This window comes from Trichosurus vulpecula, chromosome X (genome assembly GCF_011100635.1).
Source record: "Trichosurus vulpecula isolate mTriVul1 chromosome X, mTriVul1.pri, whole genome shotgun sequence".
Taxonomy (NCBI): Eukaryota; Metazoa; Chordata; class Mammalia; order Diprotodontia; family Phalangeridae; genus Trichosurus; species Trichosurus vulpecula.
Genome location: NC_050582.1, coordinates 60159266 through 60218820, shown reverse-complemented (window position 1 = coordinate 60218820; position 59555 = coordinate 60159266). Strand labels below are relative to the sequence as shown.

At 39.1% G+C, this 59555-nt stretch overlaps 1 protein-coding gene across 1 annotated transcript; it reads left to right on the top strand.

The window, feature by feature from the left end:
- Positions 1-53237: 53237 nt before the first annotated feature.
- On the top strand, positions 53238-56436 carry LOC118832565 (E3 ubiquitin-protein ligase DTX3L-like). The gene has a single exon (XM_036739857.1). The coding sequence runs from the start codon at positions 53265-53267 to the stop codon at positions 55542-55544; it is 2280 nt and encodes a 759-aa protein (XP_036595752.1). The 5' UTR covers positions 53238-53264; the 3' UTR covers positions 55545-56436.
- Positions 56437-59555: the final 3119 nt, after the last annotated feature.

Genomic DNA, 59555 nt, shown 5'->3' with positions numbered 1-59555 from the left:
CCATACCAGATATTAAACTGTACTATAAAGCAGCAGTCATCAAAACTACTTGATATTGCACAAGAAACAGTGTGATGGATCAGTGGAATAGGTTAGGTACATAAGACACAGTAGTCAACGACTATAGCAATGTACTCTTTGATAAACCCAAATAATCCAGCTTCTGGGCTAAGAATTCACTATTTCACAAAAACTGCTGGGAAAATTGGAAAATGGTGTGTTGGCAAGCAAAATGGCCTTTGTTTTCTTTGAGTGACTTGGCGTATTTCATTGAGCCTTGCTGGGTGCTGGGCCCCAGGCCCAGAGCCCTATTAGGTGTGGAACCTATGTGGGTGGTCGGATTGGTGACTGGGGTGGGCCCAGGATGGGGCTGGCTAGGGGGAGGTGTTGACTCCAGAACCATGCCCTATTGGGTGTTGACCTAATCTATGTGGATGTGAGCCTCCCAGGGTCCTGGGGGGAGGGGCCAACTCAAGAACCAATCACCAGAGCCTGGGCTCTGTTCAGTCAGATGACACTTGATGATGTCAAAAGCTCTATAAGAGGAGAGAACACAGCTTGAATATCCCTTTTCCATTGGAGCAGCAGTTGTGGTGAGCGTGACTCTGGGTCAGCCCTTGTTTCGAGCTCCTGGGCTGAACCTAGATGTTGGTAACTATGAATTGTATTGGGTCTGTCTGTTGATGTTTGTAATTTGTTTGTATTTTGTTCTGAATTTCAGGGTGCTGGCTTTTGCCCCTGAACTAAATGAATGTTCTGAAGTTCAGGGTACTGGTCTCTTCCCCTGAAGTAAGTGAATGAAGGTGTATTTGGTCTGTCTGTTGATGCTTGTAATTTGTTTGTATTTATTCTGAAGTTCAGGGTGCTGGCTTTTTCCCCTGAACTAACTGAATGCTGTCTGTATGCTCCCCTGAACTAACTGAATGCTGTCTGTTTGCTGGATTAAAGTAAACTTGTCAACCCCTTCACCTTGCTTTCCTAGGTTAAGCAGATCAAAAGAACCTGTGCTTTCCCAGCGTGCCAGCAGCTTTCTGGGTGCTGGCTCTGGGTGGATCTTACACCCCCATAGAAGCTGCTAGCTGGATTGTTAAAACAAATGGTAGGGCAGAAACTGGGCATAGACCAATATCATATACCGTATACCAAAATAAAGTCAAAATGGGTTCATGATTTAGGAATAAAGGCTGTTACTATAGGCAATTTGGGAGAGCAAGGAATAGTTTACCTATCAGAATTATGGGAAAAGAAAGAATTCATGACACAACAAGAGACAGCATTACAAAATGCAAAATGGATAATTTTGATTATGTTAAATTAAAAAGTTTTTGTATTAAAAAGGCATTGCAACAAAGATTAGAAGGGAAGCAGAAAATTGGGAGAAAATCTTCATAACCAATGTCTCTGATAAAGGCCTCATCTCTAAAATATATAGGGAACTGAGCCAAATTTATAGAAATACAAGTCATTCCCCAATTGAGAAATGATCAAAGGATACGAACAGGCAGTTTTCAGAGGAAAAAATTAAAGATATATATAAGCATATGAAAAAATGCTCTAAATCTCTATTGATTAGAGAAATGCAAATCCAAACAACTCTTAGGTACCACATCTCTCCTGTCATATTGGCTGACATGAAAAAACAGGAAAATGATAACTGCTGGAGAGCATGTGGGAAAATTGCAACGCTGTTACATTGTTGGTGGAGTTGTGAACTGATCCAGCCATTCTGTAGAGCAATTTTGAATTATGCCTAAAGCCCTATAAAAATGTGCATACCAAGGCAGCTAGGTGGCACAGTGAGTAGAGTACCAGCTCTGGAGTTAGGAGGACCTGAGTTCAAATCTGGCCTCAGACACTTGACACACTTACTAGCTCTGTGACCTTGGGCAAGTTACTTAACCCCAATTGCTCGGTCTTCACCCTTCCAAAAAAATGTGCATACCCTTTCACCCAGCAATACCACTTCTAGGGCTGTACACCAAACACGTCACACAAGTGGGAAAGGCACCCCATGTACAAAAATATTTATAGCAGCTCTTTTTTTGGTAGCAAAGAATTGGAAATCAAGGGGATATCCATCAATTGGGGAATGGCTAAACAAGTTGTGGTACATGAATGTAATGGAACACTATTGTGCTGTAAGAAATGGGGAAGATACAGACTTCATAATAACCTGGAAAGACCTGTATGATATAGTCCTGAGTGAGCAGAGCAGAACCAGCAAAACACTGTACACAGCCACAGATATATTGATTCTGTGATGACTAACTTTGATAGACTTGGCTCTTCTCAGCAATACAAGGTTCAGAAACAACTCCAAAGGACTCATGATATCCAGAGAAAGAACTGTGGTGTCTGAATGTAGCCTGAGGCAAACTATTTGCTCTCTTTTTTTGGCTTTGTTTCTTCTTTCACATGATTCATTCCATTGGTCATGATTCTTCTTTACACCTTGACTATTGTGTAAATAAATTTAATGTGAAGGTATATGCAGCAAATATATCAGATTCCATGTTGTCTTGGGAGGGAGGTGGGTGGGGAGGGAGGGGAAGAAAATTTGGAACTCAAAAACATGCGTAACTGAGGTTTGTAAACTAAAAAATAAAAATCTTAATTAAAAAAAGAGCCTGGACACCATCTTTCAAGAAATTATTAAGGAAATATGTCCTGATGTCCTAAAACGAGAGGGTAAAATAGTCAGTGAAAGAATCCACCAATCACCTGAAAGAGATACCAAAATGAAAATTCAAGGAATAGCGTAGCGACATTCTAGAGCTCTCAAGTCAAGGAGAAAATAATTCAAGCAAGCAAAAAGACACAATTCAAATATCAAGGATCCTCAGTCAAGTTTATGGGGGACTTAGCAGCTTCAGCAATTAAAAGATAAGAAGGCTTGGGATATTATTTTCCTGAAGGGAAGGGAGCTTGGATTACAACCAAGAATCAACTACTCAGCAAAATTGAGCATATTCTTTCAGAGGGAAAAATGAACATTCAGTTAAATAGAGGACTTTCAAACTTTCCCAATGAGAAGACCAGGGCTGAGTAGAAAATTCGATTTTTCAGATACAAGATTCAAGAGAAGCCTAAAAATGTAAACAAGAAAGAATAAAAACACGTTATTCAATAAGGTTAAACTGTATACATCTCTAGATGGGAAGATGATATTTGTAACTCTTAAGAACCATATCTGTATTAGGGCAGTTAAAGGAGTATACAGAGACAGAGGGTGTAGTTATAAGTTGACTTTGATGTGATAGTATAAAAAAATTCAAGAGTGAAAAAAGGATTGTACTGGGAGAAGAAGAAAAGGGGAGACGGAATGGAGCAAATTATATCACATGAAGAGACTTGAAAGACCTATTTACAGTAGAGGGAAAGAAGGGAGAAGGGTTAGCATTGTTTTAACCTTACTCGCATTGGATTTGGCTCAAAAAGGGAATAACATACACACTCAGTTGGGTATAGATATCTCTCTTACCCTATAGAAAAGGAGTGTCTGATAGAAGGGAGGACGGATGGAGGGAGACGGTGGTCAGAAGCAAAACATTGGTGAGGAGGGAGTGGTCAGAAGGAAAGCATTGGTGAGGAGGGACAGGGTGAAAGGAGAGATAGAAAAGTATGAACAGGGGAAAATAGGATGGAGGGAAATACATAATTATTAATCATAACCGAGAATGTGAATGAGATGAACTCTCCCATAAAATGGAAGTGGATGGCAGAGTGGATAATAAACCAGAATCCTACAATCCTACTCTTCTGCCTCCCCCTTTAATTTTTTGAATAAAATAAATACTCCTCATTCACACAAGTATCAATTCCTGGGGTACTTGATCAAGTCACTGCATGGAATTTTGTATTAGTCATCTGTTTGAAGTGGTCAAATCAACATATGTTACAGTCCTTTTATCTTTTTGGTGTTTCCAAACCCAAGTTTTATTTCAGAAGATTTTCACAGTGTCAATATGCATTTTATTGAAATAAATGCTGCTTATTATAAATATATTTGGTTATTATTTTTAAATTATCCTATCCCTGCCTATACATTCCTACAATTGACCCAAAACATAAAACTTCAAACAATGTCCATCCCCTGAGTGTTTTCCGGTTTTCTAGGATCCCTCACAGATCTTTCTACTGGGACCTATTAAGCCTCTGGGCTTAGAACCCTGGGCCTAGAGTCAGAAAGAGCTGCATTCCAGTCTTCCCTTAGACACCTAACTAGGTTTTGGATCCTGGGACATTTTTTGAGCTTTCTGGGCCTCACCGTCCTCTGCTCTAAAAGGAAGAATGAGAACAGCCACTAGCTCAGCTGATTGTAGTGAGGACCAAATGAGATCACAATGCAAAATTCTTTGGCAACCTTAAAGCAAATGTGACCTATTAGGCATGTCACGAGGCTTGGTCCATCCCTAAAATTCATTGGGTTACAAGGCCACTATCCATTCCAATCTTCCACGGCTGTGACATCCTTCTATTTCAATACCCCCTCAACTCTGACAGTCTCTTCTCCTGGGCACTTAAAGTCTTAGATAAAATCTGTTCTCAGGCCTGACCTAAGGTCCCACCCCCTTGTGACTGGCTATGATTTGGGAACTTTGGAGTCTATGTATATTTTTGTGAATTCACTGTTTATGGTTCTTAGCAATACTGTGATTTAAAGCACAGAGATATACCCTTTCCAATCTTGTCAAATGAAGCATTTTGTAATAAAATAAATATTCTGAATTCCCTGCCCAGAAAAGGAAAAATAATACTGGACTTACCTGATTTCAGTCACTGTGTGGAAGTTTTTATAGTTCCCAATTTTGCTCCTGGCAGATTGATGGATGTTCCAGGCCTTTCACCTTTTCTCTGGGGTTTCCTCTTTCCTTTCCTGAGATTTAATTAACAACAACTATATGTTAATAATTTTTTGTGGAATAAAATCTACTTATCAAATCCTAGTTGTATCTAGTTGTATTAAAAATTATACTCTTGGGGCAGCTAGGTGGCGCAGCGAGTAGAGCACCGGCCCTGGAGTCAGGAGTACCTGAGTTCAAATGCGGCCTCAGACACTTGACACATTTACTAGCTGTGTGACCTTGGGCAAGTCACTTAACCCCAATTGCCCTGCCTTCCCCCCTGCAAAAAAAAATGATACTCTCCTTGCATAAACATTGGGGTAATTAACAGAAAAAAACAACTGAAAATATCAGAATTTTCTGAGCATTTTTTTATTTCTTAGTACACTGCCCCTCCACCCTCACCCCCCAGCACTGAGGACAGAGACAGCAGTGACTCAGGACTTCAAGCCCTCAGCTGAGGGTCAGAAAGAGCTGCATTTACATCCACCCTCAGACACAGACTAGGTTTGGGAACCTGGGCCATCTCTGGAGCTTTATGACCCTCACTGCCCTCTCCTCTAAAATGAGGAGTGACATTGGCAGCTAGCTGGCTGCTTTCTGAGGAGATCACATGAGCTAGTATTGGAAAGAGCTTTTCCATCTTCTTTTGGGATGGTAGAGGCCACTCTGACTTCCCCTGTTGTACAGGTTCTTCTACCTCTGATATCCCTCCATTAGGTGCACTCCCAACTCTGACAGTCTCTTCTCTATGGCAACTCCTAGCCCAGACATTCTCTATGTGTTTTCAGGTCTCTGCAAGCCCTGACTCCATGCTCTAAGGCTTCACCCTCTTGGGACAGGCTAGGCTTTGGTGTCTTCTGAGCACACATACTGAAAATGTGGTGGTTTACAAAAGCAATGGAGGCCCTTTCACATCCTCTTCAATTAACCCTTTAATGTTTTGAATAAAATACATACTGGAGATAAAACTGCTGCTCTGGGAGCTTCTTGGACTGAGGTTGCTGCTGGGATTTGGGGAAGGGGTGGCTGAAGCTTCAGAGGAGACTTAGGGGGAGCCTGGAGCTGCCACTCAGGCTCCCGAGGTGTCTGTTGGTGAATAAGCGGCAAGGGAGGTGGCGGAGAATGGGTCAGTTGGGGAGACTGAGGCTACTGATCTGGCTATTGGGGCACCTGTTGCTGTGCTTGAGGTTGCCAAGGACGCTGCTGGGGCTGCTCCTGGGGCTGCTTGGCTCAGCCAATGAGCCACTTGTGACAAGTTCAGGCTCTGGGCCTGGGAGGGGAGATGCCCCTGGAAGTGTACCAGAGCTGGCCAGAGCACCCATCAGGGCTGCGCTACTCTCACTCCCCCTTGGGTAACAACATACCACAGACTTGACTTGTTTATACCGCACCATCCCCTGCACAGGAAGCCCTTGCGCATCTTGGGCCCGTGGAAGGTCAGCACGGGCTCCCCTCCTAGGACAGGGGCAGGTTGGTGGCCCCTTACATAGGTGCCTGGCACAGGCTGTGGGTCAGTGAACAGTACATGGGGTGCCTCATTCACTGGGAGCTGCCGCCTCCCTGGCTCTCCTCAGCAGTGTGACTGAGTTTGGCCAGGCACCTGGCAGAGACATGCCTCTCCTGCAATGAAAAAATAATGGACCAGGACTAACAGCCCAGGGCCTGCAAGCAGCCTGGGAGAAAGGCCCAGGAAGATTGGGCCTCAAGGCATGACATGAACTTGGACAGACTTCCTGAGATAATGGTAGATAGAAGGGCCTGGCCTGCTATGGTCCACAGTGTCAGGAAGAGTCGGACAGGACTGAACAACACAACAATGACAATAAAGTGGCTAATTCTAGTAAAGTGTAGTAGAAAGGCCTGGATCTACATTCTGTCAGCCCTGCCCCACCCCCCACCAGCCTTTCTTCCCCTGCCTAGGCCTCAGTCATGCTATCCCTAAAATGGGGGAGGAGGTTAGTAATAATGTTCAAACCCCAGGCCATGTGATCTTTCAAACATGAGGGTTGGAACATAAGCTTGGATTATAGGACCTCTTGAAGAGGCCAGGCAGGAGACTCAAGAACTCATCATCAATTGTGAACAGAAATTACACTGGCTTTTGTGTAGGTGTGTCTGGTGGGGGAGGGGGCAGGGTGAAGTTACCTCTAAAATCTTTGTTCTCTTGACACTTTATAGCCCAAATGCTTCATAATTTCCGAAAAGGTATTTTGATATGTATACATGCTTATGTATATGTATGCACACACACTTTTTCCCCCATAAAGGTAGTGTAGTGAAGTAAAAAGTAATATTTTTACCTTATCAAAATTAGGTGAGATGATAAAGTTTCTTTCTAGTTATACATTCCCAGTACAGCTCAATATTTCATAACATTTTATTTTTGGATCCTGCATGTACATTACGTTGAAATGGTAACCTGGGATTACATCTCAGGGCATGTGATATCTTTGGTGTTAATTTATTTTTGATAAATGTTTTATGTTTATTGGATCTTTTCCATCTGCATATCTTCTTTTTGCCCAAAAGGCATTAGAAGGCAGCTGAATTCTATCTTCCAAAGAGGGGCAAAGTAATGCTAAGTAAAGACAGGTTGGGTCACCTTGCCATGGTTGTCTCTTTGGTATAAGGCACCTGAGTGACAGAAAGTATAATGTTGTATATCCAGGACAGTTACTCTGAATGGCTCCTACACTGTACAAAACTCCTTTTGTTTCATTGTTTTAATGTTAAGAAAATGATTCTGTAAAAATTTCCCCCAGCTATGTAACTGAAACACAATTTCAATGTTTGTCTACAAAAGTCTGTAGAACATTTCTGGAAACATCAGTACTCTGGATTAAAATCTTTTTGTAAAAACAAGTCATTCACACAGTTACCTGAAGTTTTACAAATTTACAAAATTTACAAATTTACAAAAATTACAATTTGTAATGTGCATCATCATTTGAAGTGTGTAAATCTGTTGACATGAGACATGTTTCACTCTTCTGTGGGGAGAAGAATAAATATTTTCATTCTGTTCAGCTAAAGAAAATGCAGAGGGGGAGATGAGACCATCTCTTGGGGCCATAAGAAAATCAATAGCACCTCATGATTGGGATACAATCATTAATAAAATGTTATAAGCTCTCTGTTCTCCTACACCTCAAAATTCCCTTATATAAAGGCTGTATCTTGACTCAAGAATTCTAGGACATTCCCAGTTTAAGTTCTCCCTTGAGTAGGAGTGTAATAACCTAAAGACAATAAATAATACCTAAATGCAATAAAACTTCATGGATGCACCCTTGCAGCAAACACTGGCATTTAAAAGACTCTGTGATTTTAAGAAGAGACAGACAGGATGTGAGAGTGACTAACGTGACACAGAGTGCTGGACTGATCATAGACTTATCCTTTCCAAGATAAATATTCACATTCAACAAAAACAGTGGCCCCAAGGCAAAATGATTACCAGAAGAATTACTGTCAACAGATTAAAATTCTTCTCTGAGTGGGAACAGGTTGTTGTTAACTTGGAGGGAAAGTTGAGCCATCACACAGTTGGCAACAGAGGAACAGAAAAAGCTTTGAGAGATTTGGTGTATAGCCCTGCATTTGCTCATCTGGCTCAGAACCCTCACAAGCATCAAGACTGATTTGTTGAAAATGATGGGAAAATTCAGCAGCTGCTAAACAAACAAGAACTCTACAGGGTTTACCAGAAGGATCGTTCATCCATCTCTAATACGGTAGCATTTAATTCCATCAAAAATAAAGCACAAGCAAATGTCATAGAGATGCAGGATTCTTGGCTCAGTAAGAAGGCAGATGAAATTCAGTTTTATGCTGATAGTAGTGATTCAAAGTGCTGTTACGATGCCCTGAAGACTCTTTATGGGCCAAAGCCCTATAGCGCATCTCGACTATTCAGTGCTGATGGAACCACATTGATTAGTGATAAGAATATGATCCTAGGTAGATGGGCTGAACACTTCCATAGTGTCCTCAACAGACTATCATCAATCAATGCTGAAGCCATTGACTTTTTACCTCAGGTTGAAGTTAATCCCTCCTTAGCTGAAGTTCCAACTGAGGAAGAGGTTTTGAATGCCATTAGGCTCCTTTCATGTGGCAAATCGTCTAGTGCTGATTCTATTCCAGCTGAGAGTCACAAGGTCAAGGGTCCATAGAGCACACAAAAGCTGACTGAAATTTTCCAGTTATATTGCAAGAGGAGAGGTTATACACCAGGAGTTCAAGGACATCTCCCTTGTCCATCTCTATAAAAGTAAAGGTAATAGATTGTCCTGTGATAATCACAGGGAATGGGGGAGGTCTCTCTCTTAGTCATTGTTGGCAAGATTCTTGCTAAAGTCTACCTTGATCTTTCACCTGGAAGATGGTCATCTACTTGAGAGCCAGTGTGGCTTCAGAGAGGGCTGGGGAACCATTGATATCGTGTTTGCTGTCTGACAACTCCAGGACAAATGCCAGGAGTAGAACAGAACTCCATGTACAAAGTTTATAGATCTGAACAAGGCCTTTGATGCTGTCAATCATGAAAGCTTATGGAAAATTATGTCAAAATTTGGTTGCCTGTAGAAGTTCATCAGTATTGTACATCAATTTCATGATGGCATGCTTGCCTGGCTTCTGGAGAGAGGACGATGCTCTTGTGCTTTCCCAGTCGCCAGTGGAGTGAAACAAGGCTGTGTGCTTGGTCCCAGGCTTTTTAGCATGATGTTTTCAGTCATGTTGTCAAATGCTTTCAATGAGGACAAGCATCTGAGGCTGCATCTCAACTGAGATTTTCCTGATTCCAGGCCCAGTGCTCTATCCACTGTACTACCTAGCTGCTCCTAGAGGAGACTAATTATAAGAGACTAATAAGAGACTCAGAACTAATACTGATTGGGTATATCCTTTGGCTCTGACCATTGGCTGGCCACAAGTAACCTCCCACTAGTGAGCATGGTTAGTAGAATCAGGAGCCAACCCAGGTCAAGAGCAATGACGTTACTGTCCTTACATATCCCTATGTCCCTTTCACTCTGACCTGGGCCACCAATCTCTTCTATCACTGCATCACCTTCCTTCCTTTTTCACTTTCTAATTTGTGGCCTTTATTAATATGATCAGTTTTGAAAATGTTTTTCCATTGGTATTTTCTAGACATAGATTCCTTCCTGTTCCCAGTGTGAGTGGTGAGGAATAATTACTTGATTTCAGAAATAATGATGATACAACTTAGACTTATCAGACTGGAGGAGTAAGCCAGAAGACAATGTTGACTCTCAAGTCATGACATTAGTTTTTAAACTGAGATGATGAAATTTCCATCTCCAAATGAGGGTTGTCCTAAAGAGAGTAGAGAAAACCATTCTCTTGACTTTACAGCCACTCCTTGAATTTTTATTCAAACCAGAATTCTCCAGCTTAATTACTGACCCAACTTGGTTACAGGTTACTGCTTGCATTTTGGTTTGTTTGTTGAATGAATTTGACTTGTTATTTCTAAGGAACAAAGTCTGAGAGAATGAAGATTGACCCTAAGTAAAATTTAATGAGAAGCAATGTGTCTTAGTGGGTAGAGCTCACATAGGCAGCAGGAAGACTTGGGTTCTAATGCTGCCTCTAATACACTAGTTCTGTGTCTTTGGACCAGTTGATTAACCTCTCTGTGCCCCAGAAACTCAAAGACTTTAAGTGGCAGAGAAGGTGCTGAGTCATGTTTCTAAATGTCCTTTTGATCTTTAAGATAAATTCACAGGTTTCAACCAGAAAGGATGAGTTTTAAAAGACGAAGCCACAGAGTTGAAGGCTATTTAAAAAAATAAATTTATTCATTTTTGTTATAGCCGTTTATAATCTGTGTCCCTCACTTCATAACGCCCAATTTAATTCAGCAAATAAAAATTAAATTCTCCTTAAAAAAGGAATAGTTTGAAGAACAATTTCCCCACTGGCCCCATCAGAAAATTTATGTTTTTCTTTACATTATAATTTGATCACTTCTCGGATAGGAGGAGTAGTTTTTCATCTTCTCTCTTTTGCCCGTTGGCTTATCATTTTTAATTTTTTTATTCCAACATTCATTTTTATTTTCTTTTAAATTTTTTAATATTATTTATATAGTTTAAATAAAACCTATGTAGCCAAGAATAAAAGGAATGCAGAGAATTGGGAAAAAATGTTCATAGACAATCTCTCACACAGTATGTGATGGGGTTGGAATATTGCTATGGTATTGGAAATGATAAACTGGTTTATTTAGAAAAAGATGGAAATTATCCTTTTGTGCTTCAACAATGCTCTCACCTTATAATATTATTCAAGGTCTGATCCTGCTGGATCTACATCCTTTACATCTTTTTTCCTTGGTTGCTTTGAAGTTCCTGACCTTTTGTTCTTCAAAATTAACTTTGTTGTTTTTTGTAATTCAGTAAAATAATCCAGTTTTTTCTAATTCGAATTTAAATAAATAAAATGAATGAATAAAATAAATTTTTAATTTTCTAATCTCTAAATTTTTCTAATTCAGTAAAATTGACTTAATCCACACCCAGTGTTAGACATAGAGGAGGCTTTACTAACCTTAAAGTGCCGGGTGATAGTAGCTGCTCTCCCAGAGCTGTAAGGGTTGGGAACCACTTGGCTCAGACAGCCTTAGAAGAGAGGGAGAGCACTTATCCTTAGCCCATTTTACAGTTCAGAAGGTGGAGAGATGAAACGAGTTCTGAGCTGTGCTGGTAAATGTCTATCAACTGGCTCTCTGGGGGAAAAACTATCAAACATGCTTAAGTTTAATCTTCTTTGTTAACATTTCTACACCACTCTCTTACGTCTAGACAATCAACAGAAAAGTAAAGGTAGCCCAGAGTTTAAGCATTTCCTCTGAGTACTTAGTTAGCAGAAAAGTATGTAAGGATCTCAGAGGATATGTGCCTGATATCTTCCCAGGGAACATGCCAAGGTCATAGCCTGGTTGTCTGCCTGGAGAGGAAGGGAAGCATGACTTGGCATGGGTCTGGCTGAATGTAGTGGGCCGGGTGACTTTGTGTTTACTCACCAAGGAGACTGGGCAGGGAGGAGGATTCCAACACGGTAAAGATGAAGTCCCCAAAGGTATTTTCTCTGGAGGTTGGGGAGTGAGTGCTTAGATGGGTGAAGGGAAGCACTTAGAGGTTGTGCAACTTAACCCTACCCCCATGGCCATCCCCAAACCAACTCCCTTTCCAGGAAGGTCATTTCCCTTCTCTGGGCCTCTTTTCCTCCATCTGGGCAATGGGCTTCATAATACTTGCATTTTCCACTTTGGAATTAGGGTGAGAGTTCTTACAGGGCTCTTCTGAATATCAAAAGGGGGCATGTGAAGGGTCCTTTGTAACCCTTAAAGCACATGTGATCTGCACAGCATTCCGTAACATTCAGAGATTCTGTTGGGAAATTCAAGATTTCAAGCATAAGGATAGACTTTTGTGTACCCAGTTAGGAGGTGATCATTGAGTCCTTGAATGAAATGCTGGATTCCATGTTTGTTTCTTCTGACTCAATTCTTCTAGCCACAGCTGGTTTAAATATCTTTTTTTACATACTACCTGAAGTTAGCTTCTCTCTCTACTCTGTCTCTCTCTGTCTGTCTGTCTGTCTGTCTGTCTGTCTTTCTCTCTCATACATATATTGAGAGATACATATATAAGTATACATGTATGAGATTTGCAATATGTTTGTTATATGTTTGTATGTTAGATTGTAGTACCTAGGGATTTAAGTCTGTGCACAGTTGGCTGTTCAGAACAAAGGGGGAAAGAAGCCCCCTCCTCTTGTTAGCTGATGGATCATTATAATACCAGCCTAATAAGGAGCTATTAACAGAACCATTGACTCAAGATATAAGATTTCCTTGGTAACAGACAAGTCACCATGACAACCAGAGGTAGGGCCCCACTGATGCAGCTTTCAACAACACAATTCTTCCTCTTCGGGGCCTCACTCCTGAAGGGTGGGGCTGCAGCCTACAGCCCATATTGGGATCCTATCCTCCTCCAAAGACTTTGCCAGCATTCCCCTGTGCCCTATTCCCACAGGACAAAGAAAAAAGAATTAGGATATAGTGAAATTGGGATGAATTGACACAGGAGGAGCACATTGATCCTTGAAATAGTCCTCCCCCACCAGCCTCCATGTTCCCAGGAGGGAGGGATGTACTATCTGACCTGTGGCTTCCTGACTGAGGCCTATATCGACTTTCTCACTGCTTTAGAGACATTGTCACATCTCCCTTCAATTAGCAGTAGGCATAGCTTCTGCACAGTCACTTCAGAAGGAAGAGGGTGGGAGGTGGGCATTGAAAACATGTTATTTTCTGTCTGGGGCCAGTCATAGGTTAGAGAGCCCTAGTGTTGTAGAAACTCTGCTCAGGTTATACTCTGGACCAGGTGTGGGGAACCTGCAGCCTGGAAGCCTCATATGGGTGTGGGCTTTTGATTGAATCTAAGTATTACGGAACAAATCCTTTTATTAAGGGATTTGTTCTGTGAAGTTTGGACTCAGTCAAAGGGCCACATTTGAGGACCTAGAGAGCCACATGTGGCCTTGATGCCGCTGGCTCCCCACCTCTGCTCTAGATCTTTCCCACTTTGAGCCTTCAATGATCATAAAACATTGTAGACATTAATTCAAGGAAGATATAGAAGGAAAACAGTGCTAAGGAATGACCTGGATACAAGTCCAGATTTGTTGCCTTCCCATCCCATTGCTTAGGACAGTGCCTGGTATTAGTAGGTATTTAATAAATATTTATTGTTTGATTAATTGAAGTCCAAACCTAGAGGCCTTTCCTCTATGTCACAATGAATGAGTTGAATTTGCAAGTAGAGAGGACAAGCATGACTTGATATGGGTCTGGCTAGATAGAGTGCTATAAGTGAATTTGTGCTTACTCACCAAGATGGGGAGCTGGGGGTGATGGGTGGGAGGAAGGATTCCAAAACTGTAAGGATTAAGTCCCTGACAGCATGCTTTCTGGAGGTCAGGAGGGAGAGTGCCAAGACAGGGGTGGAATGAAGCCAGCTCAGACTGAGGAAGTGAAGTGGGGATGGGGTGGGAGTTTTGGGGACACTACCTCCCTCTTCCTTTCAGATGATGACACCAGGTTGCCATGGTGGTTCTGAGAGCCAACAGCATTTCTGTAGCCAAAGTGGAGGGACTTGTTTCTGCTGATTCCAGCTATAAGGAGAAATAGAGGTAAGCTGGGTAGGAGGGTGTGGGTCTGCTTTTATCATGGTTTCTGATGTTCTGCCTCAGGGCCAGCTTCCCCAGCAATGGGGCTGACAATATCCTCTTTGGCAACCTCCTGTTCTCAGTCCTGGTGAAAAGTGGTTCAAGCTTTCTTCAGGAGCTGCCCTGGTGGCCCAATGAGCTTTTATTTTGCAAACATTGAAATGTTATATAAAAACTTTTCCTTCTTCTTCTTCTTCTTCTTCTTCTTCTTCTTCTTCTTCTTCTTCTTCTTCTTCTTCTTCTTCTTCTTCTTTCTTCTGCTTCTGCTTCTTCTTCTGCTGCTGCTTCTGCTTCCTCTTCTTCTCCTCTTCTTCCTCCTCCATCTTCACCTTTGTCTCCTTTCCTTTAAACGTAATTGAAACAAGCCATTCAGGCAAATGCAAAGTGAGCCTGGACAAGACCAGCCACGCTTGAGGTGCTCCTACTCTCTGGACATGAGCTCTCTTCTCATAGCACATATAGGAGAGCACTCCAATCTTTGCTCACCAAGGCTATATATGTGTGGAGACCTATCCCTCTACTTCCTTACCAATGGATGCCTGCCATTTTGAAATGGATATTCTATAGGCATCTCAAACTCTATGTGTTCACAAGAGAAGTCATTATCTTTCCCCTCAAACACAGGCCTCTTCTGAACTTCTCTATTATTGTCAGGGACAGAATAACCCTTCAAGCCAGCCAGGGCTGAAACCCCATAGTCATCCTCTAACAGGTCACCTGACAGTGTATCTTTTTTGGAACCAAGACTGCACCTAATTTTCCAGTTACCATTCACTTTCCCTCTCTTTCCAATTCCAGGTACGTTGCTTGTGATAATATGTACCTTACACTTAATTCTGGTTTTTTTTAAGTCTTTTCACTTTGTTTTAATACTTGTCCCATGACTCAATTGGCTGCTTTATCTGTCTCCTTCACCCTGAACATGCCCTTAGGCAAATCACTTGCCTTCTCAGGGGCCCAGTTTGCTAGTATTTGAAGACAGGACAATGGTGACTTATAGAATTATTTTAAAGCCATTGCTTTAAAAATGTGAAAGTGCTATTGCAAAAGGAATTATTATAGTTATGAATGTAGTTGAATTAGACCTATTGTGTGGGACGAGTGGAGACCTCTCATAAAAGGGAATAAATTAGATAAGTAGAAATAAGTAGGATAGTGAGTCCCATTTCTCTACTTAGATATTTTCCTTTCTGTAAAGCCATTTCTCTACTTAGATGTTTTCCCCTCCACAAGCTTAGCTAGTGACCGTAAGGCCCCCGAGGTTAAGAACAGGACGCAGGATGCTCGCATCCTGTGTATTTACCTAATGGCGAGAGGCCTGAAAGAAAGAAGGGTTGAGGTGAATAAGTCAGCAACCATAAAATCCTCTGAAAGCAAGGATAGGACACAGGATGCTCACCCCCTGTGTACTGACCCCAGGATAAGGGACCCTCAGCTCAGCAGAAAAATGAATGAAAAGCCGGAAAGCCAGGTGCAATGTAGGCGTGCAAGACCAGTCAGGTATGAATGATGGGAGACAAGGTGTAAGGGTGCTGGGGATATTCGTCACAGATGTATGGGTGATGGGAAAGGCTGGTTTGCCACAGATGTGAAGATGAGGTAACCAACAACTGGCTTCTGCCTGTCACAGATAACCAAACCATTTGTTCATTGTCACTGTCATTAAGATAGATTTATCACTTCAGATTGATTGGAGAATGGGATAAGAATGGTGGGAAGGTTATGTCCGTCACCTGCTTGTCAAAAATAACCATACTGTTTGTTCCTTGCCATTGTCCCTAGGAAGATTTATTGCGTCCAGATTGTACCCTCAAAGCTTACGTCTGCAAGCTGAGAGGAAGGAGGTTGGGAGGGGGAATTGCGGTTAGGGACCTATATAAACACCCCAATTTTCTGTGTCCAGTGCGCTCTGACACTGAGAACCCCGGTGCTCCTGGTGTCCAAGTTGCCCTTTCCCGTGGGAACGTAATAAATTTTCCTTTCTACTTTCACCTTGAGATGCCTCTGTTTTTAATTCTTGGATTCATAAAATCCATCACACACAGTTGGAGGTCCCACCGAGATTCAGTCGTCGCCTGGGAGGAAGCTGTCTCACCGCGACCCCTGGGGCAGGGTACCCAGCGGATTTATTTTTCCGGAGGTCCTGGGGTTTTACTGGGGAGAGCTCGTCCTGGCAGGACAAAAGATCTCGAAGAGAGGAACTCGGAGAAAGTAGAGACGAAATAGAACGGAGCTCCTGATTGTGCTAGCGAAGACTGAAGAGACAGCTGAGGAAGCTGGGTTGGTGATCGGTCCGTAAGTGGTGTGCACACGGCCCAGGGCAATAGGGCCTTGGGTGACCGGGAGGGGGACGAGAGAGGGAGAACCTAGACAGTTGGTGTCTGTAGGGTCCCTGTCCCCCCGGATAAGACTTTGTGAAGTCTTGAGAAAGGAACACTCTAAGACAGCTAATATCCCTGAAGATAGCCCTCTGGGAGTAGGCTTAGAGACGCTGGGATAGAAAAAGAGGAAAGAAAGGAATCCGGGGATGTCTGACAATCCCCCCTGAGCTTCTGGATTCTTTCTGTGGATTTCTGTCTGTAGCTGTCTGTGTTTCTGTGTGAAGAGAGTGTATTATCTGTAAGAGTGCAGCCCTTTCTTTCCCCTTCCTCTCTGACTGTGGCAGCAGGCAGCATCAGAGGGCGGGTGGGGGAGAAAGAGAGAGAAAAGTATTTTTAGGTGGAAAAGGGAAGTTGAAAAGGAAGTAATTAACCAAAGAAAGGTCCCTGGAAGGCTGGGGAGAAAAAGAAACAGGTTGAGAGACTGAACAGTCATTAAAGAGAATAAGAGAAGTGTCAGGTCAGAATTAGAAGGAAACAAGGTGTGTGCAGTTTTAAAGGGGCTTTAATCAAAAAGTCCACCAGAAAGGAAAGGCAAGGAAGTTTAAGGAAGATATAATCTATTTGCATGGACAGTGTGAATAGAGGTTTTGAGAGTAAAAGTTTTGGAAACTTTTGGGAAGTTGTAGGAAAAGTGCTCTTTCTTTTCCCTCCATTCCAATTCTGGCCACATTTGGGGTGAAGAGAGATAAGAAAGAAAGTGGGAAACTTTTCCCTCAGATTTAAGGGAAATGTGTTCCTCCTGATTGGATAAAGAAGGTTTTTAAGCAGTGAACACAGAAGTGAAGTTCACCTGGGTGAAAGTTAGTTGTTGTCCTGTCTCTGACCAAGCCAGGGATGCAATAAAAGTTAGAGCAGCTAAAACCTTTTAGCAGATTCCCATCTTGGATCAGATAAGGGAAGAGAGTAATGATTGGGAAAAGGGGGGAGGCAAGCAGAGGAACCTCTCCTCTCAAGCCCCCAAGTTCTTGCTGCCACACAAAGGGAAGTGGCCACACCTCTCTCAAATTCCTGGGGCATTTTAATTTGGCTAAAGCTAATATTTAAGGTATTGATGTATTAATATATGTATTTATATGTATTAATGTTAATACATATAAATACCAGAAGTAATAGGATTAATAATTTCTATATGTGATAATCTGAAAATGTAATTGAAGTCATCTTATTTCTAAATTGTATTTTTATAGTTCTCTTAAGCTGTAAATTTGAGAGACCCTTGTGAGGTCTAAATTTTGTTATGTATATGAATTGATCTTTAAAAAGGGTATGATAAAAATGTGATAGTTTGAAACTGTTATATTTGGTTATGAGCAAGTAATATTACTTTTAAACCTCCATGTGTTGGTAATGAGATTAATGATTCTATGATCTAAAATTTGTTAGAATTGTATTAGGTTAAGAAGCTGGACAATTGCTGTAACCTAAGAAATCCAAGTTTTGTCTTTATCAAAAAGGAAGTTCAGTTAAAATTGTTTTTGCTATAAATCAAGTATTTATACAGGCCCTGTTCAAACAAGAATCTCCTCTTGCAATTTCTGTCAATTCAGGATATGTTGTAAACTGTTAAGAAAATATGATTTTATAATCTTTTACAATGCTAAGAGTATTGGGCCTTAGAAATTAAAATGTTACCACTAGTGATTATGACTCCAGATTTGATTTGCTCATATATTTCTAAATTTTCTTATATTCTATAACTTGATTAACATTGCATTACCTACGTTGTTAATCTGGATGTTGTTAGATTAAGAATTGTACTTAATTAAGAAATTGAGGTTTAACTGAAACAAAGATAAGGCTAATTTAATTGAGTATGTTCTTAACTTATAAGAAACTAAGTGTCCTCCACATTGCAACACCTTTTTAACTAAGGAACTTTGTAATATCTAGGAATTCTGTATAAATATTTGAGAATGAGGACATCTTCCACCAACTTAGTTAACGAATTCTAATGTATAAGGGTTAATTTGCTTTAAGGAGAAAGAAAGAGATGTCTATCATTTTAAAACTTTCCAAATAATTTTCTTCAGAAAAGTTTAGTGAGAAAGAGATGTCTATCATTTTAAAACTTTCCAAATAATTTTCTTCAGAAAAGCTTAGTGAGTATTCCTTTTAACATCAGGATAAATTGTAAACTGTCTTTAAAAAAGGGAAATAATTCTAGAAATGGTTTTGAAAAGTATTTTTGTGATTTTAAGCAAGAGTTAGACCTTATTAATGTGTATAAGACTTAATTGGTAAAAGTGTCCCTTTCCTCCAGAATGAGTAAGCAGGGACATAAATCCATCAACCTGTGAGGTTGGTCATTAACCTCTTTGTTTTGTTTAAGAAGCTGGAATGGGATTACAGTACAGACAGTTATGTCAGTAAGAAGTACTATTTTATGAACTATTTTGTCTTATGGTTGAAACATAAAGGGAAGCTGAATAATGGGTTTGAGAGATTTGGAAAAGATAAATAAAGGTTTGATTGGAAATACGAAAGGCATATAAGAAGGTGTGGGGACAAATGGGAGTTATTCAAGCCCTTCCTGACCCCTACATAGTTGTTATGTTGAGAAAATATGAGGAAGTATTTTAGAAGACAGAAAAGATATGTACATTGATTTGATAATTATTAGCTCAATCAAATTTGGGACAGTACTATCTGAAGGACATTCATTTGCTATTTAAGATTCTATGGGACTTCGATTTACTATTATTTTAAGCTCTGATTACAGGGACAGGTGCCATAAAGCCAATAGTAGAACGACATGCACTACAGGTTGAGAACTACTCCCAAGCCGTGCTTTCAGCATCTAGTGACTATGTGATCGTCTGTCAGGTGTGACTCATGCCTGGAATCAAACAGAGCTAAGGAAGTTCTTTCCTTCTGTTAAGATATATGACATTGTCCCTCTTTTCTTTCATAGCAAATTTATGTTGTCAAGAAGTTTTGTAAACAATACTATATCTGTTAGATAATAGATAGATACTGGAATATCTCTGAGTCACTACAATGGGATGCAAGAATGAATAGCTTACAATTTTGACCTATATTTCCCCAAATAAATATCATATAGAGATAACATCCTACAAAAGGAGGAGATGATTAGACAAAGATGTAATGTGATAGATGTCTAATTAAATAGGAAAGCAAAATTTGAGAAAATTAACAGGATCAGATTGATTTCTCTAAGAATTATATACAGATGTATATTATTGGTTTATGCTTTGATAAATAGATTTTAAATTTGGATTTTTGCACAAATTGTATAAGATAATGGTAAAAGCAAGATTATTTCTCCTTTATTAAGGTATTTGTCTGATAGTTTAAAAAGGTAGATGAGCTCATTTTTTTAAAAAGATTCTTATACCAGGTACAAGGTTTAGGTAGGGATAGAAAACAACAGATGACATATATATATATAAACTGAAATTCTCTGAAGTTTCAAAAATGGAAAACCAAATTTGAGTGATTGTACTAAGTTATATTAAGTAAGAATTATCCAGTAATATCAAATGATTGGGGAAATTGGTGCTCTTGTATAGTCATATGAAAGATAATATTCTTTCTAAATATTAATGGGAACAATTTAGAAGTTTGTAAAATAAAGATACAAATGTAAGGTTGAATCATTATCCCATAGATTAAGGCTGGGATTTAAAGTTACTCTGTATCTATGTGGAGTAAGGCCCTTAAATGTAAAAGCAATTGGATATTAAGACAAATGGTGTAATTAATTACTGGAATTAAATCAGAGACATTTCCAGTTTGGGAGAAAGAATTTCAATGAGTAAGTCTCTTCAAGAGAGATAAGTTGTAGAATATTTTTGCATTGATGAACAAGTTAAATGTGGCTGTTTGAATTTGAATTCATTCCATGATACAAAATGTAAAGATGAAGTTAATATTTGAACCCATCATATTTATATGATTCAGTTCTTGAAGAATATCTCATTCTTTCAGGTCAGGCACAGTTAGAGGAGAATAGAAGAGTCTGGGAAACTGATGCAAATGTGTTAGAACAATAACTTATGATCTTAATGGGAAGATTTTATGAACAAGGGAGAAAATGCATGCAAGCTACTTAAGGCTCACTTTAAGGATGTTCCTCAAGAAACTGATTGTTGAAACTTGCCATTCAGAGACTTAATGGGACTGTTAACTGACTGTTTTTCTGAGTCTAACTCCAGGTGTGAATATCAAGGAAGGCTGTCTGAGCCACTGATCTATGATGCAGCAGCAGCCCTGTGAAGGACAGGCATGAACTGCAGGTATGATTTCATGGTAAAGTTAGGAGGGCAACTGTTCAGTCTGTGCTGAGGTGGGACCCTCTTGACTTGATCCCTTAGCTGAAGCTTGGCAGACTTTGAGCCTGGCTCAATGCAGCTTGCAGTTTGACATAACTTCTACCTGGAGTTGACAGGAAACTAGACTACAAGTTCCTGATCTCTTGGTGGCAAATTTCTATAATCAGAAGGTTTTGTAAGTACAGTAACAGATCTATTGAAATAATTGATTAAGGAACATCTTAGGTTACTATAGGACTGGGACTAGTGTTCCTGGGTGTGGTCCCATATAAATTAAGGGTAGCTTATAAGGGCCTTGTATAAGGCCTTGGAGAAGTTGGGGTCTTTTAATTCTTGGAAGAAAGATGGAGTAGATCAAGTGCTTGTGAGAATATTATTTGGTTAACATCAAGCTTGTCTAAAGTTTTGTTACAATTAGTCATGTTAAAGGAATGGTTTGTGGTTTATTTTGTAAATGCCATCAAGGAAACATGGCATGACTAAAAGGTTATAGAAATGATAACTCAAAGTTGTGTTGAGGTAACTTTTGTAGGAGAATGGAAGAAACTGGTTCCTACAAGAAGACAAGAAGAAGAAGATGCTGACAGGATGCTGTGCTGGAGACGGGTGGAACAAATACCAAGGGCTGATGATGCCAGACAGCTGTATAGGAAAAGACTTTTTGAATCTTCAAGGGACAATTGCATCATTATTTTCTTTTGGGTGTCTGTATCTGTATTTATAAAGAGGACTGCCCCTTTGATTTGTCAACGAGTCGACCAATCCTTCCCATACTTACTTAAAGGGTAATGAGTGACCCCCAGAAAGGATCATTCAAACTTATAGACCAGCTACTTGGGCTCAAGATGGGAGCTGCGGGTGTAGAACCCCAATTTATATCCTCAATAGGCTAATTAGACTCAAGGAGAAAATACATCAAGATTAGTGTGAGAGGTCTTCATTGAGCAAATAAAAGAGGAGGGTCTGTGTGGGACGAGTGAAGACCTCTCATAAAAGGGAACAAATTAGATAAATAGAAATAAGTAGGATAGTGAGTCCCATTTCTCTACTTAGATATTTTCCTTTCTGTAAAGCCATTTCTCTACTTAGATGTTTTCCCCTCCACAAGCTTAGCTAGTGACCGTAAGGCCCCCGAGGTTAAGAACAGGACACAGGATGCTCGCATCCTGTGTATTTACCTAAGGGCGAGAGGCCTGAAAGAAAGAAGGGTTGAGGTGAATAAGTCAGCAACCATAAAATCCTCTGAAAGCAAGGATAGGACACAGGATGCTCACCCCCTGTGTACTGACCCCAGGATAAGGGACCCTCAGCTCAGCAGAAAAATGAATGAAAAGCCGGAAAGCCAGGTGCAATGTAGGCGTGCAAGACCAGTCAGGTATGAATGATGGGAGACAAGGTGTAAGGGTGCTGGGGATATCCGTCACAGATGTATGGGTGATGGGAAAGGCTGGTTTGCCACAGATGTGAAGATGAGGTAACCAACAACTGGCTTCTGCCTGTCACAGATAACCAAACTATTTGTTCATTGTTATTGTCATTAAGATAGATTTCTCACTTCAGATTGATTGGAGAATGGGATAAAAATGGTGGGAAGTTCATGTCCATCACCTGCTTGTCAAAAATAACCATACTGTTTGTTCCTTGCCATTGTCCCTGGGTAGATTTATCGCATCCAGATTGTACCCTCAAAGCTTACGTCTGCAAGCTGAGAGGAAGGAGGTTGGGAGGGGGAATTGCGGTTAGGGACCTATATAAACACCCCAATTTTCTGTGTCCAGTGCGCTCTGACACTGAGAGGACCCCCAGTCCTTTCGATGTCCGGGTTGCCCTTTCCTGCAGGATCGTAATAAATTTTCCTTTCTACTTTCACCTTGAGATGCCTCTGTTTTAATTCTTGGATTCGTAAAATCCATCCCACACACTATGATTTCTACTAAGGCAGTTCGCCTTCTGTTCTGAAATCTGCAGTCTTACAGAGCTGCTTGAGGAACGGGGGCATGAGCAGGGATAGCTATGACTTCTTTCATTACGAAAATTTGAAAAACAGAAGCAGAGGTCCATTCCAGAGTAGAAAACATTAAGAAAGTGCTGCTTTGGATTTTCTGTGTCCCTGAGGTTACTGAGCTTTCCTTCAGGTACACAGTACAGGAGTGGAGGGGGAGTTGGTGCACAATCTTTTTCTTCACAGACAAAAACTGAGGCACTGAAAGTTTAAGTGACTTGCCTACAGTCACAGAGGTAGCAAGCATCAGAGATGATTGTGCTCCCGATGCAGCCTCGGAGGCTGAGATGCAACAGAGTATGGATCAATGCTCTCCTGCTTGTGCTAATTTTGGCCTGATAATTAACACCAATAAAACACAAGTTTTCCACCAGGAGCACCACGCCATCCATAAGTGCAACCGTTGGTTATAGCAACTGGAGAAATTTTGAATGCTGTGAGTTCACTCACCTTGGCAATATACTTTCCAGGGATGTACATACAGATGATCAGGTTGACACATGCATTGTCAGAGCTAGCTCAGTGTTTGGGAGGCTCTGAAGGAAAGTGTGGGAGAGAAGAGTTATTAGACTGACTATCAAACTGAAGGTCTACAGAGCCATTGTGTCGATCTTATTGTTGTATGCCTATGAAACCTGGACAGTCTACCAGCACCAGGCCAGGAAACTACTATGTGAATTGCTTTAAGATTATGAAGATTCCCTAGCAAGATAAGGATACTGAGGTCCTTTCTTGAGCTGATCTGCCAAGTATTCAAACTACTGAAGAGAGCACAACTCCGATGGGCTAGCCATGTTGTTCAAGTTCCAAATGTATGTCTGCCTGAAAGACTATTTTATGAAAAACTCACACAAGGCAGGCACTCACATAAAGCTCAGAAGAAGCAATATGAGAACACTCTGAAGGTCTCTCTGAAGAACTTTGGAATAGATTTGAGACGTAGGAGTCACTGACACAGTCCCATCTAACATTTTGTATCCACATCAAAGAAGGTGCTGTGCTCTATGGGCAAAGAAGAATTGTACTAGCTCAAAAGAAACATGACATGCACAAATTGGGACATTTCCACTCCAGATGTTTATGTGGACTATTTGTGTCTCATCTGTGGTGGAGCCTTCCAAGCTTCTATTTTTCCGATCAGCCACAGTTGGACAAATGCCCTCGACCTCAACATGGTGTTGTTGTTTTGGTCATCTTCAAGAATATAGGACAACAATGAACATGAGTGTTGATTGGCAAATTAGACACATTTCTAAATGACTGGCATGTGCAAAGCATTGCCCATAACCCGTAGAAGGGCAGTCTATGTTTGGTGTATGTCTGTAAACTTCTTCATTTACAATGCCCTCCTGGTGCCTGGTGAGGAGGCAGAAGAGACAGAAGGTTCTCTCATTCTCAAATGGGCACACCTTCTGGCAGGATCTAGCAAGCCCAAAGGCTTCCAGCGAAGTCCCAGTGAAGAACTGGTTCTCTGAAGTCTGAGCACTAGTCTAGCCAATCTCCAAGAAGATCATCACCACAGGCTTCACAGTCATGATACCCCCTCAGTGTCTGCATAGGAATAGCTTTTATGGTCAGAACAACTCCTGAACACCACTGGCTAATCTGGGGAAGGTTTTGATGTGAAGAGGTGGAGGTGAATACACCTCCCCAGATAAAATACAGATTCTGGGCATATTGGTGCAGCTCAGGATGACAAAATTCTCTCTTAGGACCATTGACTTCTGTCCTTATAATAAGAATTTCATCTGGTAATAGAAGACTTTTTTAAAGCTTTTAAAGCAAAGGCTGCTTGGAGGATCCAGAAAGAGCACTAGATGAAGAACCTAGAGATCTGAGGATCCAGTACACCCTCTGCCACCTGCTAGCTGCATGATCTTTGACAGGTCCTTTCCCCTGTTAAGGTCTTCCTGAAGGTTGATGAAGGTGTTTGATCTCCAAGGTCCTTTACAGCTTTGACACTCCCAGGAATTTGATTAACCTGCACTGGTAAATGTTTAACAGCCAGCTTTTCAAAAAAAGTATGCATGACACACTTTTAAGATCAATCTGAACTATTAACATTTTTTCCATCACTCTCTTAAATCTAAACAATCAACAAAACAATAAATCAAGCCCTGTTTTATAACATTTGCCAATTTCTGTGCTGTAAAGGATCACACTGACAATTTCACTATTGGTTCTCTCCAGCTGGTATGAGCTGGCTCCAGCATATCCCGAACAATTTCAGTAAGTCTTGCCAAGGTTTCCAAGAGAAAAGAAGCCCAATTGAAACATTTAAGTAGTTTCTTCCTTTATATAAATGTTGAGATTTTATTTTGTTTTATTCTGAACTTCACATTCAGAAAAAAGAAAAATATTTCCATATAAAAAGGACAAGAAATGAAAACATTAGTGTGCATTTGCCTTATATAAAAATTCATTCAATGTGCCATTCCAGAGCAAGTGTCTTGTTTGGTTTGATTTTTGGAAAAAAAAAAAAACTATTTCTGTAAAATCACTCACAGGAAGAAAATAATGGGATTGTATCTCAGGATCTCCAAGGTTTCTTCTAGCTCTGACATCCTAAAATTCTCATGCCCGGCACCTCCTCCTTCCTCCATGCATTGCAGTTGGGGAGGGTTTCCTTCAGATTGCTTGTGAAGGATTCCAGGCACCTGTCTGACAGGGAGGCTAGAGGATTTTGTTTGGGATCCTGAGAGGCTGAGGAGGTAGATAACCTGGACTGAGAGCAGTAGTGAGCCTAGCAAAGGGGCACTGGGCTCTTGGGGCCTGAGCCAGCATAGGCACCTAGTGGTGTAATGGGAAGAGCCCTGGTCTGGAAGTCAAAGCACCTGGCTCCTACCTCATGGGCTGGGTGAGCTTGGGCAAGCAAGGCTCCCTTCCTAGGCCTCCCATTCTCCTCTATACAATGGGGGAGTTGGGGATATTGCCCCAGATGATCTCTGAGACCCCTTCCAGCTGTAGGGTCTATGGTCTCCATTCCTGACCTGGAATTTTCAAGTCAAGTCTGCAAGTATTCACTGAGGGATAGGGATACTGGGTGCTGACAGGGCTCTTGGTGCTTCCTGCTGGGAATACTACGCAGATGAAGATAGATAGCATAGTCTTGGAGTGGGGGAAGGTGAGGGAGTTAGTGGGACTTGACAGAGATGCAAAAAAGAAGGGAAAAAAATCAATACAGAAAATACACAAGAAAAGAACAAAAAATTCAGAAGAGGGCATGGGAACAAATTGAATGATTTGGTCATAACTTCTTTAATAAACACTTTAAACTTACATGTAACAGGAGTTTCTTTTATCACATATGAGCCTCTTTTCCTTCATCACATGCTTGAGTTTGTTTCTGATTGCTAAGTTCATAATCCTCACATAAAACACTAAATTGTTGTTAATGTTGTGAGAGGAGGGGGGTTGATGTGGAATGGATTGGAGACAGGGATGATTCAAGGTAAAACTCCAAAGATTATGCAAATAAAATTGTTCTAAGCTTCTAAATCATATAGAGAAAGCCACTGTGATTGTCCCATGGGACTAGCAGATTGGAAATCCAGAGTGTCAAGAGAAGTTTGAGGAGGGTAAAGACATTTACAAGGCTTCAGGGAAGCCTTCCTGGAGGATGCCTCAGCTTCTCTGGGGCTTGAGAGAGAGAAGGGACTTCAGTCAATGCAGATGGGGGATAAAGGATGCCAAGCATAGGGGCCTGCGTGAGTAAAGGCATGGTGGTGGGAGAGGGCAAATAGAGAGGAAGTAGTTCGAGTGGTCATTTCCATCCGGGGCTAATAGTCAGCGGGGCAAGAAGCTGCTGCTCAGCAATGAAAAATTAGCACTAGAGGCAAGCAGAGGGGCAGCAGGAAGAGGCAGACAGAGCAATGGCCTGACAATCAGAGAGTTGAGTTCAAATCCTTACTCTCCATGACTCTAGGAAGTGAAATCTCCTGAAACCTCAGCTTCCTCATGTGTAAAAATGAAGGGACTGGATGACCTCCAAAGACCCCTTGCTGTTATGTCATTTTATATTCTAATGTCCCTTCTAGCACTAACTTACATTTTTTGAATATTCCCCACCCCCATACCATCCCCCCCCAAAAAAAACAAAATTTTGAGCCAGTGGGCCTAACCCAGTGCCTGTCAGCAATGGAAAGGATCTTGCAATAGTAGATGTCAGAGTTGAGAAGGTCATAGGACATAGAATGGCAGAGCTGGGAGGATCCTAGGAACGTAGAAGTTCAGGCCTGGGCCATGGACTGGCAGCACTCAAAGAGCCCATAGTGTGTGAATGGACAGAGCTCTAAGGGTCTTCAGAACACTCAGTGTCAGAGCTGGGAAGAAACTTGGCCCAGTTTGCAGAGCTTGTGATGGGGATAGCAGCTTCTCTTTGTGGAATTCGTGAGCCTCCTGGAAGTGGAACTCTGACCAAGGATAAAGGTGTGTATCGCCAATGATCTATGATTCTTTAGAGCTAATTAAAGCCACCCTCTTCCCTCCAGCATCATGAGTGTGTTTTGGTGTGAATGCAGTCTGTCGAATCCTGGAATGAGGCCCTCCCAGAGATTATTAGTAATAAATGAATGAAGTAAAAATTAGCCCCCTGCCATTGTATACCTGACTGCCACTAGATCGTTTGGCTTACTATGTGGTAGGCACAGTGCTCAACTCTGGGAATACAAATAGAAGCCAAAAGAAAAAGAGCCCCTGCCCTCCAGGAGCTTACATTCTAATGGGGAAAGTCAGGACCCCGGAAGAAGGTGTAAAGGAGGGCATGGGGTATGGGTCAGGGAGAAGGTGTGTGGGGACATGGTGGAAAAGGAAGTCCTGAGAGAGAGGAACAGAGCCTTGAGAAGAATGAAGGAGTGAAAATGGCTGGCTTGGGCCCTTCCTTAAAGTGGAAGCTCAGGCAGGACCTGATCAATCAGAGGAAGGAACAGCAGAGTGGAGGCGTGGTCCAGGTGAGAAGGTCGATGGGTTATGGTGGAGAAAGAAGTCCAGAGAGTCAGCGGCAGCTCTCTCCAAGCTTTTGGTCTCCCCTCTCTGCACAAAGAGGAAGGGAGACCATCTGGACTCTTAAAGGAATGTTAGATAGTGGTAGAATTCAAGAATCCATCATTTTATGAGTTGATATAGTGAAAGAAATGTGCAACCTTCAACATGAACTTCACAAAGCTTGGCAGAGGATCTGAGAGAGACTGCAGGGCCATGGAGCCCAACCCCCTCCTTTTACAAGTGAGGTAAATGAGGCCCAGAAAGAGTAAGTAATTTATCCAGCTACCAAGCATCAGAGGCATAATTTGTTCTTTCTACTGTACAATTCTGCCTGCCAGGGAGCCTTTTGCTATGATGTTCAGGAATAGCTATCCTCTGAAAATCTTCCACAAATACAGAATTTGGGAAGAGAAAATGTGAGCCCAAATTTAAAGCATATTTTTAAGACAAATTTAAAGTCAAAGAGTCATGTACGTAGGGAACACATGATGAAGGCAACTCATAGCTCCAGAACTGCAGACTCTTAAAGGTTCTCAATCTTCTTTCTCCAGAGGGTCCTGATGACCAGTCACCTTGGGTGTGATATCTATAAAGGAAAGATTGTGTTGGTCTGATCATTAGGTGGCCTGGTATAGTAAGGTGGATTTTAGTGTAAGTAAGGTAGATTTTAGTGTGTGTAAAGTAGATTTTTGTTATTATTTCTTAGAGTTCAGTTTCCCAGGATCCATGGCCATAACAATCTCAGTTTCCCTGGCTCATGGTTCAACATATTGACCACTCTTGGGCACTGTTACATAATGATAAATAATATAAACATGTACTGAACTTGTAAACATCCACTGTGACTGCGCAGTGAGATACAGGGATGAGGTGATGTAAACTTGTGAGGCTATTGCTAACAATATGCCTTCTTTGTCTGATGCCCTGTAAAGCAGCTGGGAACTGGTCAGTAAGTTGGGGAAGCTTTATGTTTGAAGTCACAAGCTGGAATGCTGTTTGTACCTTGATCAGCTGCCATCAAAGCTTGAGGGGAATCTGTGTTTGCCTCCAGGGCTTGAAGGGATTTAGAGGAATGAACAAGTTGTTCCTGTTTCAATTGACCCCATCAAGATGTAGGGGTAGTTGCCCCGCCCCCCTTCTCACCGGCCCCTTTGAGAAGGGTGATTAGGGAATCCGGTAGGATCTTGTGCTTATTTTGTGCAACCTTTGTGAAAGTACTAGACTAGAATAAAGTAAGATTATTAACCCCTTGAAGCTCTCTTTCCTGTTTGACCAGAACAAGAGTGAACTTGTGCTAGCAGCCCTCCTGTGTGCTAGTGTTTTTTGTCTTACACCTGACTACTCTCAGGGCACAGTAGTCTCTGGAATTTTGGTTAGTCCCTGTATTCTGGGGTTTTTTAAGTCCAAGTTATTTTTCTTTCAAATATTGTACTATGAAATTTGTTCTCCTGGTCCTGCTCACTTTTCTTTGAATCAGTTCGTTTCAGTCTTTGAATCAGTCATTCATTTCACATAGCACCATAACATTCCATCACATTCTTATCCCATAATATAATTAGGTATTCACCCAAATGATGGATACCCACTTTGCTTCCAGGACCTTACTGTAATAAAAGGTACAGCTGGCTCTTTTTCTTCTATCCTTGCTCTCTTTGGAGTATTCCCTTAGTAGTTGTATTGCTAGGTCAAAAACTATGCTTTCAGATTGTAGTTTTCTTTCCAGAAAGGTTGGATCAATTCTCATTTCCAGCAAGGGTTCCTGTCTTTCCCATAGTCACATAAACAACTGTTATTATGCTTTTTTGTCCTCTTTGCCAATCTTCTAGTTATGAGGTCAAAACTCAGAGAAGTTTTAATTTGCATTTCTTTCATTATTAGTGATTTGGAGCATGTTTTCATATGGTTATTGATAGGCTGCATTTTTTTCCTTTGAGAACTGCCTGTTCGTTTCCTTTCCCCATTTATCTGTTGGGGAAGCACTTTTGTTCTTATATTTCTGTGTCAGATTTGCCTATATATGTTGGGTACTAGACCTTTATCAGAGAAATTGACTGCAGAGATTCCTTCCCACACCCCAGTTTAATATTTTACTTTTAATTCTGACCTCTTTAATCTTGTTTGTACAAAAGTTTTTTTTAATTTTATGCATTCAAAGGTCTCCCTTGTAAGCCTATCACCTGCTTGGTAGGTGTGTATATCTTCCCCTAGCCATAGCAGAAAAGGTATCTTCTTTGTTCCTCTAATTTCTTAATGATCTGACCTTTCAATCTGGGACAGAATCATTTGAAGTTTATTGTTTTATATGGTATGAGCTATTGGTTCAAGCTTAAATTCTCTCATATTGTTTTCCAATTTTTCGAGCACCACGGTTGTTGTTCCGTATCTTGCCCTTATCCCAGTACTTGGTGTTCTTGGGTTTCTCAAATCCAACACTATTACATTCAGTGACTTTTGAACCTTGCATACTTAATCTGTTACATTGATCAGCTTTTCTATTTTCTTTTAAACTAGTTCCAAATTCTTTGGATAATTATTGCTTTGAAGTATATTTGGAGATCTGATGTGGCTACCCCACTTCCTTTTCCAATTTCTTTCATGTTGTCCCTAGAGTTTTTTGATCATGTGGACCTCCAGATGAATTTTAGTAGATCTTAGATAGTTTGATTGGCATGGTGTTTAATCTACAGCTTATTTAATGTTGTCTTTATTAGATGAGCTTGGCTCATAAGAAGCCATATGGCTTAGTGAACAACCTAGCCCAGTTCAAGTCCTTCCTCTGACATACATTGACTGTGTGACCCTGAGCAAATCACTGAAATTCTCAGTGCCCTAGGCAACTCGCTAAGAGTCTAAGTTGCAGAGAAGGTGTGAGACCTAGAAGGAGTTTCCTCCTCGGGGATTTCCCTATAATATTGAAATCACAGGTCCAGTCTCTAGCCTATCTCTAGCATGTCATAACCTTAAACAATGGGTTTGTCTAAAATTATTTGAGTCATCCTTTATTTTTGTAGAGCGCATTTTGTGGTTGTATTCATATAATTCCTGAGTAAGGCTTTGTAGGCAGACTCCCACATCTTTTATAAATTCTGTGGTTGTTTTGAATGGAATTGCTTGTCCCACCTCTGCTGGGTTTTGTTAATAGTACACAGAAAGGTTGACTACTTGTGTGGGTTTGTTTTTATATTCTGCTACTTTACTGAAAGTTTTAGTTTTTTCTTTTACTATTTTAGTTGACTCTAGAGTCCCTAAATATCATATAAACTGTAAAAAGTGACAATTTTGTTTCTTGTTTACCTATGGTCATTCCCTATTTTTTTCCTTTTGTCTAATTTCCTCTTGTCATTGTCTAATTGCTATACCTAGGATTTCTATTACTCTGTTAAGTGATAATATGATCAATAAATATCTTTCCTTTACCCTTAGTCTCATTGGAAAGGCCTCTTGTGCTTCCCCATAATAGATAAAGCTTTTGAGAAAATGTACCCTCCTTTTTTGTTAAAAAAATTAGGAAGTATAGGAATAAAGGCTGAATCCATTTATTAATAGGGTCAACAGTATTTATAAAAAATCAAAACAGACAGTATCTGTTGATATAATTTTGTATTTTCTTTGTTTTTGTTATTAACACGGTATATTATATTTGTAATTTTTCTTAATATTGAACCAGACCAGCATGCTAGTATAAACACAGTCTGGGCACAGTAAAATCTTTGTAATATGTAGTTTCTTTGCCAGTACGTTATTCAGGTTTTTTATTGGTATTCATCAGAGAAAATGGTCTATCATATCCTTTTTTTGACTTTTCTTGCCTTGAACTTTGTTACTTAAAATCATATTTTTCTCTCAAGAGATTCCCTATTTTAAGGGACAATTTATGTAAAACTGAAGTTAATTGTTCTTTAAAGATTTGCTAGAATTCACTTGAAAATCCATTTGCTCCTTAGGTTCTTTCTGTAGCTCCCCCAACCATTGCAAGTTCATTTATGATTTGTTCAATTTCTTTTTGTTCTGTTAATCTGGTTACTTTATGGTTTTACAAATATCCATATATCAGTTTGTTAGCATAAAATTTGGCAAAAGAGTTTCTAATACTTTCTTTCTTCTGCCTCAGGTCTCTCCCCATTCCAATCTATCCTCCATTCAGCCCCCAAAGTGATTATCCTAAAGCACAGATCTGACTCTACAAACCCTGCCTCCCCCCTCCTCCATACACACACACACACACACACACACACACACACACTTCAGTAGCTCCCGATTGCCTCCAGGATCAAACACAGAATCTTCTGCTTGGCATTCAATGCCCTTCCTAACCTAGCCCTCATCTACCTTCCCAGTCTTCTAACACCTTAGTCGCTTTCATACACTCTTCAATCCAGTGACACTGGCCTCCTGGCTGTTCCACCAACACAACACTCCATCTCTGTTACTTATTTCCTATTTATTCTGTAGGTAGCTTGTTTGTACATATTTGTTTGCTCACTGTCTCCCCACCTCAGATTGTGAGCTATTTGAGAGCAAGGACTGTCTTTTCCCTCTTTTTCTATCCCCAGTGCTTATCAGAGTACCTGGCATATAGTAGGAACTTGTTAAATGTTAATTGACTGACTTACCTTCATCATTTTTTTTCATTTAAAAAAAATCATGGTAATTTGTATGCCCGTTAAGAAAGCAATCAATTAGCTGTTTGTCTATTTGAATTGTTTTTTGCCCAAATTTTATTCATTTCTTCTTTTCTTTTAGGACTTTTTCTTTACGTGCAGTTTTTTTTAATTTGTTTCTTTCCCAGGTTTTTTTTTTCCTTTTGGTCTTTCTGTTTTCTCTTTTATTCATGAATGTATTTGATAAATCATACATCAGGACTGGTTTGCCTGAATCCTGAAAGTTTGGGCGTGTTCTGTCACTTTATCAATTGATTCGATGAGATGATCTCTTCTTTTTCTGATTTGTCCTTTGTCCTTATTTCCAGCTCTGGCCCAGTTCCTGACACGTAGTAGGACCTCACCAAATATTGATTGACTGCTTGACTGACTGGTTCTAAGGGGGCGGCAACCCCCTCCCCTCACCCAAAACTCTCGTGTCACGTCCCGCGTTCCATTGGCTGAATCAAGCCTCGCCTCCAAACGTGACGTCACAGGTCTCCTCCTTTCTGCGGTTTTCACCTGGGCTGGGGTATTGCGCATTCTGTAAAAAGGGGCTAGTAGCAGCTTAATCTCTGTGTGCCCCACTGCCCCCGGACCCCAGGCCTCCCTGATCCCCCGCGGCAGTCCCCTGTGTGTGGGAGGTAAGTAAGGCCCCGAGGAGCGTCCCCTTTACTCCCTCCCTTCCCTCCCCAGAACCCCTAGGGGATGTGCGCGGCCCCCACCCCACCCACATTCCCAGACCTCTGTCCAGAGCCTCCTGGACTTCACCCATGGATGGATCCGCAGGTGGATGTGCCCAGGCCTGTGACTGTCGGGAGGGATGGAGGTCCCCCGGGAACGCATCTGGTGGTTCCCCCCCCACCGCCGGGCCCACCTCCCCTTCACCATGCCAAGCCCCCCCCCCCCACTTCCCTAGTTCCTCTGTGGAGCGTGGCCCAAAAGGTGGGGCTGGTGGGTGGTGGTAGAAAAAGAGTCAGTCTACTAAATACCTCTTATTTTGTACCTTTTCATTCATTCGTTCATTCATTCATTCATTCATCTATTCTAATTCAAGATCAAAGAAACATTTCCGTGTACATAACACAACAGAAAAAAAGATTTTCCATGTACCTGTTGATTTCTGCCATCTATAGCTTAATTTAAAATATATATAACAAATTCAGTCTGTATTTTTTAAAGCTGCCAGTGCTTTCTGACTTTCTGTTCTTGTCTTTTCGGTTTTTTTCAAAGATGCCTTAGTGACCATCTTTTTCGTTGTTCTTTTTGTTTTTCCTTTCCTCCCATCTCTGTCTTCTCTACCTCCCACACCCCACTTCATTGAGCAAGAAAGAAAAGATGGCCTGTGTAACAAATGTGTATGGTCAGACAAAACAAATCTCCACTTTGCCTGTGTCTGAAAACGTGTCTTATTCTGCATCTAGACTCCCACACCTGTCGAGATGTGGGTCCCGTGCTTCATCATCAGTCTTCTAGGATCTTAATTGGTCATTGCATTAATCAGAGTTCTGAAGCCTTCCACAAGGACAAAACCTATTTCTTTTAGGCTCACTGAACTGGATACAAAGCTAATGTAGCTTTATGAGGCAAGTCAGGTATGGACAACTCCCCACCTTAAATACTTAAAAAGGATAGTTCTATATAGCACATCAAACCAATTTAATTGGATGGGGAAGAGTAATTCTTTTATTTTAAAGTTTTTTAAAAATTATTTTTACAAGCACTTATTATTACTTCCTCCCAGTGGCACCCCCTTCCCCACAACAGCAACGACAACAACAAAACCCTCACAATAAATATGTATATTCTAGCAAAACCAATACCCATCTCGAGTATGTCCAAATAAGCAGATGTCATTCTGGATTTTCAGTCCATCACCTCTCTGGCAAGAGGTGAGTAGCATGATTCACCTACAGTCCTCTGGACTGCATTACTTAGGGCTCTAAATGCTTTTAAAGTGTTTTTTTTCCTCTATAATGTTGTGGTCATTGTAAGTTGTTCTAGTCCTGCTCACTTTAATCTGTATCAGATCTTAAGAATTCTTCCCAGTTTCCTCTGACACTGTCCATTTCTTATGGCACAATAAAATATTATGCTGCCATTATAGTCATAGATCACAGTTTATTTAGTTATTTCACCATAGGTGAAAACCCCTTTAGTTTCCAGCTTTTGGGCTACTTCAAAAAGCCCTCCTAAAAATATTTTGGTTTGTATGGGTCCTTTTCCTTTTCCTTTGTTCCCCATGTGGTCTAAGCCCAGTGGTGGTACAATTGGGGCACAATTTTGTAACTTTTGGATCAAAATTATAAATTGTTTTCTAGTATACCTAGACCAATTTGCATTTCTTCTAGCAATGTTTTCATGTCTCTGTATTCCTGCAGCTACTGCAACGTTTGTCATTTTGCTCATTAATAAACATTTATTAAGCACCTACTATGTGCCATCCACTATGCTAAGCACTGGGGTACAAATACCAAAAAGAAAGACAGTAGTGTCAAGGAATTTACAATCTAATGGAGGAAGGTAACACACACAAGAAAGCTTTGTGTGTGTGTGCACGATGGTTCATTTTTCATCCTTGTCACCCAGCCTGATGGGGAGGGAGGGGGAACCTCAAAGTTGCTTTAATTTGAATTTCTCTAATTATTAGTAACTTGGAGCATTTTATCATATGGTTGTTGGAGTGCTGGGATTTCTTGCTTTGAAGCCTACATCTTCATAGCCTTTGACCATTTATCTATTGATGAATGGCTCTTAGATAAATTTTAATCAACTTCATGTATGTATATATAGATGTATATGTACATGTATGTATGTAGGTATATATATATATGTATGTATATATGTAGGTATATACATGTATAAAGCCTTTAATAGAGAAATTTGCTGCAAATTTTCTCACATTAACCTTTTTCCCTACTAATTTTAATGCATTAGATTTGTTTGTGAAAAAGCTTTTTCAAATTTTGTACAGTTGAAATGGTTCATTTTATTTACTGTGATCTTCTGTATACTTTGCTCACAACCTCTTCTCTTACCTGTAGATGGGAAAGGTATTTTTTTCCTTGCTCCTGTAATTCCTCCATAGCCTATAATGTGTGCTCTTGGCCATAGTGGATGACACTTCAGACTCTCTTTTTAAAATGATGCACAATGTGAACAATGCTGTTGCATGGACAGAGCTGTATTTTAGTGGGACAAAGTGCATATGATTGTTGATGTCCAAAAAAAAGAAGGTATTGCCCATTCAGTTCCAGGATTAAAAATCTTGAGATTAGGGGAAGCTGGGTGGCACAGTGAGTACTGGCCCTGGAGTCAGGAGGACCTGAGTTCAAATCCGGCCTCAGACACTTGACACACTAACTGTGTGACCTTGGGCAAGTCACTTAACCCCAATTGCCCTGCCTTCCCCGTCCAAAAAACATTTTAAAAACTTGAGATTTCTATAATGACAGAGGAGGACACTTATTTCAACCTCAGAATCCCTAGGAGGCTCCACATTCTAAATTCATCCCATGATGAATTACAGCATCAGATTTGTACCTAGTGGATGGGGTGAATCTAGCACCCTGGTAAAAATTAGATGAAGTACATAACTCTATTGTACCCTGTGTCTCTTTTTGTTTTAAGAATGATGTAATCCCCAAGAATAACCTCAGCCTCTTGGATGGAACAGTTGAAAAGAATGGTAAAACATAATTGTATCTCCCTCAAAGAGCCAGCCTGCCTGAGGGATTATTGGTAATACACAGAAATGCTGAATATTTGTCTGGGTTTATTATATATTATGCTACACTACTGAAATTATTCATTGTTTTGGTTATTTTTTTAGTTGATTTCTTAAATAAGTCATCATATCATGCACATAAAATAATAGTTTGTTTTTTCCTTTGCCAATGCTTATTTCTTCAAATTGTTTTTGTATTACTTTTATGCCTTGAATTTGTAGTAAAATATCAAATAGCATGGTTATAATGGACATCCTTACTTCACCCTTGATCATATTAGGAAGGCTTCTAGCTAATCCCAATTAAAGATATTGCTTGCTCTTAGTTTTATATAGACTTCTTATCATTTTGAGAACCTTTTCAATTATTCTATGACTTTTTAAAACAAGAATTGGTATTTTATCAAAACCTTTTTCTGTTTCTGTTAAAATAATCATATAATTTTGTAAGTTTTGTTATTAATGTGGTCAATTATATTTATAGGTTTCCTTATATTGAATTAGACCTACATTCCTGGCATAAATGCAGCCTGATCATAGCATACATTACTGTAGCCTCCTTGCTAATATTTTATTGCAAGTCTTCTTATCAATAATCATTATTTAAAATGGTCTATAGTTTTCTTTCTCCTTTTGACTCCCTGGATCTAGTTACCAAGTTTTTGTCATAGAAGTAATCTCATAGAATCCCATCTTTACCCCTTTTTTCAAATAGTTTATGAAGTATTGGAATTAATTGTTGTTTAAATGTTTGAAAGAATTCAATTTTTGCTGAATTAAAAAAATTATTTTTTTAAATTTTGAGTTCCAAATACTCTTTTTCCCTTCATCCCTTACCCTACTCATTGAAAAGGCAAGTAATATGATATCCATGATACATATTTCCATATTAGCCATGTTGCAAAATTAAAAACAAGAAAAATCAAGAAAATGAAAAATATGCTTCAATCTGCACTCAGAGTTGATCTATTCTCTCTCTGGAAGTGATCAAGAGTAATTTAGAGCATTTTTTTTTTCAAATGGCTATTGATAGCTTTGATTTCTTCTGAGTACTACTTGTTCATATCAGTTGGGGAATGGTTTTTATTCTTATCAATTTGACTCATTTTCTTTATTCATAAGTCTGACAGGTAAATTTTTCCATGCTCCCCGAATTTTTGTAAATCCTTTCTTTACCCATTTTAATTTTACCTTGCTATATAGCATGAGAGGTTGGTCTCTGCCTAGTTTCTGCCAAACTACTTTCCAGTTTTCTTAGCAATTTTTGGCAGATACTGAGTTTTTGCCCCAAAAGCTTAGATCTTTGGGTTGCTCAAACACTAGATATTTATGGTCATTTATTACTGCATTTTGTGTACCTAATCTATTCAGCTGATCCAGTACTTACTGCTTTGTAACACAGTTTGAAATATGGCACTGCTCCGCAGCCTTCCTTCAAATTTTTTCATTATTTTCCTTGATATTACTGACTTCTTATTATTCCAGATGAATTCTGTTACTATTTTTCTACCTCTATGAAATATTTCGTTGGTAGTATTGACAGAGTCCCAATAGAGCTGCCCCCAGCCCCAGTATTCTAACTTCATTATAACCTATTATACCTGCCTAGCCCCCACCCCCACCCCCGCCAATGTCCTAACTTCTTCATACATGACTCACTCCTCACTAGAACAACAGGTGTGTGTGTCCCTGAACTCTTAAATTCCACAGAAACAGCAGGCGTATCCATGTGATAGAAACCCAGCACTGCCCCCAGACCCTGTCCCACTGAAACCAGTGTGCAATCACAATCACATCATCCATTTAGCCCAAGACAGGACCACAATACCTAACTATCTATCTTGAGCAGACAGGACCACAATAGCTAGCCAATTGGAGGGCAGCATGACTAGAATGCTTGACCACCAAACCGTAGAAGGGGTCTACCCTACAATAGCACCTGCACAGTTCCACTGAGGCTAGGATACCTCCTCCATTATCTAATCCCTTAACAAACTCCTCCTGCCTTTTTAATATTAATCATATTCATATATTCTATGTAAATTTTGATTGTATAATCAGCATCTTGACCCTATAAAAATCCATCTTGCTTTCTCTGAAGTTGTTGGTTCCTCTTAGAATTAGCCTGCTCCATGAGAGATGTCAATCTCAATAAATGCCTATACTTAGAATAGAGGTGGTCTGACTTAACTCTTTGAGATGGTTCTACCACAACACATCACGAAACTGCAACAATTTTTGGCCCTAGGTGGGCAGAGACTAAACTTCATCAGTATTATTGGTATGCACTGAATAACTAAATTAATTTAGGTAGAATTATCATTTTTATTATATTGGTTTGGCCTATCCATGAGCAATTAATAGTTTTCTACTTGTTTAGATCCGTCTTTATGTGAGAAGTGTTTTGTAATTGTGTTTATATAGTTCTTGAACTTGTCTTGCACAGACTCCTAAGTATTTACGTTGAATTGTTATCTTAAATGGAAATTCTCTTTCTAGCTCTTCCTGCTGATTTTTTTGGGGCAAAATATAGAAATAGAGATGATTTATGTGGGTTTATTTTACATTCTGAAACCTTGCTAAAGTTGTTTATTGTTTCAACAAGTTTTTGAGTTGATTTTCCAGGGTTCTCTATGTATACAATCATATTGTCTACAAAGAATGATAGTTTTGTTTTCTCATTGCCTACTCCTAAGCAAGTTATTTTTCTTGTCTTATTGCTATAGCTAGTATTTCTAATATAACATTGAAAGATAGTGGTAGAATGGATATCCTTGCTTCACCTCTGATATTATTGGGAAGAGTTCTACTTTTTCTCCATTAGACATAATGCTTGTTCTGAGTTTTAGATAAATAATTCATTTTTCAAAATGCTTTACTTATTTCTGTACTTTCTAGTGGTTTTTCTTAAAATAAGAATGGGTGTTGTAGCTTGTCAAAAGCTTTTTTCTGTACCTACTGATATAAATCATATATTTTTGTTGTTTTTGCTAGTGATATGGTCAGTTATTCTTATAGTTTTCCCAATACTGAATCAGACTTACATTCCTGGTACAAATAACACCTTGTCTTAGTGTGTGATCTTTGTGATGTATTGCTGTAATCTCCTTACTAATATTTTTTTGAAAAATTTTTACATCAGTGTTCATTATGGAAATTAGTCTGTAGTCTTCTTTCTCTCCTTTTGCTCTCCCTGGTTTAGGTGTCAAAACCATATTTGTGTCATAAAAGCAATTTGGTAGGACCCCTTTATTTTGTCAAATATATAAACGTTTGGTAGAATTCACTTGTAAATCCATCTGGTCATGGAGCTATTTCTTAGGGAGCTAATTTGTTGCTTGTTCAATTTCTTTTTCTGAGATAGGGTTATTCAGGGATTACATTTCCTCTTCTGTTAATCTGGGTAATTTATATTTTTGTAAATTTTCATCCATTTCACATACATTGTCAGTTTTATTAGCATATAATTGCAAAAATTATTTCCTAATAATTGCTTTAATTTCATCTTCTTTAGTGGTGGATTCACCTTTTTCATTTTTGATACGGGTAATTCAGTTTTCTTCTTTTATTTTTAATCAAATTAACCAATGATTTACTTAATTTATGTTTTTTCATAAAACCAGATTCTAGTTCGAGTTGATACAAAGATTTTTTCCCTATTCAACCACTTCCTTGCTTATCCAAGGTGTATTCATTTTGTCTATGCAGAAGTCTTTCCCTTTTATGTAATCTAAGGTATTTTTTTATCTTTTGTAATTGCCTCTATCCCTTGTTTGGGTGAGAATATATCACCTTTGGATAAAAATTCATTATTTAGTTTAAAAGTGTTTGAAAAACTGGAAAGCATTTTGGCAGAAATTGACATAGACCAATATTTTAAACCATTTACCAAGATAAGGTCAAAATGGATACATGATCTAGCTATAAAGGGAGATATCACAAGACAATTAGAAGAACATAGAACATATTGCCTATCAGACTTATGGATAGGAGAACAATTTATGGATAAACAAGAGATAGAGAGCATTGAGATATGTAAAATGTAAATTTTGATTACATTGAACTACAAAGGTTTTATGCAAATAAAAATAATGTACCAAGTTTAGAAGGAAAGTAGAAAATTGGGAAAAATTTTTTATAGACAGTCTCTCAGATAAAGGTCTCATTTCTCAAATATGTAAAGAACTGTCAAATTTATATAAATACAGGTCATCTCCAATTGATAAATTATCAAAGGATATGAATAGGCAGTTTTTTGATGAAGAAATCAAGACCATATATAGTCAAATAAAAAAAATGCTCTAAATCATTATTGATTAGAGAAATGCAAATTAAAACAACTTTGAGATATCTTACAGCTCTCAGATTGGATAAAATGATAGATACCCTTCAATTGGGGAATGGTTAAACAAGTTGTGATATATGCTTGTGATAGAATACTATTGTGATATAAGAAATTGTGAATTGGTTGATTTTAGAACAACACGGAAAGACTTGCATGAAATAATGAAAAGTGAAATGAGTAATACCAATAGAACATTGCACAGAACAACTTTGAATGACTAATTCATCTTTTGTATCACAAATACGCAAACCAACTACAAAGGACCTATGAAGGAAGATGCTATCCACCTCCAGAGAAAGAACTGATGAATAGATGTAATTATATGTGTGTATATATACCTGTATATGCATGTATACATATATATGTATTTATACACATACATATGAATACACATATTTATGTGTTTATTTGTTGCCTTCTCTAGGACCCCATGGGGAGGGAAGAAGGAAAAAATGTGCATAGCAGAGAACAAAAGAAAACTTCAAAGGAAGTACAGATAGCTTTGTAAACAATATGTAATTTTTATTATATAGTTTTTAAAAAGTAAACTGAAACTGAAATTTATGGTTTTATATTGAATCCTCTAAGTTGTGCTGTGTACATGGAAATGTTCTTTTTCTTTCTGGGTATTTAAGTTCAAAATGAATAAAATAGAGTAAAATGAAAGACTTTGGGGGGAAAAAGAATATATCTCCTACCCATAATGGTGAGAGGTATAGTGATGTATTTGTCTCTGATATTTTTATTGTATGATCTTCAATAGTAAGGTCATATATCTATTTAAAATGAATTCTAGAATGTGATACCATCTTAGCCTCCTTTCTACAAGACTACTTTCCAGTTTCCCAGAAGATTTTTTTAATCAAATTGGGAGATCTTTCCTAAGAGTAACATGTTTTCCACCTTGTTGAACATTGGGTTAAGTTCCAATATTGTTGATTCTCCCTTGCCTAGTCTTTTCAGAGAGAGAGACAGACAGACAGAGAGGCAGACAGAGACAGAGAGGCAGACAGAGAGAGACAGAGAGAGGAGGAGAAGGACATGGGGATAGAGAGAAGAAGAGGGAGGAAGGGAGAGAGAGAGAGAAGGGGAGACTGGGAGAAAGACAGAAAAGAGAAATACATATGCATAGAGATAAAGAAAGACAGAAAAAGATACTGAGGAGGATGGAGTTGGAGAGAGTGACAGACAGAGATAGAGAATGAGAGAGGGGGAGGTAGGTGCATAGAGAGAGGGAAGAAAAAATGGCGGAAAGAGGGAGAGAAAGAGAGGGAAATAGAGAAGCAAAGAGAGAAGGATGAACAGAGAGATAAAAGAAAGAGAAAATGAGAGAAAGGGAGAGAGAAAGGCAGAGGGGGTGGGGGAAGGAGAGAGAAAGGGAAAAATAGAAAGATGGAGAGGGAGAAAATGGGAAAGAGAGAGAGACAGGAAAATAAAGGAGAGAGAAGGACAGAAAGATAGAGACAGAAACAGGAACATGGGAACATGGGGATAGAGAGAAGGAGAGGAAGGAAAAAAGATAGAGAGAGAAAGAGAAGGGGGAGGAGGAAAGTGTAAGAGGTGGGGAGGAGAGAAAGGGAAAAGAATAGGCAGAGAGATACAGAGAGAAGGATAGAGAGTTAGGAAGAAGAAGAAAAGTCGAAATAATTAACAACTTCAGCAAAGGTACGTGATATAAAATAAACCTACAGAAATCATCAGCATTTCTCCACATTACCAACAAAACAGAGCAGGAAAAGAAAGGAAGAGAAAGACCATCCAAAGTAACTGCAGACTGAATCAAAGACATGGGGGGTCTACCCGGCGAGAGATACATAGGAACTAGCTGAATACAATTACAAAATCCTATTCACAGAAACACTGATCTAAGCAGTCGGGGGAATATTACTTGCTCCTGGGTAGGCCAGAACAATATAATAGAAATGAAGAAACTATCTAAAAAGTTTATTAACTCTGCCATAAAAAGATGTTAATTATTTCCAGTAGTTTATTAGTCCACTCTCTATAAGTCAACAGTCATAGACCCTTCAAAAAGTAATGCTTTCTTTCCTCAATGCCTGATGCTTGATTCCTTCAGTTTCTTTGGCTTACCTTATTGCTATAGCTAGCATTTCTAGTACACTATTGAGCAATGATGGTGATAAAGGACATCCTTGCTTCAGCCTTGATCTTACCAGAAAGGCTCCTCATTTATCCCCATTACAGTTAGTGCTTGCTCGCACTTTTTTACATAGACAAGAGTGAGATCCTGCTTACCAATTTAAGAGAAGCTCCATTTCTTCCTATGCTTTCTACTGTTTTTAATAGGAGCAAATGTCATCCAAAGCTTTTTCTGCATCTATTAAAATAATCATGTGATTGTTGTAGATATGTTCAATTCTGATGATAGCTTTCCTAATATTGAACCCACCTTGACATGACTCCCACCTGGTATCAATCCCTCATATAAATTCCTGGGTTAAAAAGCATACTGGATGATCTTAGTGTGATATATTGTTGTACTCTTCTTGCTAGTGTTTGAGTTACAGTTTTTGCATCAGTATTCATTAGGGAAATTGGTCTATAGTTCTTGTTGTTTTCTAGAGTTTTCTTTTATTATTTTCAAATTTCCCTCCCTTACTGTACTACCAGTTTCTCTGCTTGGGTTCCATGCTAGGAATATCATCCTTTGCAGATATCCTCATCACCAGAAATCTCATCATCATGGAAATTTGGTCTTCCATAATTCCTATGTGCCCTAGGTTGCCTCTTTCTTTCTGGATGCTAATCAAAACTAGAGGGCTATAGGGTCGAGAAAAACAGCTCCTGACAAAGTGTCCCTCTAGGGAGTATTCCCACCTTCTTACTTCCTATAACTTCTACTACTTTGTTTCCTCTTCAGGAATCTCTGTTATTCTTCCTCTGGGTTATATTAGCCATGAGAACTCTCACCACCTTGAATTTTGAGTAAGCTTTCATACTTAATTTTCTCCCACTCCAAACTTCTGACTCTGTTACCTCTCTCCTTTGATTGGAGGCCTGCATGGTAGGTCAAAAAAACTCCTTCTGTTTCCTTCCTTCATGGAGGGCTCAGTATTTCCAAAATCATTTGAGAATAACATAGTAAAATTCTGTCCTTTAAGGACCAGTAGAAGCATATATTGTAATCTTTACATGGGAAATATCCACTAATGATTTCTTTATTAGGTAACAGAGGTTACATGTTTCAGAAGAACTTAGAATCTACCCAAAAGACAGAGTTGAAAAAGCAGGACTGCCAAGTTAATCTTTGGAATAGACTTATTGAATGTAATGGTGTCTATAATTTGAAGTTCAGGTAGTGAATGACCTTCATGATATTTGAGAATTCTGTAGGATTCCATTTATAACAATAACTCCAGGTTGTATTTTATTGCATTAGTCCTAAAAAGAATTATAATATAGCTTTATTCAAAGTGAGATGTGTTTTTTCACTTTGGGCATTTGTGATATTTAACCTCCTTTAAGTAAAAAAGAATTTGATGCAAAACAACACTTAAAATTTGGTATTATGGAAAAATTATTCCAGACTGCAAAAATGGAAAGTGTAAAGGAAAGCTTTGTTGAAATTAAATCATATTTAGATTTCTGGAGATTGTTGACATACTGAATAATTTTAAGTTAAAATAAAGATTTTGAAAAATATCTACTGGGTTTTGATTAGTGAATTAGGAAAGTTATTATTCACAGTAAGATTGATCTGTGCCTCCAATGGTAATGCTTTTGTCCTCCCTTATAGCTTTAAAGGGGTCAGCGAGGTGATGCAGTAGATACAGCTCTGCACCTGGAGTTGGGAAGACCTGAGTTCATATCTGGTCTCAGATAATTATTAGCTGTATGACCTTATGCAACTTAACCCTGTTTGCCTCAGTTTCCATATGAAATGGAGAAGGAAATTGCAAACCAATCCATTATCCTTGCCAAGAAAACTCCAGATAGGGTCACAAAGATTTAGACACAGCTGAGAAACGACTGAACAACTGAATAACTCTAAGTGTGATTGAATCATTGTTACTCTGTATTGGTCTCTGAATGCAAATAGTGTACAATGTCTCAATTGATAGATGAATGAAATTATTTTTGTAAGGTAATTCAGAACAACATTCTCCTGGATTGATGTCATTTGGCTGGCAATAAATTTTATTTTGGGTCGATGTTTTAAATCCAGATATTATTTCATTTTAGTAATATGCTTATAATTTCTTGTATTGTGATTTTGGAAAACCATTTTATTAGATATGCTGTCAATTTGAAATATGATAACTAGAGTGGAATACATTTGTTGGAGCTTAGCTCATCTTTTGATTTGAATGCTCCCATTTTATAACTTTGAACTGTTTGTAAAATCTCCCCTGAGACTAGAAGTGATTTGGGACATTATCTCAGAGAGGGACAAAGCCCCTCCTGCCACAGGAACACTCACAGCCTGGTTAGTATCAACAGACTCCAGTTACAAAGGGCTTTTCTTTATAATCTAGGGGTTACTATAAATACTTAAAGACATACAGGATAATAATCATGATTGTTTTTACATTTTGCTTCTGGGGTATAAGTGAATCATTGTATGTTTACTTTATGTATAACACTCGACAATGTGTTTTTTTAATTTCTTCTTGATTTGTATATCAGGGTATTTTTAAACTAGAAAAATAAAATAACGAAGAAATGCTTTTGGATAGAGCAGGGGTGTGGTACCTGCGGCCTCAAGGCCACACGTGGCCCTCTAGGTCCTCTAGTGCAGCCTTTTGACCGAATCCAAACTTCACAGAACAAATCCCCTTATTAAAAGGATTTGTTCTTTCCAACTTGGACTCAGTCAAAAAGCCACACCCAAGGACCTAGAAGGCCACAAGTGTCTTCTAGGCTACAGATTCCCCACCCCAGATAGAGAGTTCCCACATGCATGTGGCTTTTCTCTTGTAATTAATCCAATTGCAATGCATATCTCATGGACTTGGGATATTGCTTTTAGTTAACAATAAATGGTGCAGCTGTGAGATATGATGAGAGAAAATGATTCAGGCTGCCCAGAGGCTTCAGATGCAGCGCTTGATACCAAACACACCCTTTGTGCCCCACCAGTATCAGAGCTCTGGTTTGGGGATTTTACTTTTCCACTCATATCTTGAACTCTCTTTAGGTTGAGTTCCCTCTTACAAGAGAAATCAAATTGTCTGTGGTTAAGGGGTGAAAGGTAAGGCCTTTTGTTTTTTGAAGGGTATTCCCACTGAAGCAGATTTAAAAGTCCAATCTTAATAATTTAGCTGGCTGATGATAATGGCAATTTTAGCTAAGACAGGATTGGGCTACTGCACTGTAGATTTTGGTTGGCCAAAGAGAGCTCTAGCTCTGTTTCCAGGTATTGAGGGCCTGAGGGGTGGCTGAGGAGTGCTTGAGTTGTGCCTTGTATCTGGGTGGTTCAGCCAGCTGGCAGTCAAAGCAGGCTCAGATGAGCCCTGGTATTTTTGATTAACTGAATGAAAAATAACAAATAGAATAAATGGGTATGAATTGAGAATATAAAATTTGGGAGGGGGATGTTGTTGTGGTTTTTGTCTCTCTCTGTGTTCCCCATGGGTAATAAAGTCTCCAAAGATGGCTTTATCCCACCCACCCCCAAGGGAACTTCCAAGGGCTAAATGTTACAGCTATAGAGCCCTGAGAACCTGCAGGTAATTGGCAGGAAGATTAAAATATCTGGAACTCTGATCAGATGTGCATTTTAAACTTAATTCATAGATTTATAACCTAGGCAAAAATGAGAACTTTCAGTGCTGTTAAGAGAGACCTGGGAACGGCAATTGCCCTTTGTATCATAGGATAAAGAACAGAAAGTTTCTCTTTCTCTCCCCACTTGTAAAGGCAATCATAAGTGAGAATATCTTCCCCCCGCCCCACCCTTTGAATAGGCTTCCAGGGGGCTCCAGGTGGGGCCAATGAAGGGAGGCCTGATTAGATCTTCACTCTTAAGTAGGCCCCCAAACCCGTAATTACTAGGTGCTAGACCAATGTGCGCGTGAAGCCCTCAGGGCCCTAAGGGGAGTTGCTAAGACCAGAGCCAATAGCATGTGCCTAAGTTCTGGTCAATCAGATGACATTCTAGTCAATCGGATGATGTCTAAGGACTGTATAAAAAGAGAGAACAGAGTTGTTTGCTGGGGGCTCTCGCTGGAAGAGTGGTGAGTGACTCTGGGCAAGCCATTGTAACTGCCCCCCCCCTTGCTAACCCAGATGTTGGTTAGTATTTGGTATGTTTGTAATTTGTATTTGCTCTGAAGTTCAGGGTGCTGGCTTTTCCTCCTGAACTAATTAAAGTGAGATTGTTAACCCCTTAAAGTTACTTTCCTTAGTAAAGCAGACCAAAAGAATTTGTGCTGGCAGCTGTTGTTGGGCTTGTGTTGGTCTTTCACCCCCACAACAGCTGCTAGCCGAATTGTTGTTACACCACCCCACTGCACTTTTCTGAGTACATGCATGAGATGGACAGTAGAGAGGCAGAGGAAAAAAACTCAGTGAAACAAAGATTATTTGGGATATGATTGATAGAAGGAAGTGTCACTCAGAATATGCAAAAAGTAAAACAGGTGCAATTTTAAAAGGGTAATAATTTTTTAGGGTGTATGTTTTCGTGTGTGCATGATCCCTCTGAAGATACATAGAAGGGCAGGCTAGAAGTAACATTTTGTACCAGTCTATTTGTGTTTTCTTATGTTTGTGTTTATTTGTCTCTCAGACACTGTGATTGTGCTCATATAACTTACAAGGAAAAACTTTGCCCAAGAGCTATCTCTCTGTACCTTATTAGTTAATCTAGGTTTTTTTTAAAATTCTGTTCTCTTCCTTCACATTTCTGAACTGTGGCCAAGTTCTTTTCCCCCTCTTATAAAGCTATACAGCTGAGAAAGTATGGTTTTAATAAGTCATTGAGTTTAACAATAATATGTGCTAAAATTATAAAAGGAAATATTCAGTGGAGCCAGTTGATTGAAATACAGGATTTGAGTAAAGAAAAGTTGTGTAGACTGAGTAATTGCTTTAGAAGATTTGGAAAGAGAAATAAAGGCTGGAGGGAAAATATGAAAGGTAGATGAGAGGGTTTGGGGACACATCCTGTCCCTGGGCAGTTGCTCTGGGTGCCCTTGTGCCAACTTGAGAAGGTTTAAGCATGTTGGCAAGGTCTGAGTATGTTGACAGAGAAGAGTAGAAAAAGTTTTGGCTTTGTTTCAGTTGGAAGGTTGTGTGAAACTTCAGGTGCTTATCTTAGTGGGAACTACAGTAATAAACAGTTGCTATTTGATTTGAAAGTATATAGAGAAACAGTTATAGAGGGTTAAGAGCAAACTGATAGCAATGGGTTCTTTCTGAGATTGTAAAACCCAAATTTGAATTAAATTCAAATGTGTTCTTAAATGTGATAACTGGGGTAAATTAAAACCTAATATCATACTGCCACCTTTGTTGTCTTTGGCAGTGGATTGGCTGGAAATAGTGGACCCCCATAATATGAAATTCTTGGAATAACTAGCCCTTGTATAAAATATAATACTACAGAACTAAAATTATGAATTGAGATTCATTACCATTGGAAAATAGATCCTGGTGTAATTGAATTTATTCTGATCTTATTTTAGGTGAAATGTGTCTCTCCTAATATGATGTTCATGATACATCAAAATTTATTGGCATTAAGACAAATGAGGAAAATGCATGGATCTGAAATTTTGTTAACTTGGGTGACCTTTAGCAAATTGCCTCACATCTATTTACCTCATTTTACTAATCTGTAAAAGGATAATAGTAGTATCCACCTCCCAAAGTTGTTGTGAGGATCATATGATTGTTAAGCACTTAACACAATGCCTGGCATAGGGAAAACACTATATGAATGGTAACTAATATTATTATTTCTTTAATTAGATATAATTGCATCATACATGATAACTTTGTACAGATTTTAGGTATGATCAGCATATAATGCCAATGATGATAAAATTATTGTCTATGTAAGGTAATTTGGAAATGCATTCAACTGAATTGAGGCTATCAGATTGTTAATGGGATTGTTTCAAGTCTTAAATACATACTATTTATGGCATTGTTATGTTTCTACATTTTCTTATATTGAAAAATTGGTAACCTATTATGGTAACCTAATTATGTCATTAGAAGAACAACATTTCTTAACTTAGATGTTATTAAAGTGTGAAGTGAAAAATTAAAAGAAGGTGGAAAAAGTTATTTGAAAACTTATGTTATTTTATCAGCCCTGCTAACCCTGTTTTATAATGCTTTGTAACTGCAAGTTAAGAAAGTGGACATTTCCATGTTTACCTATAGTTAAGAGGAAGTTACAGCTAAAAGTATTTGGCTATCCCTTATAAAAGTTGTAATATTGTTAACTAAATTATTTGGGATTGTTTTCATAATGTTAAAAACCTAGCAACTATATACATAGGTATTTGAAAAGGAAAAATTGGTAATTGGTTACTGTGTGATAAATGGTACAAAGAAAAGACCTTATAAACTTCCCTCATTTTGTAAACTTGCCAGATTGCTAGAAACCATCTGTGTGGGCAAGGTCATCAACTCTGGAAAAAGAGCTCATTATGGTTCTGGAGTTCCTAAAGAATGATATTGGCTTACTGAGAATTTACAAGTCTGTATATAATATGGATGTGATTTCTAATGATTTATCTTCATACCAGGATGAGTCTAAGCTCAAGGAGAAAAAGAAAAGAAAAACAAGTGAAGAATGTTAAGTGAAATCTATCATGAATGTGTGAGTCCTGGTAAAATTTTATGGCTTATGGCAACTCCATGAGAGGAAAAATAACTTTAAACTGTGATTAGTGAAACTTGTCATTTGACATAAAAGCTCTTGGGACTGTAACTGATATTGTTTTGAGTTTTGGATTCAGGTATAATTAATTATCTAATGGATCATTAAGTCAGTAATCCACCGTTTGACAGAAGTGCTGCAAGCTATTCAGAGGGAATGTGATCCTGAACTGTTACAGGAGAATGCCTGTATCTGGGAAAAAGTGGAGAGTATGAGCTTGGCATAGCCTAAGGTAGGATCCTTCTGGTTCAGTTTCCCCATTGTATACTTCCTTTTAAACAGAAATGTTTCCCACCTAGCCATTACTGAGTCTGGCTATGAGGTAGAATTGTTACTGCATGATTGATAATCAACTTTGACTCTTACCTGAAGTCAAACAGAGCTAAGGATGCTTTATCCTACCATATATGTGTTGAGTCATGAAGGACCAGTTTTGATGTTGTTAGAATCATGTGCCTGCTTTTTTTCTTTTATAGCAAATTTCTATTATCAGAGCAAGTGGTCAGTAGAAGGTCTGAGAACAATGCAAATATGTAAGATCTTACTGTTTTCAATCTAAATGTGTAGTCATTCCATATCCCAAAGAACTAAGTTAACTTAGTACTTGGTCTTGTCATCTGCCTGCTAATACTTACATTGTCACATGTGAGATTAAATCCCTGTAATAGTTCATACTTTCTGAATGCTTTGGAAATAACTAGACAAAGGTAAAAGAAGCTTGCAAAACAAAGATCAAACACAATTTTAAATCATTATCTCATAGGCTAAGGCTGAAACACATCTGAGCTACTATAATAAAATGCATGTGTATAAGATCTGAGCTATTCAGCCTGGTATTATAGTCCTTTCTATATGCTAAACAACTTAGTAAATGAATATTTGGTCTAGTCATCTGCCTATTACTAGATAGACATTTCTGTATAAAATAAGGTCTTTAAATGTTTCAAAATGACAAAAGAATAATTGGATGTTACCGTAACAGTTTATGGGACCAAGCCGTTATTCTATTAATAATTAAAATGGAATCAGAAACATCTTTTGTTTGGTTTGAAGATATGAATTTTAGTGCAATCAGTTCTCTTAGAGCAGAGTAACTTAGGAAATAATTTGTTTTACACCAATGGAAACATCAATTTTATTTAATATTCTTAGGTATTATGGAAATAACACTTATTTTTTCCTGTGGTACAAACATTTTTTAATAAACAACTCATTTGTATGCACTGTTTGAAATTGATTACTTAAGTGTATCTACACAACCCATCCCAAGTCTTTTGCTACAATTGAAGCTAACTTGGTAAATTTTATGTAAATTCATTTGTGTATCATAGGTCATCTTCTTATAAAAAGTGTTCTGAAATACATGCGTTTCTCTCTCTTCTCCTCCTAAGGAGGGGGCAATTGAATAATTGAAATGAATTGGAATTAAATTAAATTAAGTAGTATTTAAATTTAAAGTTCTAAAATAATTAACAGTTCAAATAAAATTATAAAATGAAAAAGAGTAAGAATGTTCAGAAAACAAGATCAAATTAGTATATATGTTTATATGCGTATATATGTATGTGTGTGTGTGTGTGTGTGTGTATGCAATGTGGAAGGTTTAAAGAGTTTTGCCTTCTGTGGCATTTAGAACATTTCATTTTTATTTGAATGCTTTACCTATATCAATGTAACAGTAATCCTTTAGCTTGTAGTTAACAGTGTTTTTTCTTTTTGAACAACAAATTTTTTCATACATTTTGATGGGCAACATGACAATCAAATAAGATAAAACGATTATTTTACAAATGACAATATTTAAAAACCCCAAGAACTTGATAAATATTTGTAATTAATAAATATTTGTTCAAATAAATGTTAACAATGTTTATGTTACATACAGAGTTTAGATAAAGATAGAAATATTTTTATTTATAACCTAAGTTCTCTGAAGTTTGGTGAACTATGGGCTCCTAATTCAATGTTCCCCTTATAGCTCTGTTATTGATTAGGTCACAACTATGAGGGTCCAGCTGGTTTCCACTACATGTAGTAATTGTTAGAGAAGTAAATTTTTTGACTAGTACAGAAATCTTGTATTCAGATCTGTTTTGTGAAAGATTTTAGCAGAAATATCTAAGGAGTCTTTACAAGTAACTTGGAACCAGGAAAGAAGTCCACTGATGTGGTGCTCCTGAGGACATGATATTTTCCAGACTACTACAAGAAGAGATGTGCTAGGGACTAGATGAATGCATGGAATGTCTGAGATCCCAGATGAAATGTATTGATTGAATTGATATTGGGAATGGTTACTAAATTGCAGCAAGACTTAATATTTGTTAATATTGATGTCCATTATTGTACCCATTTGGCTTTTATTTTCTGTATCTGTATTAAGTTCTCTTGATTTTCTTGATGTTGTGTGATTTTCCCCTCTGGATTAATCCCTGATTTTGATCATTCTTACTATATACTGTGTTTATGGCTCTGGTTCTAATCTCACTTTGTAGCTGGAACTATCCTGAATTAGTCTTGAGACATGAAAGTGCCTATGGCCTCTCGTTAGCTTTCTATCTGTTGATCTTTATCCTTGTGAAATGTTTCTTTCTCTTCCCTTCAGAGACCCTTCCCAGGTAGTATCCACGGGAATGCTTTACCAAGTGCACACTCTATGGTCACTGTGTACTCCGAGGTTGCCTTTGACCAATGGGTACAGGGGAAGGGAATGTTAGAGTGTCCCCTAAACTTGTGTTTTTGGGTTGTCATATTTTCTATATTGAGTTGCCATGTTTTCCAGAAACAATCGACATGGAGTATGCAAGGGCCTTACACAAAATGTCAAGGACGAAGCCCCAATGACCTGACATGATTTGTTGTTTGCACCCCAAACTAGACTCCCTGTGTGTCCTTGGGAGTCAAAACAGGCACCAGTCAGTCTGCACCAGACTGAGAAACTTTCTGCAGCAATGACCCTTGTCAATAAGTGGACCATTATATCCTCATGGTCTGGCAGTTTGCAAGGAGAAAAAATTCTCCTTTTGTCATTTTACTTATTCATGCTTTCTTCTCCCCTTTGGGAGGGGATTGGTCCTTTTCCCCTCCTCTATGACTTTCCCTGTTCACTCTGACTTAAGTAACAAGACTTTCCCTGCACTGCTGGGCTCCTTGGTATAGGGAGTTCCTACATGCATGTGCCTTTCTCTTGTAATAAGTCAGTTGCAACATGTGTCTCATGGACTTGTGGTGTTGTTTTTAGTTAATACTGTACATAATATGTGGATTATTTTTTTGTCTTCTGGTCTATTGAAATTTTACTTTTCTCATTTGCTATCTTATTGATTTGATTTTCTCCCCTTTCCTTTTTAATCAGACTATCTACATGTTTGTCAATTTCATTAGTCTTTTCAAAGAACCGGCCTTTAGTTTTAGATACCATTTCTTTGGAGTATTTTTGTTTTTAATTTATCTGTTTCTTCTCTATTTTTAATATCTTTGTGCTTATTTTAAGCATGTTTATTTGTTGGCTTTCTAATTTTTTTTAATGAATACTCAGTTCATTATTGCTCCTACTTTCTATGTTCTTAAGGATATTTTTTTCCTCCCTGGGACTGCTTCATCTACATCCAGAAAATTGTAATATATTGTTTCATCATGATCATCGTTCTTTAAAATAATTACTTGTATTTTAAAAAATTTATTCTTTAAACTCATTACTTAGGATTTCATTGTTAAGTTGCCATTTGATTTTCTATGTTGTATATGTGCTGTCTGAACCAATTACTATTTTTTTAAGTTATGGTCTATGCAGAGAGGTGGGGGCAGGGAGCTGATAGCACCCTTTTGTCTTCCCTGTCTGCTCCCCAGTTTTTCCCTCCAGAGCCCAGTGAACAAATATTGCATTTCCAGATCTTCGACTCACAAGTCCCTACCCTGCCCTGATGGCCACTGGAAGCACTGCCCACAGCCCACTGTACCGGCTCCTAGTCCGGGTGTCTGAGAGCTACCCTAGAATGGAGAGGAAGCTACAAAAGTATTTCCAGAACCCATGGAGGTCCGGAGGAGGAAAATGCAAGGTCAAACCTGGTCCCCGTGAAGGCACTTTCTGGGTAGAGTTTTATAAAAGACAAGCCAAGGAAGGTGTGATAGCAAGGAGAGATCACACTGTAGCAGTCACTGATACATCACATGTGGACGTCTTCATAGAAGCAAATGAAGACCCAGGAGAGAACACTACTTTGGAGGTAAACCAGCTTTCCTCTCAGACTCAGTCACTCCCAAAGGGATCTCCAGGTGAGAAGAACCCAGATGCAGGAGGTACTGCTAGGTCCTCTAATTCCATCATTCAAAAGATATTTCTCTATGTGGAGGCCCAACTGAACTTCAAGCTTTCTGAAGAGCAAAGGGAGAAGATTTTTAACCTCTGCCCAAATCTCAGAATAGAGGGAGGCCATGATGGACCTGAGAAAGTGATTGGTGACTACGAAGATATTGAAAAAACTTATCAGTTCTTAAGTGAGAGCATCCTGGGAAACAACCAGAAAGAGGACTTTTCCAACTCAGCCTCAGCAAGAGAAATTGAGCAAGTTATGCCAAATGACTGTGACAGTCCTATTCTTCACTCAAATCTTAAACACATGACAGAAGAAGAGTCAGACCTTATCTCGATTCCTTCCTATTTGTATGAATATTTCAAGTATTTCTTTGCTGAAACTCTGGACAGAATTGAAAGTGAGCATCAAGTACGTATTACAAGTAATTTGGCATATCCTACGGGCAATGTGTATTTAGACTTTGAGACAAGCAAGTCAGAGGACAGGAAAGCGGCTCAAGAAGCTTTTACCAGAGCATTTCAGAGGGAAATCCAGAATGTGACCCGTCAGGATATTCATTTCACAGATAATGAGCTGGCTCATGACGTCCAAAAAACACTGACTGACATGTTTCAAAACCTCCATATTAAAGCTGAAGGAAAAGTCTTAATCCTCTGGGGAAACCCAAAGGATATTTCAGAAGCTAAACATTACATTGAAGCAAACTTCTTCCATGAGAAAAATGATGTGAAAATGATGGTTTCCCGAAACACAACGAAGAATGGAATTGAGATTGATACCACTCACTTGCGTTTTCTGCACCAAGAAATCACAGAAATTGAGAAAACATATGACACAGCAGCAGAACTGGTGAACAATCTCCAAACTCGGAAAACCCTCATCATATTTAAACCAAAAGACAAAAACTTAGACCTCTCTGAGCATGCTTATGAAGATTTCATTTATGTCTTTCAGATGCTCTTACCTCAGATTGTGAAGGAGGTAGTGATCCTGAAACCATTAGATGAAGAGAGAAAATGTTGGCCTGAAAAGACATTCTTTGAAGACTTTGAAAGAAAGCACCCCTATGTAAACTTGGAGTGGAATGAACAAGAACTGACATTGACTGGATTGCCCAAGTACCTTGCAGAAGCAGTGAAATATGTTAAGAGATACTTCGGTATTGAAAGTCCTACCCAGCAGAGACAAGGGGCTTCTCTCTCCCTTGGAGCAAATTGGAATAGAGACCCCAGATCTCCCTTGGAACAAAATTGTGATGATTTCAACATGGCTTTGGCTTCCTTCAAGGGATTGCCTAGCTGGTGGGACCTAGGAAAAGAGGAGGAGGAAGAAGAAGAAGAGATATGTGTCATCTGTATGGAAAGAATTTTCCAGAAAGAAGTCCTCCCAAAGTGCAAGCATGCATTCTGTGGTCCTTGTATCAGAGAGGCCATGAAATGTAGGCCAGTGTGCCCTGTGTGCAAAACTTCCTATGGTATCGTGAAAGGGAATCAGCCAGATGGAACAATGACAACCTCTTACAGAACATCTTCACTTCCGGGTTATAATTCCTGTGGCACTATTGTGATTCATTATGACATGTGGGGAGGCATACAGACAGAAGATCATCCCAACCCAGGAAAGCGCTATGAAGGAACAAGACGTTTGGCATACTTGCCAAATAATGAAGAAGGACGTCAGGTTTTGCTTCTCCTCAGAAGAGCTTTTGACCAAAGGCTGATTTTCACAGTAGGACAGTCTCAGGCATCAGGAATCAAGGATGTGATCACTTGGAATGGTATTCACCACAAAACTCTCCAATTCGGCGGGCCAGAAAACTTTGGTTACCCTGATCCCAGCTATCTGCAGCGAGTCAAGCTGGAGCTGAAGGCAAAAGGAATTGAGTAAGAGTGCTGAAAGCTTCAAGGATTCCTTGGGAGCTGGGCTTGTGAAAGCTGTAGCTGTGGAAAGGAATCAAAGTGATCATTAAAATACATGTGTGTAGGCACCATTTAGAGAAAAATAAAGGAATTTGAGAAGAAATTAGTTTGTTTAGGGGTGAGTGGGATGAACTGTGATCTGCTAACCTGTCTAATATCTTGGAGTTTTTTACTTCTTATTAGACAAATGGAGAGCCTGGTAGGAATGTAAATATTGCTCTAGTGACAACCCAAAGCATATTTCTCATTGCTTTCCTGCCTTTCTCCAGTTTGCTGTCACCAGAGATGCTGGAGTTAAGGAATCTTCCATTGTACCACTTGCACAAGGTGATGATGGACCCTCCGGTCCATTCACAGTATTTGTCATAAGTTGTTCAGAATTCACCAGACCTTGCTCTCTTCTAACTGGAATGGTAACCAGGAACATGAAAAAGTTTGAAAGACATCTTGAAGAAAATTATAGTTTCAAAATACTTTCATGAGTCCTTCACTTCAGAAAGAAACCATCCATCTTTGGGGCTCTGGCAAATTTAATGTAAAATTAGGAGTGGGGAAAGATATTTCTGTCTTCAGTCAAGTCCAGTGACTTCCAATCATCTTCAGGAACAAATGGAAATGCCTCTGTTTGGCATTCAAAGCCCTTCGCAACCTTGCCACTCCCTTTATTTTCCCAACGTGTACTCTGTAATTTAGTGATACTGGCCTTCTTGGCATTCCTTGTGCAAGAAACTCCATCTCTCTGGATTGTGCATTTTCACTGGATATCGACCATACCTGGAATTCTTTCCCTCCACATTTCCACTGACCAGCTTCCCTGACTTATTTCAGGTCCTACCTAAAATTCCACCTTCTACATGAAGCCTATCCCAAACTTCCTTATTACTAGTGCTTTTCATCTGTGGGTTATCTCCAATTTATCTTGTATGTAGGTTGTGTTTGTACAAGGTTTTTTGCATATTGTCTTCCCCATCACACTATGAGCTACTTAAGAGCAGAGACTGTCTTTTGCCTTCTTTTGTATTCCCAGCTCTTAGCACAGTGCCTAGAATATAGTAGGCACTTAATAAATACTTGTTGACTAACTGGTTGACTATGGGCAGGCTCATTGACCTGGGAATTAGAGTTTCTACATTAACAAGCAACTGGCATTGGCTTGTGTGCTGCCCTGGTTCTCTGCATTCTTAGCTCACTTTTTGGAGTGCACCTTGTGGTAATTGCTTTGTTTGTCTAGTCTTAGTGAGACCACATTCGTACCCAAATATTTTCTGACTTTTAACCTCCGCAAAATTGTCTGCTCAATTTGCCATTGTTCTAGGTGTCCCCTCAGAAGTGTACTTGTAGGGCAACAGATGAAATACCCCTTCATCTCTGAATAAGTCTATCATTTGTATTTGCTACAGAAACTAAGCAGAAATATTTATTAGGAGCTGTAATACTGGATCCTGTGGCATTGCTTGGAGAATGAAGGAGAACCTGTGATACAGAGAGGTTCCTTTCCAGTTATGAACAGCTTATTGGTGATAATTCCACACCCTTTTGCCCCAGTGCAGAAGATTAAGTGTTGCAGCTCAAATGATGTCTAGTTGGTTCTCTTCTAAAAAACTAAATCATCTGATCTGACTCTATGCTTATGTTAGGGGAGACATTTAATGGCTATGACAGATGCACCTTATAAAGTCAAAACTGTGTCACGATCAGAAAAAAATGTTATGGTCTGTAAAGAATTTATTAACTATTTCTGTGTTTTGGCATTTGTGTATAATATCTCTGTGCCCTAAATTAATGTGGTCAGTTTTTGTAAAAGTTTCATGTGCTACAGTGAAAGTATGTATATTCTTTTGCAGATCCATTTAGAAGATGCCAGATGTCTTTCTGATATATTTTCACAAGCAATGTGTTCAATTCCTTATTTTCCTTTTTGTTTGTATTTCTATTAAAATCATTGCAAACTGAGAGAGAGAGCTATGTTGATGATTTAGTACGTGAACAAATTCACCTATACTCTTACCTTTTTATGAGGCACAAATCAGCAATTCCCTCATGTGAGCCACGTGGATGCTTGAGTCTCAAGTACAGAGAATGCAGGAGCCAAAATTACTGGGGACCCTAACACAGGCTGAAGGCTAGAAGGGCATAGTGAATTAAGGTGGACCCTTTGGTAGAATAAACAACTTTAAATTTCCTGCAAATGTCTGGGAAAGATAGTAGGTGAATCACAAGAATGCTTAAATTGGATAAATCCGACACACAGGTTAACATTATCTAATTTTTCTTCTTTTCTTAACAGTAAAATCAGGTACTACATGGGCACTGCCTATTTTTGGTAAGTTGTCACTTGTCTAAATATTCAATTATTGACTGTATTCCTTCAATCTGAACTTTAGATAGAGGGAATTGTTTAATGCATTGCCATGGCTTATCCTTGGAATAACTGATTGTAAGGGGTTCAATTCCTTTTATCAAGCCAGAATTATTCCTAGGCTGGGCCCACAATAAAGACAAAGTTTCCTTCATTTCAGAGTGTTTTTCCAGCCTGGGGTGAAACCACCATTCTCCTTTATCCTCTTCCTGAATCTGAAGCTACATAGTACCTAAATCAGCCTTTTCCTACTGGAGTTCCAAAAACATCCCCTCTGGGGTACAGAATATACAGGATATATGCCATAATTTACACAGATGGTCTTTTCCCAACAGATTAACTAGCAGCTTAAGTAATAGCAAAAAAAGTATGATTTTCAATTAAATGTCCTATTTGAATAGAGGGTTTGGAGACAGTGAGAGAGTTTTTAAACTATCTTACTTCTTCTTTCATTTACTTCCATGTTTTCTTCCTTCTGACTATCCAAATCATTTGTAAGTTTGTTGGAGGCATAATACCCACTTCAAAGATACCAGTAATCCATTTGTTTTGGATACAGGGTTTCTCAAAATGCACTGAGTGTGCTAACTTACCTAGTACACATAAACCTTCCTGTAGCCACTGCAAACCTGGCTTTTCACAAATAGAAACATTCCACACGTGACAGAAACATAGTAACCTCTTGAGATAGAGGCCTGCCATCACTGAACAAAGTTCCCACATTTCTCCACCATTTTAACCAGTGGAGATCCAGACAGGATCTTTTCAGAGCATATGCTACACATTTTCTAATTTACAATACCTAGTCTCCAATTTCTTCACATCTCTTGTTCTCCAAGGCATTGGTTGGAGTTCACTTACCACTGCTTCAGTACCTGAGAATCCTGCCCAGTCAGCCACATTTGCAGGATGGAATGAACTTATATAGAGCATTCTTGAAAGAAAATAAATGTTTTAAAAGAAGAAAATAGTATCATCCAGAGTATATACATGTAGGCAGTCTGCTATTAGTCAACACTGTGCAACTATTCTGGGCCAAGCACTAAGACTAAGCACTGGGGATACAATAAAAGGCAAACACAATCCTTGCCCTCAAGGAGCTTACAATCTAATGGGGGAGACAACATGCAAAACAAATATAAACAAAGTATTAACAGAAGAAATAGCAAATAATTAAGATTGAAAGAACTAGAATTGAGAAGGACTGGGAAGGTATTCCTGTAAAATATGGGATTTTAACTGAGACCAAAAAGAAGTCAGAGAAGTAAGTAGGTGGAGTTGAGGAAGTCCTGGTATGAGGAGCAGCCTGAGAAAATGGCCACAGAAAGCCTGTTCTATGTGTGGAACATTCAGGAGTCCAATGGTATGTAAAGGTAGAAGGTGGCTAGGAAATGAAGGGCTTTGAACGCCAAACAGAACATTTTGTATTTGCAGCTGGGGCTCAGGGAGTGACATAGTAGGACCTGCTCTTTAGAAAAAATCACTTTAGTGGAGGAATGGAGAATGGATTGGAGTGGGGCAGTCTTGAAATAGCAGACCCACCAGCGGGCTACTGCAGCAGTCCAGGCATGGGGTAATAAGGGCCTGCACCAGAGTGGTGGCAGTGTCAGAGAAGAGAAG

What these genes read in the sequence shown, in the direction of transcription:
- LOC118832565 (XM_036739857.1), top strand. Translation starts at nt 53,265, where the DNA reads ATGGCCACTGGAAGCACTGCCCACAGCCCACTGTACCGGCTCCTAGTC.